Source organism: Lolium perenne, chromosome 6 (assembly GCF_019359855.2).
Source record: "Lolium perenne isolate Kyuss_39 chromosome 6, Kyuss_2.0, whole genome shotgun sequence".
Classification (NCBI taxonomy): Eukaryota; Viridiplantae; Streptophyta; class Magnoliopsida; order Poales; family Poaceae; genus Lolium; species Lolium perenne.
Genome location: NC_067249.2, coordinates 206,981,772 through 207,053,860, shown reverse-complemented (window position 1 = coordinate 207,053,860; position 72,089 = coordinate 206,981,772). Strand labels below are relative to the sequence as shown.

At 43.2% G+C, this 72,089-nt stretch overlaps 3 protein-coding genes across 4 annotated transcripts in view; 2 read left to right on the top strand and 1 right to left on the bottom strand.

Annotated features, from left to right (window-relative positions):
- Nucleotides 1–31,153: 31,153 nt before the first annotated feature.
- LOC127306273 (aspartyl protease APCB1) lies at nt 31,154–34,584 on the top strand. Its single transcript, XM_051336890.1, has 9 exons — nt 31,154–31,803; nt 32,342–32,459; nt 32,586–32,809; nt 32,910–33,146; nt 33,302–33,455; nt 33,532–33,614; nt 33,726–33,840; nt 33,955–34,027; nt 34,127–34,584. Exons 1-9 carry the CDS (start codon nt 31,244–31,246, stop codon nt 34,240–34,242), a joined length of 1,680 nt encoding a protein of 559 aa, XP_051192850.1. The 5' UTR covers nt 31,154–31,243; the 3' UTR covers nt 34,243–34,584.
- A 1,039-nt stretch (nt 34,585–35,623) lies between these two features.
- Nucleotides 35,624–38,178, bottom strand: LOC127306274 (aluminum-activated malate transporter 9). Its single transcript, XM_051336891.2, has 6 exons — nt 37,726–38,178; nt 37,336–37,473; nt 36,970–37,239; nt 36,707–36,843; nt 36,478–36,624; nt 35,624–36,403 (listed from the first exon to the last, which is right to left on the bottom strand). Exons 1-6 carry the CDS (start codon nt 38,081–38,083, stop codon nt 35,666–35,668), a joined length of 1,788 nt encoding a protein of 595 aa, XP_051192851.1. The 5' UTR covers nt 38,084–38,178; the 3' UTR covers nt 35,624–35,665.
- Nucleotides 38,179–71,462: 33,284 nt separating this feature from the next.
- Nucleotides 71,463–72,089, top strand: part of LOC127306275 (uncharacterized) — a 4,324-nt gene continuing 3,697 nt past the window's right edge. Inside the window, exons 1-2 of one of the 2 annotated variants that reach the window (XM_051336892.2) lie at nt 71,463–71,691; nt 71,818–71,888. In XM_051336892.2, coding sequence (XP_051192852.1) covers nt 71,826–71,888 — 63 coding nt within the window. In that variant the 5' untranslated portion in view covers nt 71,463–71,691; nt 71,818–71,825. The remainder of the gene's footprint in view (nt 71,692–71,817; nt 71,889–72,089) is intronic. The other variant, XM_051336893.2, reaches the window with a different exon arrangement.

The following is a 72,089-nucleotide window of genomic DNA, read 5'->3' as shown; positions in this document are numbered from 1 at the left end:
GAGAGCCATAACCGACATACGGGAACATAAGACAAAAGAGCTTATGGATTCCGAGTTCTCCCATATTCCTCATAATCAGGAGGAGGAAGATCCCATGCTCAACCACTACAAATACGCCAAACGCAAACCCATAGCAGCGGCAAAATATATGGATAATAGCCGTAACTTCATATCACTACTCTTTCAAATTTGAATCATCATCTGATAGGAGCTATTGATACGATGCTAGAGGAATTTACCGAACCCAAGGAGGAGAGTAGGGGGAAAGAACCTATGGAGAATGTAGTGCATACACCAGTTTATTCAGCTGGTGACTACATTAGCTTTGACCCACTTGCACGTGAACCTACACCTGCTACACCTGGGAACTACCTGAATAGTTCCTATGGGGGATACGAAGGCGGAGCGGAATCCGGAAACAACCAGCGTTCCGAGACTCCGATCGAGAATTCTAGGGGTTGGCGTTGGGGTAGTGATATCGGAACCCATAGTACTACCGAGTACTATGATGGAGAGATGAACGATGATGCAACAACCCAGAACGAGCTATCCTAGTAATGAAGGAGTGGATGGAGGATATCCGACACGGGTTGAGTCGGGTATGGGTTTTGGTAACCCTTATGGTGGGGCTACGGAGAGTACACCCGATGGGTGGACTATGATGCACTCAACGATCGGTTTGTGAACAACGATTTCTCCTTAGGGTCATCATCGGATTCGGACTACAAGCCAACGGGAGACCTTATGTTCCAGGGTCTATCGGAGGACGACACGTTCGACCGGATGGAAGCCTGGAATGTATCGGGAGTGAAGACCGATTAGAAGTCCACCAAGGGAGGCGTGGCTATAATACACAAGTACCACGTGTATTATAGTTTGTAATATTTGTATAAATTTGTACATATACTTTAATAAGTGAGTTTGCATACTCACATCGACTTGAGTATTGTAATAAAACCACTTATGTATGTATATACAGGGTATATGTTTTGTATGATTTGGATTTGCTTCTTGATTTCCATTGCGTGACTAGTTACGTGCACAAAGTTGAGCTCGAAAACTTGCGCATGGAGTAATTATGAGTATCACCTTGTGTTGCGTAACTAGGGGATATGTCGGGAACGTTAGGAAACGAGACTGAAGCACAGCGCATGGAGCGCGAAGCAAAGGAAAAGGAAGAGGCTGAGGGTGCAGCCAGAGATCAGTTTCCACCACCACCACCACCCATGACGCAGCAAAACTTCATTCAGTACATGCAACTGGCGGAAGAAAGGAAGCGTGTAACACTGGAGCTGCAGAACAAATTCCTTCAGGACCTGATGCAGCAGAATAGGGTGGAGAGACCTGAGAACCAGGGAGTCACATTAGCAGACTTCCAGAACACCAAGCCGATATCTTTCGCATACGCGCCAGAGCCGATGGACGCGGAAGATTGGCTGATGGATACTGAGCGCAAGCTCAACACTGTTGGATGCAATGATCAAGAGAAGGTTCGATATGCTACCCATCTGCTATGTGGACCTGCCGCATCATGGTGGGACAATATTGTAGCCGTGTATCCGGCAGGAAAGGTATTTACCTGGGAGGAGTTCGCAAGGAAGTTCAGGGAATCCAATGTCCCTGAAAGTATCGTGGAACTGAAGCGTCGAGAGTTTGAGAGTCTCGAGCAGAAGGATAAGGCAATCCTGACCTATGTCAGGGAGTTTTCAAAGCTGTCCCGGTATGCGGTTGAGGAAGTCAATACCGAGGACAAGAAGAAGAAGAGATTTCTGAGGGGGTTAAGTCCCCAGTTTAAGGTGCAGCTACGGATGATGAGAGCAACGGAATTCCAAGAGTTGGTGGATGCAGCCATCACTCTTGAAGATGACTTTAAACAACTACAAGAAGAGAAGAGGAAGAAGGCCAAGTATGAGCCGAAGAGGTTTGTTAGTAACAAGCCCAATACCAGCTTGAGTTTCAAGCCACGGTATAACAACAACAACAACAACAACAACAACAGCAACCAGAGGAGGAACCAAGGATATCAATCTGCAAATCAGATTACATGCCATTCCTGTGGTTTAAAAGGACATGTCATGAAGGATTGTAGAAAACCCAAGATCATATGCTTTGGGTGTCGTCAGGAGGGGCACATGTTGAAGGACTGCCCCAAGAAGAATAGTGGAGGAGGAGGAAATCGAGGAAACACCGGAGGGAATTGGAAGAATAATAAGCCCTTCGGCAAGCTGAACTGTACCAGTCTGGAGGAGGTGGTCAACTCTGACCAGGCGGTGATAGGTACGCTCCAGATACTCACTCATCCTGGCAAAGTACTTTTTGATACTGGTGCAACTACATCATTCATTTCTCAACAATTCATCATCAAACATGGGATTAGTTGCACTAAGTTAGACACACCCATAACCATACTTTCTGCGGGGGGAACGATGTTAGTAACCCATGCCAAACAAAAACAAGTCATTATGATCAATAAGTGCGCGTTTGACGCGGACCTGTTCATTTTACCGATGAAGGACATTGATGTCATTCTTGGTATGAACTGGTTAGAAGCTAATGGAGCATTGATCGACTGTGTAAACAAGACGGTGTCATTGAAAAGTCCCGATGGAAGTAGAATGATTTACCAAGGCGACAAACATACAGTTGAAGTGGAGCTACAAATGAATAGCATGAAGGAGGTGAAGTTAGAAGATATACCTGTAGTAAATGAATTCCAGGATGTGTTTCCTGCGGAATTACCTGGTATGCCACCAGATAGGGAGATAGAATTCACTATCGACCTAATCCCAGGAACAGCTCCGATTGCCAAAGCACCATATAAAATGGGGCCTAAGGAATTGAAAGAACTGAAGGAGCAATTGGATGACTTGGAGCAAAAGGGATTCATTCAGGAGAGTGTTTCACCATGGGGATCACCTGTGATCTTCGTAGACAAAAGGGATGGAGGAAGAAGGATGTGCGGAGACTACAGAAATCTGAACAACGTCACAATCAAGAACAAGTATCCACTTCCAAGAATACAAGATCTATTTGATCAGGTTAGAGGAGCGGGAGTCTTTTCCAAGATTGATCTAAGATCCGGTTATCACCAGATAAAGATCAAGAAGGAGGACGTTCCGAAAACTGCCTTTGTCTCAAGGTATGGACACCATGAATACCTTGTAGTACCTTTTGGACTAACCAATGCCCCAGCAATATTCATGAATCTCATGAATAAGATTTTCATGCCATATCTTGACAAGTTTGTCATCGTATTCATCGATGATATCTTGATATATTCCAAGAACAAGGCAGAACATGCCGATCATTTGAGGTTAGTGTTGCAAACACTAAGGGAACACCAACTTTATGCAAAACTCAGTAAGTGTGAATTCTGGCTAGATCAAGTGGAATTTCTTGGTCATGTCATTAGTAAAGATGGAATCGCTGTCAACCCGAGCAAGGTAGCAGCAGTTTTAGAATGGGAAGCACCCAAGACTGTCAAGGAAATCCGAGGATTCCTTGGAATGGCAGGATATTATCGGAGATTCATTGAAGGATTCTCCAAGATAGCAGGACCAATGACAAAGCTGTTAAGAAAGAACACACCATTCGTGTGGTCAGAGGAGTGTGAGAAGAGTTTTCAAACTCTGAAAGAGAAACTCACCACAAAGACCGGTGTTAGCGATTCGGAAGTTGGCAAGGATTACACCGTGTACTGTGACGCATCCAAACATGGATTGGGTTGCGTACTCATGCAAGATCGGAAAGTGATATCTTATGGATCGAGGCAACTCAGACCTCATGAAGTGAACTATCCAACACATGACTTGGAATTAGCAGCGGTCGTATTCGCACTTAAAACATGGAGACATTTTCTCTATGGAGCTAAGTGTGAGCTCTATCTGAGACCATAAAAGCCTCAAATATTTCTTCACTCAGAAGGAACTCAACATGAGGCAGAAAAGATGGCTAGAATTGATCAAGGATTATGATCTGACGATCAATTACACACCAGGGAAGGCTAATGTAGTAGCAGATGCCCTGAGTAGGAAGAGTACTGGGGGAGTGGAACAAGAAATATCACCAGAGCTGAGGAAGGAAATAAGCCAAGCCCAAATACAACTTTGGGAGAAGGAAGCCCATGAAGGATTATCGGCGTTACAAGTAGCCGATGAGTTGAATGTCAACTTGAAGAATGAGATAATGATGGGTCAGATGGACGATCCATTCATTGTAGAAGAGATGAGGAGAATAGATGAGGGAAGACCATCAGAATTTCACCGTGGAGAATCTGGATCTTTGTGGTTCCAGAAGAGGATTTGCGTTCCGGATATTGCTGAAATTAAGGAAGTAATACTCCGGGAAGCTCATCAGACACCATATTCAATACATCCGGGAAGTACAAAGATGTACATGGATCTAAAGGAACTATTCTGGTGGAATAACATGAAGAGGGAGATAGCGCAATATGTGGCAGAATGCCACACCTGCCAGAGAGTGAAGGCTGAACACCGAGTCCTGGCAGGAAGTTACAACCTCTACCTATTCCAGTGGAAATGGGAGGAGATAGGGATGGATTTCATCACCGGACTACCCATGACTAATAAAAAGAAGGACATGATATGGGTAATCGTGGACCGGTTGACGAAAAGTGCACATTTCTTAGCGGTAAACCAGCAGGATAAAGGAGAGAAACTTATCGATCTTTACATCAAAGAGATCGTAAGTAAGCATGGAGTGCCAAAGAAGATCGTATCGGATCGAGGATCCGTGTTCACATCAGCATTCTGGAAGCAGCTTCACGAAGCTTTAGGATCCAAGTTGGATTATAGTACCGCATATCATCCACAAACAGGTGGACAAACTGAGAGAACCAATCAGATCTTAGAAGATATGCTTAGGGCTTGTGCCCTAGACTTCGGAGGATCATGGGAGGAGCATCTACCTTTAGCAGAGTTTTCATACAACAATAGTTACCAAAGCAGCATCAAGATGGCACCATTTGAAGCTCTGTATGGAAGGAAGTGTAGATCACCCATATGTTGGTATGAAGCCGGAGCAAGCAAAGAGTTCAACCCTGATTATGTCAAGGAAAAACAACAAATCATTGACATTATCAGAGACAGGCTCAAGATAGCCCAGAGTCGGCAAAAGAGTTATGCCGATCAGAAGAGAAGGACATGGGAGCCACAAGTTGGAGACATGGTTTATCTTAAGGTAAGCCCGATGAAAGGACTCCAGAGATTTGGAGTTAAAGGAAAACTCAGTCCTAGATATATAGGACCTTTCAAGATACTGAGTCAGAATCGAGGTTTAGCTTTTGAATTGGATTTACCCGGAAGGCTAGATCAAGTTCACAATGTCTTCCATGTGTCACAACTCCGGAAATGTTTGAAGACCCCAGATGAACCAATATCACATGAGGAGCTCGAGTTACAACCAGACTTGACATACATCGAGAAGCCAGCCAAGATTCTCGAGGAAAGCTGGAAACAACTCAGAAACAAGGCTATCAAGTACTGCAAGATACAGTGGAAGCATCATCCCGAGAGGGAAGCCACCTGGGAAAAAGAGGAAGACCTGCGGAAAACATACCCCGAGCTGTTCAGGTATTACAACCACAACTTCGGGACGAAGTTTTCTTTAAGGGGGAAAGGCTGTAATGTCCCAGGTTTAGAGACGATCGAGGGGTAGATTTTAGAAAGGGATGTGCATTTCATAGTAAATTCTGGGGAAATTTCGCGCTTTTAAACAAAAACTGCATTGAAGGGGAACAAGTTTCTCTCTCGACACCTTACAGGGTTAGGGTTATGAGAGTGCGACAAACTTGTTTCTCACTTCACTAGTTTAGGGTTTTGAGATGAGAGGGGAGAGTTTGCTTGATTGAATTCTAAATAATAAAAAAATGGTTGAATTCAAACCAAGGTTGAATTTGAATTTCAAATTCAAACAATAAATAATAACCATAAATAATTCAGTTAAGTAAATTTATTAAGTAAATGAACAATAATATATAAGATGAACTATTATAATGAAGTTAAGCTCATTAGAGAAAACTTTGAGCTTTATTAATCATCACACACATTACAATGTCATTACAAGATTCAAAAGTAAAATAAAATGAATAATACAACTTATTACATAAATGGGCAGTATAGCAAAATAAAGATAAATTACAAGATTAATGATTCTAAACTAAGTTCTACAAGATCATCTTCATTTGATCTTGAACTTGATGAATTCCAAGTCCATTTTGAGCCATTGTTGATCCCTGCACAAAAACACAACAAAGAGAAATTATGCCAAGTGGCAAAGCCACTTGGCAAGTTAGAAATCAAATGGAAAGGTAAAATGAGCAGATAAGCTCAATGTGGCCGAGCTGATCCAGGCCAAAGCCAGGTTCACAGGATCTGGTTCACACAGGCACACAAGCAGCACACACATCAGGTGTGCATGCTCAACACCCAGGCACTGCCTGTGCATGTGGCACAACACACACACAGCATCAGTGAGTCACAAAGTGACCAGGCACAAGCTGTCGACCAGGGAGAGTATAGCAGCACCATATTTAACCTTTCCAGAGCCCAAACCCTAGCCATTTGTTCATCCATCGATAGCAGCAGTGGTAAGTTACCAAGAACAGCCAAGAACACCAAGAACAGATGAACAGCTAGAGCTGTTCCATCTATTCCCAACCACCAGAAAATAAACCAAGCTTCACAAGCTCATCAGGAGGAGCAGGGCAAGCAACTCAACCATCAGATCAAAACTGAAGAAAAACCTCTACACCAACATCAAAATCTAGGAGCTGGAGTGAGGTATACAACTCAACATGAACAAACCAGATGGTTTTGTTCATAAATAAGCATGTGCATCAAACACACAGAAGCAGAAGGGTAGATTACCCTGTGTGTGTCATCATTTGGCTACCAAGCCATTTGGTGCAAGCACAGATGGGTAAGACCAATAGGTTAACATCCTAAGGGAACAACAGCTATGCAAATCCATGCATAACTAGAGGAATCCAGCCAAGAATGCAACCACAGTTAGCCTAAACCACTCACTAAACACCTACAGCTAGCTAGGCCATCAGACTAATAGACAATATGTGTCTATTCAAGTTTGTCAACAGCAAAGAGCCACTGGAAGTCCAATACTGGATCAAGCCAGTGAGCAGTTGTTCCATTCCAGCAAGCAATCACCACCCATAGCAAGTCACAGAGAGGCAGGAGCAACCATTTCTAGCAGATCAAGCCTGCTAGGGTCACATCAGCTACCTAGCCACTTAAACAGATCACCAAAGCATCACATCATCACCCAGTAGGGTTCAGGATGAGCTAGGGTACCCAACCAGTGGTTGGCATCCCTTTAGCCTCATTATTCCATCCATGAGATCATTACTGCTAAACAGTTCATCTCATTTATCCAATAAACAAGGATAAGCTTTACAAATAAATGAAAGAGATAGATCACCAGTAACTGGAACACTTACTCATGATCCAATAGATCACTGGAAGCAACAACAATTGCTTGAGCCAACCACAGCACACACCAGCACAAGGCCTGGTGATGCACAGTCACCAGACTAAGGCCAGACATGCATAGGCAGTAAATAAAGCAAGCATTGATCAAGCAGCTGTTGATCACTGGATCACCAGAGCTTGCTAAAGCATGCTAGAACCCAATTCTAGCATTATATTGACCATATAAAATACACAGACACATTGCTTAAGGAATTGCATCACAGATAATCAAACCATAACCTTATAATTGTATCCTGAAGCACATCAAAGGTATGATGAACCACTGGATCAGAATAAACAAATAACCCACTTAATGCTCATCCTTTAATCATACCAAGAAGCCTACAAAGAATGCCCAGATGAGCATGCTCATGAATATGAGCACAAGAATTAGCCACAGTAGCTCAGGTACTTGAACTTATGCAAGAACTATACACTATAATCAAGCTATAGCAATTGAAATGAACACACTTGAGGATCTGGCAAGATTATCAACAAGAACAGAGGCACAAGAATGGAATTAAGCAAGCAGTACTAGCACAGCAAGTGCTTAGGCTAGAAATTCTTACACAGAGATAGCAAAGAAAGACTTAGCAAAGCAAGCACAAAGAATAACGAGCACAAAGAATAAAGAAGCACAAAGACAAAGCAAACACAAATGGGCGCAGAAGAAGACAAAGAAGCACGGCAGGCATCTCCACGAGGTGGAGTAACCATGGCCAGAGCTAGAGGATGGAGAAGAAGGACAGTAAAGAGAGAAAGAGAGAGAGAGAGAAGGTGGCGCACGTACCCGAGGCGAGCAGACGTTAGTCGCGGCCATGGCGGCCACGGCGGCGCGTGCCGAGTGCACGGTAGCACCTGGCCAGGCCCGGCCACGCTCTGACAAGCGCCGCCGCACCCCGCACCACTGCGGCGAGGCCCACGGCGGCGCCATCACGCCCGGAAACCTTGGAAGCGGCCGAGATCGCCACGGATTCCGTAACCCTAGCCACGGCGAGGTGGTCGGGGATGAGCTGGAGCAACGCCATCTCCAGATCAACGCGGATGAGAAGGACCGGCGTCACGAGGCGGCTCGATTGCGCCCCATGGCGAGGGCCATGGCGGTCGGAGTTCGCCGGGATCAGCCGGCGGCGGCGAGGGCGACACGGGTCGCCAGAGAGAAGGGGATTAGGGTTCGTCGAGGCGGCGTGGTGGGGAAGGGAGTGAGCGACCGCTCGGGTCGGTTGGACCCGAGCTGGTCTAACCCAACCCACTGGGCTCCACTGACAGTGGGCGGGGGACATTTTGGGAATTTCACAAATTCCAAATAATGCAGAAACTTTGAAAATACATAACAAATTATTAACAACTCTAAAAAAATAATGAAAAATATGAAAACCACTCAGAATAAAATTCTCTATCATAATAAAATATGAAATGAATTTTTTGGAATTAAACAAGAATAAGTTCAAATTTGATGATTTAAATACTCATTTAAATCACATATATTATTTTCAATAATGAAAATAAGTCCATTAATGCATTTGGACTCCAAAAACACCTTGACAACATTTCAAGGTTGTATTTTACTTTAAATCAAGTATCCCCAAATTATTCTTAGTATTAACCTCTTACATGAAATAATAACGAAATCGGAAGGGGGGAACAAACCCTAAAAATGGAATCATGCATAAATTGCTTCTTTAACCATTGCCCTTATCGGACAATGATGCTATTTTTCAGAACAAGAGGACAAGGGTCAGTCCATACTTACCAACTGCAGAACTTTGCAGTGTTCAGGCAAGTTCATCACTTGCTCATGTCATTTGAGTATCTTTATCAAATTACTTGCAAAGTATTATGGTTATCACTATTGCACAGAAATCAAAACCACTATTTTCATAACTATGAATATGACTATGTGGTGGGCAATGGAACCCTGGATTGTGTTGATATGGTGGAGGTTCCATTGCACGGGCTTATATCCATCTAGGATTAAATAACAAATGTCGCCAGTGATTCTTGTGCCGTAATATCCGTGTTAACCATAAGATCCGGAGTGGGACGGAGTAGTCAAAAGTGTTTCCACCTCTCGTTCATCAACGGATGCGCTTTACCGTAGACACTTGTATCTGTCAGGGCAAGCGGAGGGCTGGGGAAGCCTTAAGTCCCCACGGCATAGTCCGTAGACACTTGTCGCTCGAAGTGCAAGCGGTGGGCTAGGGAAGCCTAAAGTCCCCACGGTATTGCAGTCTATGATGGGTTGCAGCTACCGGCGAAGGAGTTTGGTTCGATCCCAAACTGTCGTCGTGGTCGGGGTCCACCCGTGAGTGGGAATAATGGGACCGACGAGGACCCAGGGTCGGGGTATGCAACAAAGGGTGGGTGTTCGAGGTAGCGGAGGAACATGATTGGCTAGACCTTATACCGGGCCTCACACCTAAGGAAGTGTGGACGGGAAAGCTGCCCGGTTGGCACCAAGGTTAAGATCTCTTATGGGTAAAGCAACACACCTCTGCAGAGCGTAAGAACTGTGACCTGTCACTCCCTGTTCCGGGATTGAGGAACTGCGAACGCGGCCGGAAAGGAGCTCCATGAAGTTCTAGTAAACCGGTGAAGGCTGACGGACATAGCTCTTTGAAATAAAAGCAATCTCTTGAAGAAATGTTTATCAAAACTTGCATTGGTATTAGACTTTCTGGTCTAATATCGTAGCTAGTGCATTAAACACCTCTTATCTATAATGAACTTGTTGAGTACGCTCGTACTCATACCACTCTTAAACCCCATGCTTAGATTGTCTGAACCGTCTGGAGGAAGAGGACTACGACAGCAATGATGGAGCCGAGATCATCGGCTACGAGGAACCAGACCTCTCAGGAGGTGTTGAAGGTGTAGACTACATCATAGTCTACGGATCCGGGGAGGCTGCCGGAGGAGAACAAGCCTAAGGATATCAGGAGGAGTAGTAGTAGCCGAGCAGCACAAACTCTTACTACAAAGCTGTTCGATTAAATAAATGTTTAGTTTAATGAGACAATGGTATTGTAAGTTAAGTTGGGTTCGCCTCGAACCCAGGAGTTATCCTCTTAGGACCCAAGAGGAGCTCCGAGACGACTTGTGTATGATGATTGTAATAATATGTGAATGAGTTATGGACCTTGCTATGTTCTGTTGTACTACTCTGAGGGATGTAATATTTGCGGAATGGTACTTCGCGAATGTTATATCAACGACTGGCATACTACAACATGCAGTGGTATGTAGGGTCACCACACCCTATCCTAGGGATGTTAAAGGTATTCGTAGTGTTCTTGGTCATGCTGGGTTTTATAGGAGGTTTATTAAAAACTTCTCCAAGATTTCAAAGCCTCTTACTAACCTTCTTCAAAAAGACGTACCTTTTGTTTTTGATGATGATTGTAAGGAAGCTTTTGAAACTCTAAAGAAAGCCTTAACAACTGCCCCTATAGTTGAACCTCCTGATTGGAACTTACCATTTGAAATTATGTGTGATGCTAGTGATTTTGCTGTAGGCGCTGTTCTTGGACAGCGAGTAGATAAAAAACTGAATGTAATTCATTATGCTAGTAAAACTCTTGATGCTGCTCAAAGAAATTATGCTACTACTGAAAAGGAATTGTTAGCTGTAGTCTTTGCTTGTGATAAGTTTAGATCTTATATCGTTGATTCAAAAGTTACTATTCATACTGATCATACTGCAATTAGATACCTTATGACAAAGAAAGATGCTAATCCAAGGCTTATTAGATGGGTACTTCTGTTGCAAGAATTTGATTTACATATTGTAGATAGGAAAGGTGCTGATAATCCTGTTGCTGATAATTTGTCTAGATTGGAAAATATTGCCTATGATCCTGTTCCTGTTAATGATAGTTTTCCAAATGAACAATTGGCTGTTATAAAGGTGAGCTCGCGAGACAGTCCTTGGTATGCTGATTATGCTAACTTTATTGTTTCCAAGTACTTGCCTCCAACCTTTTCAGCTCAGCAAAGGAGGAAATTCTTTTATGATTTGAGGCATTATTTTTGGGATGACCCACACTTATATAAAGAAGGAGTGGATGGTATTCTGCGAAGATGCGTTCCCGAATATGAGCAACAAGAGATATTGAGTAAATGTCATGGGAGTGCTTATGGAGGACATCACGCCGGAGATAGAACCGCGCAAAAGGTTCTACAATCAGGTTTTTATTGGCCAACTCTCTTCAAAGATGCAAGGAAGTTTATTTTATCTTGTGATGAATGTCAAAGGGTTGGTAATATCTCCAGACGCAATGAAATGCCTATGAATTATACTCTTGTTATTGAACCGTTTGACTGTTGGGGATTTGACTTCATGGGACCCTTTCCCTCTTCAGAAGGTAACACTCATATACTTGTTGCTGTTGATTATGTTACTAAATGGGTGGAAGCCATACCTACAAAAAGTGCTGATGGTGAGACCTCTTTAAGAATGCTTTTAGACATTATTTTTCCTAGATTTGGAGTTCCTAGATATATTATGACAGATGGAGGTTCTCATTTTATTCATGGTGGTTTTAGAAAAACTCTCGCTAAATATGGTATTAATCATAGAATTGCTTCCGCTTATCATCCTCAAACTAGTGGGCAAGTAGAACTATCAAACAGAGAAATTAAATCTATCTTGCAAAAGACTGTTAATAAAACTAGGAAGAATTGGGCTAGTAAATTGAAGGAAGCACTATGGGCTTATAGAACTGCTTATAAAAACCCCATGGGAATGTCACCGTATAAAATGGTTTATGGAAAAGCTTGTCATTTACCTTTAGAACTAGAGCACAAAGCTTATTGGGCTATTAGAGAACTAAACAAAGATCCTAAACTAGCCGGTGATAAGAGGTTGTTGCAATTAAGTTCTCTAGATGAATGTGAGAAGTGAAGCTTATGAAAATGCTAAACTCTTTAAAGAGAAAGTTAAGAAATGGCATGATATAAGGATTATCAAAAGAGAGTTTAATATTGGGGATAAAGTCCTATTGTATCGGTCTCGTCTCAGATTCTTTGCAGGGAAATTACTCTCTAAATGGGAAGGACCATATGTTGTTGAGGAGGTGTATCGTTCAGGAGCAATTAAAATTAGTTCCCTCCAAGGCAATGCCACGCAAGTGGTGAATGGACAAAGACTCAAGCATTATATCTCAGGTGATTCTTATAATGTAGATGTTGATGTTATTTGAGTGGAAACACCAGAGGCTTTCATCAAAGGTCAAATTGACAGTCCGCCAGAACTCGACTTTGAATAGGTAACAGTACAGGTAATGAAAAGTTCGCGATTTGCTTTCCGAACAATGTTTTTGCTGTTTTTGGAAAATATGAAAAATTACGAGATCGAAACGGAGTGGAGGAGGCGCACGAGGAGGTGCCCCCACAGAACGGCGCGGGCCCCAGCCTGGCCGCGCCGCCCTGTGAGGAGGCCACCTCGTTGCCCCTCTCCGACTCTGGTTCGACCTAGTACTTTCCGTTTGACGTAAAAATTCCTGCTATATAATCCCCCGGACCCCTAGAGGTCCGTATATCGTTTTCTCGACGCGTTTTGTTTTGAGCTGTTTCTGCCAGGATTTGCTTCGGATCTAGAGGTATCATGTCTTCGTCAGAAACTCCGAAGGACAGCTCCTGCAAGGACTTTGACAACTTGTACATGAACGAGCTGAGGATGCATCCCAAGGAGTTGCTGCTCGTTGATGGGGAGCTGCAGATCAAAGATGTCCATGGTCCTAAAGGAAAAGGAAGCTTGGAAGACAGGATGGAGAAGCTAGAACAAGAGGTCTTCAACTACAAGAAGATGGCTGAGCGTGAGGTGGATATCTTCCACAAGATTGTGTCTGAACTCATTGCTGAACACGAGAAGGAAACTGCAAAGCTATGGGGCGACATCCTCTCACTTCACGACACCACCAACAAACTCTAAGCTCAACTCTATGACGTTCAGAATCAGAACTGTGAGTATGAAAACAGGTTTAAACATATAAGCCATGCTGCTAGTTTCAGGATTCCCGAGACCAAGATGTCGTTTGTTGATGGAGAGCCTCTTCCTTGGAAGTCTGATGATGGGAATTCATCACCGCCATCGCCAAAGGAGTAATTCATCATCGGTATTGGCATCCCCTTGGTTTGTTCCAAGCTTGGGGGAGTGCCGCGGTATCACATCATCACTACCTTTTTACTTTTTACTATCAAGTAGTGTCATATCATGAGTAGGGAAGTTATCATATAAGATGGGTTGCAGTGTGGAAGTATCTCTCCTTTAGTTGGTTGTCTATGTATCCCTTGGTGTGAGTTATCGTTATGAAATATTAATGAGAAGTCTTATCATTTACATATTGCACACCTTATTTTAGTTTGCAATTTCTATTATATGATTGATCTTGATTTTAGTATTGGTACCACTTTGGGAGCATTGAGTAAATCTATTTGGTTTTGGCAAACTTAGCATTGGTCAATAGCAACAACACCTTGAGGTTTAAGTAGAAAAGAGAAATATATATAGCTGTTTCATTGTCTTCCTTTCTTGTTAGCTCATAGCTTATTATTCTGAAGTTAAAATTATTTGTGCTTACAAGAAAGATGCATGATTGTTTCTATCACATGTATATTCGTTTGTTTCCCTCAACTTTTGTGCTTGCTAATTAACCTTGCTAGCCAAAGACCTGTACTGAGAGGAAATGCTTCTTGTACATCCAAACCTCAACCCAAACCTATGCCATTTGTGTCCACCATACCTACCTACTACATGGTATTTCTCCGCCATTCCAAAGTAAATTGCTTGAGTGCTACCTTTAAAATTTCTATCCTTTACCTCTGCAATATATATCTCATGGGACAAATAGTTTAAAAACTATCGTGGTGAAGAATATGTACTTATGTGTCTTATTTCTTAGTAAGTTGCTTGTTGAGCGGTAACCATGTTTTCTGGGGACGCCATCAACTCTTTTACCTTTGTTGAATATCATGTGAGTTGCTATGCATGATCGTCTTGTCTGAAGTAAGGGCGGTTTTCACAATCAAATGGTTTGAGTATGCATACTGTTCGAGAAGAACATTGGGCCGCTAACTAAAGCCATGATTCATGGTGGAAGTTTCAGTATGGACAACTAATCCTCAATCTCTTATGAGAATAATAATTGTTGTTGAATGCTTATGCATTAAAGAGGAGTCCATTATCTGTTGTCTATGTTGTCCCGGTATGGATGTCTAAGTTGAGAATAATCAAAAGCGAGAAATCCAATGCGAGCTTTCTCCTTAGACCTTTGTACAGGCGGCATAGATGTACCCCTTTGTGACACTTGGTTGAAACATATGCTATGCAATGATAATCTGTGTTAATCCAAGCTAATTAGGACAAGGTGCGAGCACTATTAGTATACTATGCATGAGGCTTGCAACTTATAAGATGTCTTATACATAACACATATGCTTTATTACTACCGTTGACAAAATTGTTTCTTGTTTTCAAAATGAAAAGCTCTAGCACAAAAATAGTAATCCATGCTTCCCTCTGCGAAGGGCCTGTCTTTTACTTTATGTTGAGTCAGTAAACCTATTCCCCTCCATCTTAAGCAAGCATTTGAGTTGTTGTGATCAAACCATTATATTGTGATTTACTTCATCATGTCTTTTACTCTTCCTTGTTTAGTACAAGTTTTATCTGAATGAATATAGCTTTGAAAGTTATCAATGATCATTATGATTGAGTATGCAAGTTTACCATAAGCTTTAATATGAAAGCGCTGCTCCATAGATAAGTATAATCTGTTAACTGTTCTCTGACCAAGAACAAAGTTTGCCATCACCAACTATGATTTCTTATGCACCTTTATTTGTGATTACCTTATACTTGTTTCAAGTTGAGTTATATGAGGAAGTTGTTCACTAGAATGTCTTGTGTGAATGAATATGATGCTTCTTGTCCGTATTTGATTTATCGACTCTTCACTCCATAAACATGTGGTCCTGTTTACCGAGTTTAGTTTCGCTTGGGGACAAGCGAAGTCTAAGCTTGGGGGGAGTTGATACGTCCAATTTGCATCACTATTTTATATCATAATTTGCTGTTATTCATTGATATATTTCATATTTGGAGATAATACTTATGTTATTTCATCTATTTTGCATGTTTCATGATTATTGGAGGATCGCGCACCGGAGTCAGGATTCTGCTGGAAAAAGCGCCGTCAGAATGCAATATTTCGGAAGATCAACTGTTGACGGAAATAGTACTTTAAGACAAGCATCAATAAGTCTTGCATAAGAGTTAACTCATAAAGCAATAAATCAAAGTAAAGGTATTGAAGCAACACAAAGGAAGATTAAGTTTCAGCGGTTGCTTTCAACTTATAACATGTATATCTCATGGATAGTTGTCAATGTAAAGTAATATAACAAGTACAATATGCAAGTATGTAGGAATCAATGCACAGTTCACACAAGTGTTTGCTTCTTGAGGTGGAGAGAAATAGGTGAACTGACTCAACATAAAAGTAAAAGAAAGGTCCTTCAAAGAGGAAAGCATCGATTGCTATATCTGTGCTAGAGCTTTTATTTTGAAAACATGAAACAATTTTGTCAACGGTAGTAATAAAGCATATGTATCATGTAAATTATATCTTACAAGTTGCAAGCCTCATGCATAGTATACTAATAGTGCCCGCACCTTGTCCTAATTAGCTCGGATTACCAGGATTATCATCGCAATACACATGTTTTAACCAAGTGTCACAAAGGGGTACCTCTATGCCGCCTGTACAAAGGTCTAAGGAGAAAGCTCGCATTTGGATTTCTCGCTTTTGATTATTCTCAACTTAGACATCCATACTGGGACAACATAGACAACAGATAATGGACTCCTCTTTAATGCATAAGCAATTAGCAACAATTAATGTTCTCATATGAGATTGAGGATATATGTCCAAAACTGAAACTTCCACCATGATTCATGGCTTTAGTTAGCGGCCCAATGTTCTTCTCTAACATTATGCATGCTCTAACCATTGATACGTCCAATTTGCATCACTATTTTATATCATAATTTGCTGTTATTCATTGATATATTTCATATTTGGAGATAATACTTATGTTATTTCATCTATTTTGCATGTTTCATGATTATTGGAGGATCACGCACCGGAGTCAGGATTCTGCTGGAAAAAGCGCCGTCAGAATGCAATATTTCGGAAGATCAACTGTTGACGGAAATTATATAAAAAATCCTATTTTCCAGATGACGAAGGGAGCCAGAAGGGGGAGCTGAGGGGACCCGAGGTGGGCCCACCTCATAGGCCGGCGCGGCCCAAGGCCTGGCCGCGCCGCCCTGTGAGGAGGGGGCCCACAGCCCCCTCTCGCCTCCTTTTCTTCACGTACGCCTTCGTCCCGAAAACCTAAGCTCCATGGGTACATCGCGAAGAGCCACAGCCGCCTCTGCGGGGCGGAGAACACCAGAGAGAAAAGAGCTCTCCGGCGGGCAGGAATCCGCCGGGGAAATTCCCTCCCGGAGGGGGAAATCGACGCCATCGTCACCGTCATCGAGCTGGACATCATCTCCATCACCATCATCATCATATTCATCATCATCACCGCCGTCTCCACCGCTGCGCACCGTCACCGCTGTAACAATTTGGGTTTGATCTTGATTGTTTGATAGGGGAAACTCTCCCGGTGTTGATTTCTACTTGTTATTGATGCTATTGAGTGAAACCATTGAACCAAGGTTTATGTTCAGATTGTTATTCATCATCATATCACCTCTGATCATGTTCCATATGATGTCTCGTGAGTAGTTCGTTTAGTTCTTGAGGACATGGGTGAAGTCTAAATGTTAGTAGTGAATTATGGTTGAGTAATATTCAATGTTATGATATTTAAGTTGTGGTGTTATTCTTCTAGTGGTGTCGTGTGAACGTCGACTACACGACACTTCACCTTTATGGGCCTAGGGGAATGCATCTTGTACTCGTTTTCCAATTGCGGGGTTGCCGGAGTGACAGAAACCTGAGCCCCCGTTGGTATATCGATGCAGGAGGGATAGCAGGATCTCTGAGTTTAAGGCTGTGGTTAGATTTATCTTAATTACTTTCTTGTAGTTGCGGATGCTTGCAAGGGGTATAATCACAAGTATGTATTAGTCCTAGGAAGGGCAGTACATTAGCATAGGTTCACCCACACAACACTTATCAAAACAATGAAGATTAATTAGCCGTATGTAGCGAAAGCACTAGACTAAAATCCCGTGTGTCCTCGAGAACGTTTGGTCATTATAAATAAACAAACCGGCTTGTCCTTTGTGCTAAAAAGGATTGGGCCACTCGCTGCAATTATTACTCTCGCACTTTACTTACTCGTACTTTATTCATTTGTTACATCAAAACCCCCTGAATACTTGTCTGTGAGCATTTACAGTGAATCCTTCATCGAAACTGCTTGTCAACACCTTCTGCTCCTCGTTGGGATCGACATTCTTACTTATCGAAGATACTGCGATACACCCCCTATACTTGTGGGTCATCACCATTAAATGAGTGGTAAATCTCCCTTACTTCAGACAAGACGGACATGCATAGCAACTCACATGATATTAAACAAAGAGTAGTTGATGGCGTCCCCAGGAACATGGTTATCGCACAACAAGCAACTTAATAAGAGATAAAGTGCATAAGTACATATTCAATACCACAATAGTTTTTAAGCTATTTGTCCCATGAGCTATATATTGCAAAGGCGAATGATGGAAATTTAAAGGTAGCACTCAAGCAATTTACTTTGGAATGGCGGAGAAATACCATGTAGTAGGTAGGTATGGTGGACACAAATGGCATAGTGGTTGGCTCAAGGATTTTGGATGCATGAGAAGTATTCCCTCTCGATACAAGGTTTAGGCTAGCAAGGTTATTTGAAACAAACACAAGGATGAACCGGTGCAGCAAAACTCACATAAAAGACATATTGTAAACATTATAAGACTCTACACCGTCTTCCTTGTTGTTCAAAACTCAATACTAGAAATTATCTAGACTTTAGAGAGACCAAATATGCAAACCAAATTTTAGCAAGCTCTATGTATTTCTTCATTAATGGGTGCAAAGTATATGATGCAAGAGCTTAAACATGAGCACAACAATTGCCAAGTATCAAATTATTCAAGACATTTTAGAATTACTACATGTAGCATTTCCCGATTCCAACCATATAACAATTTTAACGAAGAAGATTCAACCTTCGCCATGAACATTAAAAGCTAAGAACACATGTGTTCATACGAAACAGCGGAGCGTGTCTCTCTCCCACACAAGTATGATGGATCATATTTTATTCAAACAAAAACAAAAACAAAAGCACACAGACGCTCCAAGTAAAGTACATAAGATGTGACCGAATAAAAATATAGTTTCAAGAGAAGGAACCTGATAAGTTGTTGATGAAGAAGGGGATGCCTTGGGCATCCCCAAGCTTAGATGCTTGGGTCTTCTTGAAATATGCAGGGATGAACCGCCGGGGCATCCCCAAGCTTAGACTTTTCACTCTTCTTGATCATAGTATATCATCCTCCTCTCTTGACCCTTGAAAACTTCCTCCACACCAAACTCGAAACAAACTCATTAGAGGGTTAGTGCATAATAAAAATTCACATGTTCAGAGGTGACACAATCATTCTTAACACTTTTGGACATTGCCCAAAGCTACTGGAAGTCAATGGAACAAAGGAATCCATCCCACATAACAAAAGAGGCAATACGAAATAAAAGGCAGAATCTGTCAAAACAGAACAGTCCGTAAAGACGAATTTTAAAATGGCACCAGACTTGCTCAGATGAAAATGCCCAAATTGAATGAAAATTGCATACATATCTGGGGATCAAGCACGTAAATTGGAAGATTTTTCTGAGTTACCTACAGAGAGGCAGGTCGAAATTCGTGACATCAAGAAATCTGTTTCTGCGCAGTAATCCAAATCTAGTATTGACTTTACTATTAAAGACTTTACTTGGCACAACAATGCAATAAAATAAGATAAGTAGAGGTTGCTACAGTAGTAACAACTTCCAAGACACAAATATAAAATAGAGGTACCGTAGCAAAATAAACACATGGGTTATCTCCCAAGAAGTGCTTTCTTTATAGCCATTAAGATGGGCTCAACAGTTTTAATGATGCACTCGCAAGAAATAAGAGTTGAAGCAAAAGAGAGCATCAAAAAGCAAATTCAAAACAAATTTAAGCCTAACATGCTTCCTATGCATAGGAGTTTTGTAAATAAACAAGTTCATGAAGAAAAAAGTAACAAGCATAGGAAGATAGAACAAGTGTAGCTTCAAAAATTTCAGCACATAGAGAGGTGTTTTAGTAACATGAAAATTTCTACAACCATATTTTCCTCTCTCATAATAACTTTCAGTAGCAACATGAGCAAACTAAACAATATAACTATCACATAAAGCATTCTTATCATGAGTCTCATGCATAAAATTATTACTCTCCACATAGGCATAATCAATTTTATTAGTTGTAGTGGGAGCAAATTCAACAAAGTAGCTATCATTATTATTCTCATCATCAAATATAGGAGGCATATTGTAATCATAATCAAATTTATCCTCCATAACAAAGTGTACTAAAAGACCAATATCATTATAATCATCATAAATAGGAGGCAAAGTATCATCAAAGTAAATTTTCTCCTCAATGCTTGGGGGACTAAAAATATCATGCTCATCAAAGCCAGCTTCCCCAAGCTTAGAATTTTCCATATCATTAGCAACAATGGTGTTCAAAGCGTTCATACTAATATGTTCCATAGGTTTTTTAATTTTCGCATCAAACCATCCATGTCTTAAATCAGGAAATAAAATAAGAAGCTCATTGTTGTCCATTATGCCTAACTAGTGTAAACAAGAAACAAAAAGATGCAATTGCAGGATCTAAAGGAAATAGCTTCGAGCACACACACAACGGCAACAGAAAAGTACTTTACCTGGGACCGGAGTATGAGTGCCTTTTACCTTTCCTCCCGGCAACGGCGCAGTAAAATAGCTTGATGTCTACGGGTGTTTCTATTCTTGTAGACAGTGTTGGGCCTCCAAGAGCAGAGGTTTGTAGAACAGCAGCAAGTTTCCCTTAAGTGGATCACCCAAGGTTTATCGAACTCAGGGAGGAAGAGGTCAAAGATATCCCTCTCATGCAACCCTGCAACCACAAAGCAAGAAGTCTCTTGTGTCCCCAACACACCTAATAGGTGCACTAGTTCGGTGAAGAGATAGTGAAATACAGGTGGTATGAATAAGTATGAGCAGTAGCAACGACACCAGAAAAGTGCTTTGCTGTCCAGGACTGGCGTGTGGTTGATGGTGGTAATATTGCAGGCAGTATAAATGCAGTAAAACAGTAAACAAGCAGCGATAGCAGTATTTAGGAACAAGGCCTAGGGATCATACTTTCACTAGTGGACACTCTCAACATTGATCACATAACAGAATAAATAAATAGATGCTAGACTCTACACCCTCTTGTTGGATGATGAACACCACTAACTGTGTAGGATTACACGAACCCTCAATGCCGGAGTTAACAAGCTCCACAATATTCAATGTTCATATTTAAATAACCTTAGAGTGCATAACAGATCAACATAACCAAACCAAGTACTAACATAGCATGCACACTGTCACCTTCACACTACGAAAGGAGGCATAGATCACATCAATACCATCATAGCAATAGTTAACTTCATAATCTACAAGAGATCACAATCATAGCCTACGCCAAGTACTACACGATGCACACACTGTCACCATTACACCGTGCAGGAGGAATAAACTACTTTAATAACATCACTAGAGTAGCACACAGATAAATTGTGATACAAAACACATTGCAATCATAAAGAGATATAAATAAGCACTTCATTATGCCATTCATAACAGTGAATAAGTATTCTGTGAAATATAGCCTAAGAGACCCACACGGTGCACACACTGTCACCTTTACACACGTGGGACAAGGAGTCTCCGGAGATCACATAAGTAAAATCCACTTGACTAGCATAATGACATCTAGATTACAAGCATCATCATATGAATCTCAATCATGTAAGGCAGCTCATGAGATTATTGTATTGAAGCACATAGGAGAGAGATGAACCACATAGCTACCGGTACAGCCCCGAGCCTCGATGGAGAACTACTCCCTCCTCATGGGAGACAGCAGCTTTGATGAAGATGGCGGTGGTGTCGATGGAGAAGCCTTCCGCGGGCACTTCCCCGTCCCGGCGGCGTGCCGGAACAGAGACTCCTGTCCCCCAGATCTTGGCTTCGCGATGGCGGCGGCTCTGGAAGGTTTTCTCTGGTTTCGTCGAACGTGGTAGGGTTTTCGCGACGGAAACTTTAAGTAGGCGGAAGGGCAAGGTCGGTGGAGTCCTGGTGGGGCCACACACTAGGCCGGCGCGGCCAGATGCAGTAAAACAGTAAACAAGCGATGATTGCAGTATTTGGAAACAAGGCCTAGGGATCATACTTTCACTAGTGGACACTCTCAACATTGATCACATAATAAATAAGTTCTCTTCCTTTGTGCTACATATACTCTTGTTTGATAATGAACACCATTCGTTGTGTAGGGCTACAAGAGCACCTCAATGCCGGAGTTAACAATCTCCACAACATTCGGCATTCATATTTAAGTAACCTTTAGAGCATAATAGATCTTTGCAATTTAAACCGAGTACTAACATAGCATACACACTGTCACCTTTACACTATGGAGGGGGAATGAATCACATCAATACTATCATAGTAATAATTAACTCCATAACCTACAAGAGATTATGATCATAGCCTACGCCAAGTACTACACGATGCACACACTGTCACCATTACACCGTGAAGGAGGAATAGACTACTTTAATAACATCACAAGAGTAGCACATAGACTAATAGTGATACAAAGCTCATATGAATCTCAATCATGTAAGGCAGCTCAAGAGATCATTGTATTGAAGTACATGGGAGAGAGAGATGAACCACATAGCTACCGGTACAGCCCCGAGCCTCGATGGAGAACTACTCCCTCCTCATGGGAGACAGCAACGTTGATGAAGATGGCGGTGGTGTCGATGGAGAAGCCTTCCGGGGGCACTTCCCCGTCACGGCGGCGTGCCGGAACAGAGACTCCTGTCCCCCAGATCTTGGCTTCGCGATGGCGGCGGCTCTGGAAGGTTTTCTCTGGTTTCGTCGAACGTGGTTGGGTTTTCGCGACGGAGACTTTAAGTAGGCGGAAAGGCAAGGTCGGTGGAGTCCTGGTGGGGCCACACACTAGGCCGGCGCGGCCAGAGCTTGGGCCGCGCCGCCCTACTGTGTCCCCACCTCGTGGCCCCACTTCGTTTCCCCTTTGGACTTCTGGAAGCTTCGTGGAAAAATAGGACCTTGGGCGTTGATTTCGTCCAATTCCGAGAATATTTCCTTACTAGGATTTCTGGAACCAAAAACAGCAGAAAACAGGAACTGGCACTTCGGCATCTCGTCAATAGGTTAGTTCCGGAAAACGCATAATAATGACATATAATGTGTATAAAACATGTAGATATCATCAATAATGTGGCATGGAACATAAGAAATTATCGATACGTCGGAGACGTATCAAGAAGGCATTGAAGCAACACAAAGGATGATTAAGTTTCAGCAATTGCTTTCAACTTGTAACATGTATATCTCATGGATAGTTGTCAACATAAAGCAATATACCAAGTGCAATAGGTAAACATGTAAGAATCAATGCACACAGTTGACACAAGTGTTTGCTTCTAAGATAGAAAGAAGTAGGTAAACTGACTCAACATAAGGTAAAAGAATGGCCCTTCACAGAGGGAAGCATGGATTACTATTTTTGTGCTAGAGCTTTTCATTTTGAAAACATAGAAACAATTTTGTCAACGGTAGTAATAAATCATATGTGTTATGTATAAGACATCCTACAAGTTGCAAGCCTCATGCATAGTATACCAATAGTGGTCGCACCTTGTCCTAATTAGCTTGGATTAACATGGATTATCATTGCATAGCATATGTTTCAACCAAGTGTCACAAAGGGGTACCTCTATGCCGCCTGTACAAAGGTCTAAGGAGAAAGTTCGCATTGGATTTCTCGCTTTTGATTATTCTCAACTTAGACATCCATACCGGGACAACATAGACAACAGATAATGGACTCCTCTTTAATGCATAAGCATTTAACAACAGATAATATTCTCATAAGAGATTGAGGATTTTGTGTCCAAACTGAAACTTCCACCATGATTCATGGCTTTAGTTAGCGGCCCAATGTTCTTCTCTAACAATATGCATACTCAAACCATTTGATCATGAAAATCGCCCTTACTTCAGACAAGACGAACATGCATAGAAACTCACATGATATTCAACAAAGGTAAAAGTTGATGGCGTCCCCAGAAACATGGTTACCGCTCAACAAGCAACTTATTAAGAAATAAGATACATAAGTACATATTCTTCACCACAATAGTTTTTAAGGCTATTTTCCCATGAGCTATGTATTGTAAAGGCAAAGAATAGAATTTTAAAGGTAGCACTCAAGTAATGTACTTTGGAATGGCAGAGAAATACCATGTGGTAGGTAGGTATGGTGGACACAAATGGCATAGTTTTTGGCTCAAGGATTTGGATGCACGAGAAGAATCCCTCTCAATACAAGGCTAGGCTAGCAAGGTTGTTTGAAGCAAACTCAAGTATAAAATGGTGCAGCAAGACTCACATATATATGAACATATTGTAAGCATTATAAGACTTTACATCGTCTTCCTTGTTGTTCAAACACCTTAACCAGAAAATATCTAGACTCTAGAGACCAATCATGCAAATCAAATTTTAACAAGCTCTGTGTAGTTCTTCATTAATAGGTACAAAGTACATGATGCAAGAGCTTAAACATGATCTATATGAGCAAAACAATTGCCAAGTATCAAATTATTCAAGACAATATACCAATTACCACATGAAGCATTTCCTGTTTCCAACCAAATAGTAATTAACGAAGTGGTTTTCAACTCCGCCATGAACATTAAAAGTAAAAGCGAAGAACAGTAGTGTTCACATGAAAGAGCGGAGCGTGTCTCTCTCCCACACAAGCATGAATTTATTCAGAGAATGAAAATAACAAAACGAAAATAAAAGCACACAGACGCTCCAAGTAAAGTACATAAGATGTGACTGAATAAAAATATAGTTTCACTAGAGGTGACCTGATAAGTTGTCGATGAAGAAGGGGATACCTTGGGCATCCCCAAGCTTAGATGCTTGAGTATTCTTGAAATATGCAGGGATGAACCACGGGTGCATCCCCAAGCTTAGACTTTTCACTCTTCTTGATCATAGTATATCATCCTCCTCTCTTGACCCTTGAAAACTTCCTCCACACCAAACTCAAAACAAACTCATTAGAGGGTTAGTGCATAATCAAAATTTCACATGTTCAGAGGTGACACAATCATTCTTAACACTTCTGGATATTGCCCAAAGCTACTGGAAGTCAATGGAACAAAGAAATCCATCAAACATAGCAAAACAGGCAATGCGAAATAAAAGGCAGAATCTGTCAAAACAGAACAGTCCGTAAAGACGAATTTTTTAGAGGCACAGGACTTGCTCAGATGAAAATGCTCAAATTGAATGAAAGTTGCGTACATATCTGAGGATCACGCACGTAAATTGGCAGATTTTTCTGAGTTACCTACAGAGAACCCTGCCCAAATTCGCGCTGTTTCTGCGCAGTAATCCAAATCTAGTATGAACCTTGCTATCAAAGACTTTACTTGGCACAACAATGCAATAAAATAAGATAAGGAGAGGTTGCTACAGTAGTAACAACTTCCAAGACTCAAATATAAAACAAAAGTACTGTAGTAAAATAAACACATGGGTTATCTCCCAAGAAGTGCTTTCTTTATAGCCATTAAGATGGGCTCAGTAATTTCAATGATGCACTCCCAAGAAATAAGAGTTGAAGCAAAAGAGAGCATCAAAAAGCAAATTCAAAACACATTTAAGTCTAACCCACTTCCTATGAAAAGGAATCTTGTAAATAAACAAGTCATGTAGGCATAATGCAACAAGCATAGAAAGATAAAGCAAGTGTAACTTCAAAAATTTCAGCATATAGAGAGGTGTTTTAGTAACATGAAAATTTCTACAACCATATTTTCCTCTCTCATAATAACTTTCAGTAGCATCATGAACAAATTCAACAATATAACTATCACATGAAACATTCTTATCATGAGCTATATGCATAAAATTATTACTCTCCACATAAGCATAATCAATTTTATTAGTTGTAGTGGGAGCAAATTCAACAAAGTAGCTATCATTATTATTCTCATCAGGTGTAGGAGGTATAGTATCATCATAATAAACTTTATCCTCCATAGTAGGCGGCACCAAAAGACCACTATCATTATAATCATCATATATGGTAGGCATATCATAATCAACATAAACTTTCTCCTCAATACCCGGAGGGCTAAAGAGATCATTTTCATCAAAACCGACCTCCCCAAGCTTAGAATTTTCTATATCATTATCAACAATGGTGTTCAAAGCGTTCATACTAATATTACTACTAGCATGGAAATAAGGTTCCATAGGTTTTTTAATTTTCGCATTAAACCATTCATGTCTTGACTCAGGAAATAGTTTAAAAAGCTCACAGATGTTTTCCATTAAGCCCAACTAGTGTTTAACAAGAAACAAAAAGATGCAATTGCAGGATCTAAAGGAAATAGCTTCGAGCACTTACAACGGCAACAGAAAATAACTTAGTTACCTGGGACCGGAGTGTGAGTGCCTTTTACCTTTCCTCCCCGGCAACGGCGCCAGAAAAGTGCTTGATGTCTACGGGTGCTTCTATTCTTGTAGACAGTGTTGGGCCTCCAAGAGCAGAGGTTTGTAGAACAGCAGCAAGTTTCCCTTAAGTGGATCACCCAAGGTTTATCGAACTCAGGGAGGAAGAGGTCAAAGATATCCCTCTCAAGCAACCCTGCAATCACGATACAAGAAGTCTCTTGTGTCCCCAACACACCTAATACACTTGTCAGATGTATAGGTGCACTAGTTCGGCGAAGAGATAGTGAAATACAAGTGGTATGAATGAATATGAGCAGTAGTAACGGTGCCAGAAAAGTGCTTGCTGGCGTGCAGTTGATGGTAGTAATATTGCGGGAAGTAAAGATGCAAAAAACAAGAAACAAGCGATGATTGCAGTATTTGGAAACAAGGCCTAGGGATCATACTTTCACTAGTGGACACTCTCAACATTGATCACATAATAAATAAGTTCTCTTCCTTTGTGCTACATATACTCTTGTTTGATAATGAACACCATTCGTTGTGTAGGGCTACAAGAGCACCTCAATGCCGGAGTTAACAAGCTCCACAACATTCGGCATTCATATTTAAGTAACCTTTAGAGCATAATAGATCTTTGCAATTTAAACCGAGTACTAACATAGCATACACACTGTCACCTTTACACTATGAAGGGGGAATGAATCACATCAATACTATCATAGTAATAATTAACTCCATAACCTACAAGAGATTATGATCATATCCTACGCCAAGTACTACACGATGCACACACTGTCACCATTACACCGTGAAGGAGGAATAGACTACTTTAATAACATCACAAGAGTAGCACATAGACTAATAGTGATACAAAGCTCATATGAATCTCAATCATGTAAGGCAGCTCATGCGATCATTGTATTGAAGTACATGGGAGAGAGAGATGAACCACATAGCTACCGGTACAGCCCTTAGCCTCGATGGAGAACTACTCCCTCCTCATGGGAGACAGCAGCGTTGATGAAGATGGCGGTGGAGTCGATGGAGAAGCCTTCCGGGGGCACTTCCCCATCCCGGCGGCGTGCCGTAATAGAGACTCCTGTCCGCCAGATCTTGGCTTCGCGATGGCGGCGGCTCTGGAAGGTTTCTCGTACCGTAGCTTTTCCGTATCGATGTTTTAGGTCAGGGGGCTTTAAATAGGCGAAGAGGCGGAGTCGGAAGGGCCACGGGGGACCCACACAGTAGGGGGGCGCGCCTGGCTCCTTGGCCGCGCCGCCCACACGTGTGGGGCCACCAGGGCTCCCCTCTGGTGCCTCTCCGGTGTTCTGGAAGCTTCGTGCAATTATAAGATGCTGGGCGTTGATTTCGTCCAATTCCGAGAATATTTCCTTACTAGGATTTCTGAAACCAAAAACAGCAGAAAACAGGAACTGGCACTTCGGCATCTTGTCAATAGGTTAGTTCCGGAAAATGCATAATAATGATATAAAGTATGAACAAAACATGTAGGTATTGTCATAAAACTAGCATGGAACATAAGAAATTATAGATACGTTGGAGACGTATCAATTGGTATTAATGGTTTCTCTCATTTTTAATTGGCTTGAATAATAGCCTAAGGTTATGCTCCAGAGATAATGATGTGATCATCAAGATCTATGGTTAGTCCTCTCCTTTCTCTAAGGTTTAATAAATATGAATGTGGATAGACAAGGATGGAATGATCAAGGTTTGCTAAAGAACTTGTGTGAATATCCTTGCCATGAATTCAAAAGTAGAATTGAAGATATACCATGAGGATCATGGTAGGAATATTGATTTAATTTGTTAAATACATGGAAAAGATAAGTCAATAATAGTTTCTCCGTGTTCTTATTCTTTGACTTATAGTGGAACAAATATCAATGTGTTGTAGCAAGGAATACCATATTATGATCTTTTAGAAGATCAAGTAATTGATCCTTGCTTAATGTGTTATTGTGTTGGTTTTAGTTCTATTTGATCTAACCCCTTGGATCAAATCACCTCTACCCAAAATAGGTTTTTATCAAAGGTAACATTGAAGTTTATAGCGCTTGACTTTATGATCTACTTCAATTCCATCAACTGAAGTGAGACTTCAGTTACTGTGACAGGTTTTATTTGAAAGCGCAAAAATTCCCCCGAATTTTCTATGCATGACTGCAATGCACACGTCTATTTCCTCTCTTATTGTAACCCCAAATCCTGGAATGTTACATATATGTTGTTGTTTACATCCCTGCATGTTGCTGCCAAGATCTTAGCTCTAGTTGTAAACTTGATGAAGCAACCATCCAAGCCAAGGAATGGTCTACATCCATCAAAGGAAAACCTTGCTTTGCAGCATTTACACAGAAGAAGATGCCATGCAACCTTGGCTGCTGAGTGATGAATATCTGCTGCCCTTTCTTGATTGTCCCCAGCTCATCTTCAGTGGGTCCAGTGACAGTGGTAGCTATGCAGCTTGATCCAGGGTTTCTGTCAATAAAAGTTTGAAGATAATCCCTTAATCTATGGTATTTCTTCTTTGTGATCTCCCATTACAATATTCCTTGCTATAGTCCAAGCTATGTATGCCATCCTCTTAGGGACAAGAACACCAAAATCATGTTTGGCCTTGTCAACTAGGGGTGTGATGCAAGTGTTAGGCTCTGATCTGGACTTGTCTACACATGCATTGCTTAGCCACCTTGAATTGACTCTGGTATCTTTAGGTTCAGTCGGACAAGACTGCTCCAAATGCATCTTCTTTATGAATAATGTGTGCTCATGCTTGATCTTGGAAGCTGACATGTAGAACTGACGTTTATACTTCTCTTTATGTCCTCCTTGCACCAAACAATTATTTTGTTCATGTGGTAGTGGGAATTCCTAACCTGAGTAATGTGCAGCCTTAACAGTGCCTCCCTAAACTGGTACACATCCTTGAAGCAAAGTCTAAGCATGAATTGTTGCTCCGGATTATCCCTCTTTTCATCATACCATATCCTCTTCGATTGTTTCTTGGGCCTGCTCTTTCTTCCCTTTGGTAGCAAAAATGTCAGCGGCTCATGTCCATCATCATCATCCTCTCCAAGAAATCCTAGGCCATCTTCTTCATCAGATGGAGCCCATTCGTTCTTAACAGGGTGTTCTACTTGGGAGTGTGATCTCAGAGTAGGGCCTTGCCTCTTGGGTTTATTCTTCACTGGCTTCTCTGACAAGATGTCTTCATAATTAGCAATGGAGTGTCAAATATATCTTCCACATCAGTCGCACCCTCACAGTGCCGGAAAGGATCAACTCTCTTCCTTTTCATCTAGCAATTGTCTTCTTCAGTTCCTCTGCCTCTTTTCTCCTCATTTCTTCAGCAAGCACATGGTCATACTTGCATGGATACCAAAAATTGTCACTGCCATCATATGCTTCTCATTCATCTTATTCTTCAACATGTTGTGCTTCTTCTTCTGGCCAACCATTCTCATCAGTTTGTGTCTGCCAAGGCTGACATTACACACTGTCCTGGGTCTCAAAATGACCTTGCACTTTCTCATCATCAGGTGATCTTTCTCTCACATGTGGCTTCACTAAAGAAACCACAATGCTCGCTTTCTTTTGTCCCTCATCACTCTCAGAACCAATTTTCTAGCATATTCATACTTCCTAACCATTTCTTCCACCTTCAAATTGCTATCAATTAAATCTAGGACATTGAGTCCATCCCCTTCATCTTTTACATAGTACATTGAATCACACATGCCGTATCCTTTCTTCTCCATGACATACAGTACATTCAGATATCTAATGTCACTACGGGACATACTGATTTGCACAAACTTAGCACCATAGAATTGAACAAACAGCTCCCACATGTCACCAAATGGCCTAATTTTACAACACAAACATATGTTAATCACTAATTGCAGAGAAATCGGAAGAACCCTAGATGAAATTGTCCCCAAAATACAAACATACGAAGAATTCTTACCCGCTAGGCGACTGGTAGTGGCTAAGCGGGTCCTCTGTGTGGCTCTTGCCCATCATCGAGCACGCGAACTACAAAGAGGGAGAAGGTGTCGACGTGGCCTGCTCCTCCGGCGAGATTTCCTTGAGATCCACGGACTCCCGCTCCTCCTCATAGTCCAAATCGACGCACCCCATGTTGAAGCCCGGGCCGAACAACACATTTCGCATGAAACGCGGGCGCCCTCCGAAGAGACCTCCGTCGTCCCCCTCCACCCCGGCGCCGCCACCTCCAGTTGCCATTGACACAACAAGACACGAGAGAGGAGTGGAGAGAGTGGTTTGACTGAAACGGGGTGCGGTCGGAACTTGACCTAACTGGTCCAGACGGTCGTGAGTCCATCGTCGTCCGCCTTTTGCCACGTGGACCTGACGCGTGAGTCCAAGACGTCAGAAATATGGTTAACGTGGCAAACTCGAGCAATCAGTGCTCCGCGTCGCGGCCAAGGCCCAAGAGTGATATTTAAGTGTCGCCGTGCCCAATAATGGTAGTTGTCTCTAATGTTGTAGTTCCTTGTCATTTACTCAGTCTCATCGCTACATTTCCTCTATCAATAATGCACATGTCATGCGCGATTACTCCAATTAGTACTATAACAAAAACTTTCATGCCTAAGCCAATCCGCGTCGCTAACGTTAACAACCATGATTATTTCAGACTCGAAGAATTATCGTCCTGTCTAAAAAGTCAAGAGTCAACGATCCACAGTCTCCCGAGCTCGGAGTCCAAAACCATCCCCCCGTTCCCCTACCCGGTTCTCCCCCTCCTCACTCGCCTCCGATGTCTTGCCCTCCACGCCGCCTCTGACCCCCACCGCCGCCGGAGCGCCGCCGGGATCCCAACCGAAGATGCCGCCGCGCCCACCTCCACCTCCACCCCCACCCCCACCCCCACCGCCGCAGGTCCACGGCGTGGTCGTCATCACCCTCCCTCCCCACGACCAGCCCTCCAAGGGCAAGACCATCACCGCCTACACCTACACCGACGACCCCCCGGGCGCTCTGCCTCCGCACCGGGGGCCGGCGAGCGCGGACTCCAGGCGCTCGCGGCGGGCGGTCTCGCCGCGGCGGGCGGCGGCGATGCTCCTCGTGCTGGGCGCGCTCGCGCTCGCCGCCTACTACTGCATCTACTCGGACGTGGCCGTGCAGTTCCTGGGGATGGAGGAGGAGGAGGCGCAGAGGGAGAGGAACGAGACCAAGTCCTTCCTGCTCCCGCTCTACCCCAAGGCGCGCCAGGGCCGCGCGCTGCGGGAGTTCGGGGACATCAAGCTCGCCGCCAAGAGGGTCGACGACGGAGGCGGCGGCGGCGCCAGGAAGGTCACCAAGAAGCTGCAGGCCGAGGGGGCGGCTTCGGCCGGGACCAACTCCACGGTTCTGCTCCCGATCAAGGGCAATGTGTTCCCCGATGGGTGCGTGCTAGTTCGATTCTTCAGGAATTCGATTTAATTCGTGCGTAGGTATTGCTCCTCCGCGTTATGATTCAAGGGGAAAATGTTTCTGCTACTCAGCTTTGCTTTGGGGTAAGGAGGATGTTCCATGGATCTGGTTCGGGGAAGGGATAGGCTAAGCCTTATTTTAGAATTTAGATCCATCTTAATAATGCTTACATGAAGAAATTGGGTTCAGTTCGGTCCTAAAAATGAAGGTTTGGATTTAGTTATGCCTAAACACAGGTTTACAAGTTTGTCTTTAGTCCAGTTACATCATTTCAGTCGTAGGACCTGATGAGACTGTATGTATCTAAGCCGAAAGTCCAGCTAGTGCGGAGAGTTATTCAGGTCCGAGTATCGTTCATCCTTAGTTCTGGCTAGCATCTTTAGTAGATTAAACTCTTTATTCCGATTAAATATTCTGTATCCATAGGAAGAGGGCTACTATATTTATTACTCCAGCAATATGTCATGTTTGGCCTGTTAAGGCTAATACACTATCCTGCACCAACTGCAGGCAGTATTACACATCTATCTTCGTTGGCAATCCACCAAGACCTTATTTTCTCGATGTTGATACTGGAAGCGATTTGACGTGGATCCAGTGTGATGCACCCTGCACCAACTGTGCCAAGGTAAGCAAAGATTTATGTTTTCCAACAAATCTGCATGTCTCTGTGTATCAATATGTTATTATTAGGCTCACTATTCTTTCCAAGTTTATTGAATTGCTCTCAAACGAATTTGTACTGCAATTGCAGGGACCTCATCCTTTATATAAGCCAACGAAAGAAAAGATAGTCCCTCCCAGGGATTCGTTATGTCAAGAGTTGCAAGGCGACCAGAACTACTGTGAGACGTGCAAGCAATGTGACTATGAGATTGAATATGCCGATAGGAGCTCCTCCATGGGTGTCCTTGCAAAGGATGATATGCATCTGATCACTACAGACGGTGGAAGAGAAAAACTAGACTATGTATTTGGGTACGGTCAAACCTTTGAAGAGATGTCCTGTTGCACATGCATGGTATGTTAGATTGATTTAAATCACCCAGTTACTAACTGACTTTTGTCTACGAAATAGGTGTGCATATGATCAGCAAGGCCAGCTTCTGTCTTCACCAGCAAAGACTGATGGGATTCTTGGTCTTAGCAGTGCAGCAATAAGCCTTCCTAGTCAGCTCGCCAGCAAAGGAATTATTTCCAACGTTTTTGGTCATTGTATCACCAGAGAGGCAAGTGGTGGTGGGTACATGTTTCTGGGTGATGAATATGTACCCAGATGGGGGTTGACATGGGCTCCTATTCGAGGTGGTTTAGAGTAAGTCACATCCTGTCTTTAATTAAGTTTACTTGCATGCGTTGTCATATTTATCATCCCTTTCTTTTTTGGCTTCTAATTAAAGAAGAATTATATTTGCTTTTGTTGCTAACATTCCCTGACTCTCCTCGATGATTTTTCTTTAATGTTGCCAGTAACTTGTACCACACAAAAGCCCATAACGTGAATTATGGAGATCAGCAGCTCAGTTTGCACGGGCAAGCAGGAAACTCTGTGCAAGTGATTTTTGATAGCGGAAGCTCATATACATACCTTCCAGATGAAATATATAAAAACATTGTTGCTGCTGTGAGTGTTGTTACTAATTTTGCATTTGGTTCAATCTATCCAATCTCATTTACTAACTTCTCTTCTAACTTCATAGATTAAAAATGACTCCCCCAGTTTTGTCCAAGATGAGTCAGATACGACATTACCTCTATGCTGGAAAGCTGATTCTTCCGTAAGGTAATACGCTGGAACTGTAATAGATCACCTCTCCTAGGAGGGGAAGTTCGACTGGAAAAACACTGTAGAAGAAACAACTTGCCTTTTTCCTAACCATCTTAGAATTTGCAGGCATTTGGGAGATGTCAAACAGTTCTTCAAGCCCTTAAACCTTCACTTTGGGAGAAGATGGTTTGTTCTGCCCAAAACATTTACCATTCTTCCCGACGATTACTTAATCTTGAGTGTAAGTCTTGATGTATTTTTATAAATTTATGTTATGTCTTTAACATCTATCCGCATCTATAACACGTTTCCATGCTGACTTATTTATGCTGTTTTCTTGCTGGACTTATTCCAGGATAAGGGTAACGTTTGTCTGGGGCTGCTAAATGGAACAGAGATAGATCATGGGTCAACAATAATAGTCGGAGGTATTCATGGTTTTCTTCTGTTGTTCTCCAGCCAGTAATAATCACCAAAAGGATAATTTTGTCAAACTTACCATGATCATTTCCTGGTTTTACATGTAGATGTTTCTCTGCGCGGCAAGTTAGTTGTGTATGACAATGAACGGAGGCAGATTGGATGGGCTAATTCAGAATGCACCAAGCCACAATCACAGAAGGGCTTTCCCTTCTTCCTCTGACGAGCGTCACACAATGAACATGGTTAAGTGGAAATAGATAATACCAATAGAGCTGCCCGGCAGCTGCTATTATGTGTCTTATCTCATGAGTCACTGACCATAAATCCAGCTGTATGTTGTACTATTTGTTTGGCATGTACCGCATTGTATATACGCAAGAACAAATGTATGTATTATCCAGCCAAAGAGTGCTTGAATGACGTATATATTGAAGGCTGTATGTATGTATGTATGTATGTATGTATGTATGTATGTAGTTCCACAAGACTGTAGAACCTTGGCCTTATAGTGCAGCTATCCATTAGAGTATATATATACATATGATAATTATAATTCCTTTTACCCTGTTTCGCTTCACTGCATGAAAAATCATCTTACATTCTCTGATTCACATCTCTCTGTTTACATGGTTACTTATATATCAGCATCTCATGCATCGTTAGCCATCTTTTCAGCTGTATATATGCAAGAAGAAATGGATGGATTATTCAGCTGTAGAAAGAATGCCCAAGTGACTTGATAATTCAATATGTGATTGAAGCATGTATGTAGTTTCCACGGCCTATATACCTCACTTTTGAGGCCTCGACAAAGAGTGATGTTGTGGGAAATCCAATTCTGCTTGAAAACACATTTTAAAATGTCAAAAAAATCTGAACTGAATTATACCATCTACATTAAGATATTCCATGTGTGCACATATGTTTTCTGATTTCTTTTGTGTCCAGTGTAAAAAAGACAAATGTTGATGCTCTAATATGACAGGACATTTTTTTGTCATTTTTACAAAAATGTACTTTTTTCTCGAAAACTTGTGCAATATCCTGATGTACAAGTGAAAATAAAATTCGATTTTTGTGGACATTTTTAAATTTTGTCTTTTATGTATTTTTGTAATAGATTCATATAGCCAAAACACAATCTCTGCCGTTGTCCTTTATATTTTTGAAACGAGGCAAAATACTTGTTATTTTCATTAATAAAGAAGAAATACAGAGTGCGTTAGTACAATAACGAAAAACCAACCTAAAAGCCGGTACAACCACCCTCGCTGGCTTTTGTGGAACACGATCGTCTCAAGGGCACACACAACCATGTTGGCTACCCACATAAAGCCACACACACGCCAACAAAGCGAGGGCCGTCGTTGAGGTTGCCCATTGTCACCACTCTACAGCAACTCGAACTTCCCTGTTATCCTTTATAGAGTATATATACAGTACTATAATTCCTTTCACCATGTTTCACTTCAATGCATGAAAAGGCATCATACATTTTTTGATTCCCATCTCTGCATTTAGTATTTACATGGTAACTCATATGTCAGCATCTCCTACATTGTGAGCCAGCCATCTTGTCGTGGTACCCATCAACCGCAAGCAAAACCGGTTAATTAGTGTTTATTAATCTCTTGCCATCCGCATCATCTCTTCAGTCTAAAAAGCCTCCGTATCTTGTCTACAAAACCACCACCACTCTCCTCCCGGCCGGCGGCAGAGGGCTCCTCCACGGGATCCTTGAAGCCGGCCTTGTCGCTGAGCTCCTCGAACGCGTCGACGAGGTTCCGGAGCCGCGCCACAAACTCGATGAGGAGCGAGGCGAACGTGGCCAGCGACAGCGCGCTCGCGCTCTCGTACGTCCTCGCCTCCGCGTCCTCGAACGGCAGGCCCGGGTGCATCGGCGGCAGCCGGAAGGGCCAGGACGCCTGCGGCTTGAACAATGAGAAGTCCAACCCCATGGCCGCCCCCGACGCCGACGAGTCGAACCGGGCGAGGGACGTGTTCGAGTCTGACTTGTGCACCGCCGCGCCGGCGTTGGTGAGGACGGCGTGCCGGGCGAGGGACGTGCTCGAGTCCGACTTGTGCACCCCCGCGCCGCCGATGTTGATTACCACGGCGTGCTCTGGAGCCGGCGGAGGCTCGTTCTGCTTGCAGGCGGCGACCGCCTCCCCCCACCGCTCCGTGTTGACGAGCAGGAACGACCGCTGGTCGATCTTCTTCTGCAGCTCCTCGACGGCGTGGTGGACCTCGGCGAGGATGTTCGGGGAGCTCAGTCTCGTCATGGTCTTCACCCGCTGACCGAGCTCCCGCAGCACCTTGGCGGCCTCGTTGCCCACGTTGTGGAGCTCCACGCTGAAAACCTTCCTGTTCTCCGGTGGCGACTGAAGAAAAGGTTCAGTTAGGAAACTTAGCATTCACGAGTATATGTTACCGCCATGGAAACAAACGCGCGAACCTGAATCTCCGACAGGATGCACCCGTGCAACGCCATGACAGCGAAGGAGCAGTGCCTCAGTGCGCCGCCGACTTTGGTGTAGTTCTTCCAAGGATACTTCATCATCTTGTAAGGTCCGTGCGGCGGTTCCCATATAGCAAATCCTAGCTGCCATTACAACTTTGTTAGTATCATCATTCAAGGAAGAAAACTAATCCTAGAGAGAACTGAAGCTTGTGCAACAACAGACCAGGGTTTCCTCTTGTGCCTGCGCCTCGACGGCCGCCCTGTACCCACTGTACAGAGGATCATCGGAAGCCTGGTACGTGAGAATCTTGGAAGGAACCCTCTCGTACTCCATGCACGTCAGGTATCCATCCACGCATCCTGCAGCCAAAGTGGTTTTCACATTTCAGAAACAAACCAAATCCTATTCCACCCATCTATCCACTGCAATTCCTTCAAAGAATTCAGCAGGCTTGGAATGTTGGATGTTGGTCATGCTCAGCCTACCTTCTAAGGATTCTGCTACTCTGGCAAAGTTCTTGGCCACCAGGTGGTGCAGATCCTCCCCTGCCCAGATGGGGTATATGCCGATGTTCACCGCCAGGCTCACGGCGGCACCGATGACGATCAGCAGGAACCTGCTCACGGCCGTGCCGGTAAACTCCCCGGTGTTGTACCCGGACACTGTGACGTAGCAGAAAGTGAGCAGGAAGACGCGGAGCCCGTACTCGTATGCCTTCGTTTTAGGGTGCTGCTTTACCAGCGTTGTACCAAATCCTGGCAACCACAAGGTATAAAACTAATGTTCAAACGATGGAATTACAGAGTAGTGTTGCCTGATGATTTGGGATTTCCGCAAATTTTGCTACTCACCGACAACGAAGGTGCAGATGATCAGAAACACAGTGTCTAAACTGCCAATATGCCTTGCCGATTCAGCAACTGCTAGAGCAAGCCCTCCTGCGGTGAGAGTCCCCAGTCCCCTGTTAAGCCCTTTGCTCAAGGTTGCACCTGTGTCACAAAAACAAAACCCTTTTAACCTCTCAACACATACCTTGTGCAATAGGCATCAGGTATAACAACAAGTTTTTATGTGCTGAGAAAAATTACATTTATATTAAGTAAAATAAATCAAATTAAGCCAATGTTGTGCATTGGAGGACCGAAAAATCAAAATACACATTATATTTCTTCTGAATATTTCTGGCCTTTGGCCGATCGTGTTGAGAAAGAAAAAGAAAAAAAGAGAGAGACTGGACGTACCGATGCTGAACTCGAAGACGACGACGACGGTGAGGATGGCCCAGACGGCGTGGCTGACGATGTCGGTTGGCTCGCGGAGGAAGACGAGCAGCGTGATGAGCGCGAGCGCCGTGGCCACCTTGGCCGCGTAGACGGGCTTCCTGGGGTCCTTGCGCGCGAACGCCCACATGTCCCAGGCCACCGCGCGCACCGCCTCCACCGCCCGACGCAGGGGTCCCCCGTCGTCGGCGCCGGCGCCGGCGTCCGGGAGGACGCCCCAGTCAGCCGGCGGCAGCAGCAGCGGGTCCCCCAGCCCCCGCTGGTTCAGCGTCGACCGCAGCGTCCGCATCTCCGGCGGCAGAGGCGGCAGCGACGCCATGATCGACGCGAGGTCCGGGGCCCCCGGCGGTGGCGCGCGCTCGATCGATCGTGGTGCCGCGTACGTGCGGCGCCGGGAGTCCGGGGCTCCGTCTTGCTCGGAGCTATTTATCTACGCGCCGTTGGCGTTTTACCAGGCTTCCTTTCCCCTGACTCGTGCATGGCTCGGATTCCCTGGTTGGTTCGTCCCCGCCCCGCGTCTCTCTCCTGATCACGGCCGTGCATGCAAACCGTCTCGGACTCTCCCGCTCGATTCGGAGTATATGTTGGCGCGTTTTGGCAGCTGATCATAAAAGAGGGCGCAAAGTACTTTTATAGGTTTTGTATCCGGTCTCTATACTTGAACTACCTGAACACAAAATGTCAACTTGGAGTTGATTCTATACACAACACTGTAGTTTGTTTGGAAGAAACCCTAAAAAAAAATGAATGAGTGACTATTCACATTTTATTTATGCAGCTTACATTTCCTTGATGGATTTAGAGTGGAATGAATATTTTATCCATTAAATACTCCATTTGATATGTGAGTATGCGTGTAGGATGGTGGAGCCGTCTGGCGTCATTGTGGCATCGACGGCAGGTCTTGCAAGGTTAATGCGATGATCTCTCTTGAAGATGGAGTCGAGGAAGACGGCGGTAGCAACTTCTGTGGCGTGTGCGTTGGCGTGCGTGGAGAGTCTGCTTGACAATACACCAACGCTGCAGTCTCTCTCTCTCTCGCCTGAGTCTGGCATGCATGTTGTTCGTTTTGGTGGTGGGGTTGCTAAGTCTGGATTGTTGGCAGATGTGCCCAAAGTAGTCGTCGCTAGAGAGGTTTGTGATTTCCTCACCACCTTTGGCTACTACCTATCCCTGTTCCGCAGTTGATTGATTGTGTTTGTCCGTGCGCTATTGGAGTGTCGTGTTTGGAGTGTTCATTCGTATTTCCTTGTGGTCCCTTGTGTTGGCTAGAGTGGGTGTGTCCCGTAGTTCGGGTCTCTTTAGGCTTGGCTATGGTCTTGTTGTAGGTTTTCGCCCGATTTTCTCCAAAAAAAAATTGGGTACTCACTTCTTAATAAATGAATGACGCAAAAACTTTTGCCTCTCTTTCAAAAAATTCTAGTGTGCATATTTGGCTATCTAAGAAGTAACTATAAGATTCTGGACAAGACATTTGTTATATTTGCCTGTAGTTTAACCCAAATATAACACTAATAACTTAATGCAATAATTTGTACATATGTGTGGTTGTGAGCTGGATGAGCAAGTGGTTTTCCCAAGAAAAAAGTGATCGGTGTGAACAAAAGCTCCAACCGAAGGCGATGTGCGCATGTGCAATCCACCATCCCTCTCTCTCTCCATGTCCAACTCCTCTCATATGCCCTTAGTGGGCACTGCCCTGCCCTATTGTCCACTGTCCACCGCCATGGCATGCCCTACCGATCCTCCGTGGCCCCTCCACTTCCCTTCCCCTTCTCTATGGAAGCCACAAATCAAGCACTAATATGGCTCTTGAGATTCAAATCGGCGATCTAGAACTGTGTTGAGCATGGGAAGAGGATGGACCAGTGGGAACGGGCTCGAGGTAGCGTATACTTGCCTCCGACGAGCCAAATGCACATCTAGCGATGTCGAATCGACAAGACCGGGGCCACCATGGACTATGGTTTGAGGTAAGTTTTTCAAAAAATAATGATTCATGCAGGTATTCAGAATGCCACAAACATGTACAAGTTGTCAAGTTCTACTACGAACACACAAGCAAGATGTTGCATTGATTATGGGTGTCTAGTACTCTACAAAAGTTGCTTCAATGTTGCAAATGCTTTCGTGAGCTGCTGTAAATATTGGCCTCCGATGGTGCACACATGTTTCTTTGGCATTCCTCAAGGATTTGTTGTGACTGACAGATTTTGCTGCAAGCATTGAGGGGTTTGTTGTGTACCATCTTTTCCATACCAAAGTTCCAAAATGTTGTGATTGGTCTTGACACTTCTCCTAAAGTAAAGTTGCAACAATGTTGTAACTGCATTATTTTTGAAATTACCACATTTTTTTGGTTTTTTTTCAAGCGATCCGCATGGATCGATTTTCATTACCCATGGATAATGAAAACAGGAGTATCAAGCCACATGGGCTAGTTAGTACGAAACAACAAATGAAACTAAACAAAAAACGCGCCACCTACTGCTAGCGTTACAGCTTAGGAGTTTTTCGGCCAAAAGCCCACAACAAAGCTTAAAGTAATAACACAACCACAGACATGCAGGCTTTCGTTGCAATCATCCACAGCCAAATTTTAATCTTCATAGGAATCTTGCTTTTCTAGAGATGTCTGCAAGTTCTATCCAGACCACTGCCACACAAATATTTGCATACAGATTTAACAGTAAATTTACCTCCCTTTGTCCATTTCTAGAAGGGTTTATCGGGTTCATTGTTGAGAATAGTTTGGGCCACATTTTGAGACAGTCCATGAATTTGTAAAGCAACATCAGGTGTCATCCATCTCCCGAACAAAAAACTCCAATTCATCTCAGCTGCTTCTGCCACTTTGAATGATTGCTCAATGCATATATCATAGATATCTAGGAACCTGTCTTTCAATTGGCACTGGTCACACCAGGCATCTCCCCAGAAGCTTGTGTGTCTGCCATTACCCACCTGCATTCTTCTCCCATTCAAATAAATCTGTTTGACTTGCATCATATCTGTCCACAAGGGAGAGTCCCCGGGTCTTTTTTTTCTATAAAAGACACATCCATCTCTCAAATACTTCTATTTCATTGGATTATGCAGGGACCTGAACCATTCTCAAGTTTGCACCACCATTTTGCACATTAAGCTGATATTAAACTTATACAAATCTTTAATACCCCAGCCCCCTTTTTCTTGGGTTTGCAAATCTATTTCTACTTGAAAAAATGGTATTTTCTCTTATCAGCACTCCCAACCCAGAAAAAAGACCTGATGGGCTTGTCCACCTGCTCAATGTTTGTTTTATGTAGCAATCTCAAGGACATTCGGTATACAGCAACACTAGACAGTCATGCATCAATCTTTACCAATCTCCCACCAGTTGACATAGCACTTCCCATCCAGCCACTCATTTTTTCTTTGTTTTCTCACCAAGGAAACCCATTTCAGCCACAATTGGTCTTCTTGCACACACAGGGGTACCCAGATACTTTATGGGCCAGCTTCCTTGTTGACCATTAAATAAAGAAGCAAAATTATGTGCTTTTACCTCATCATCCAGCACCATCATGACTTCACTTTTCTCAAAATTTATTTTCAACACATACATGGTTTCAAAAATATACAATATAAATTTCTGCATACTGAAGCACAACTGCCTCTTTCTCTATCAAATTACTAGCCAGACCAGTGATAAGCCCATTCTGTTGAGCCAGAGAAACCATCTTGGACAAGCTATTTGCTACCATGTTGAATAAGAAGGGTGCAAAAGGGCCACCTTGTCTAACACCCTTGTAACTAGCAAAATATGGGCCAATTTTGTCATTCACTTTCACACTCAAAGTACCATTAGTCACCACTTTTTTGATCCATACAAGCCAGCTATCACTGAAATCTTTCTGGGAACAACAGTCAAACAGGAAATTCCAGTTGACTTTATCATATGCCTTTTCAAAATCAATCTTCAACACTACCCCCTGTTGTTTTTCCTAAATTTGCTTTCCTTCAGAACTTCTTGGAGCAACATGACTCCATCAGTAATGTATATCCCTTTGACAAAGGTAGTTTGACATGGAGACAAAAACTTACCCATAACTGGTTCTGTTCTAACAGTAAGGGTTTTGGTGAAAATTTTGAACAGAACTTTCAAAAGATAGATAGGTCTGAACTTTGTATTCTATCTGCATCATCCCCTTTGGGTATGAAGGTAATAACACCATAATTAATTCTTTCCAAGTCAATCTTGTGGTCATATAAATCATCAAACACTGCCATCAAGTCCTTTTTGATTATCTCCCAATATACTTGGTAAAATTCAATAGGGACATGCAGCTTTGTTTTTTCCATTTGATCTACAACATTCTTGACCTCTTCTTATGTCAATCTTCTGCTCAAATTCTCCCTATCAGTGTCACTTAGTTTTTCATCACTGTTCCATATATCACCATTTAATCTGACACCCTTGTCCTCTACAGGACCAAAGAGGGTTTTATAGAAATCAGTGGCATGTTTTAGTAACTCTTCATCTCCCTGGATCACAGAGTCACCATGTTTCAAGGAAAAAATAGTGCTCTTTCTCTTGCACCCATTTGCAATCCTATGAAAAATAGGCAGTATTATGTCCCCCTGGAGCAGCCAGTCATCTCTTGCTCTCTGGCGCCAGAAGCTTTCTTCATTGTCAAGAATATCCAATAATTCTTGTTGGATTTTCACCCTTTTTTGAATGCCCGTGGAGAAAACTCCTCCCTCATCTCCAAGTCAGCAAGTTCCTGAGATATTTCATTCTTTCTTTTCTTATCTCTCCCTCTCAAATTGCAGCCCCAATCTTTCAGACTGTTTTTGTCATTCTTCAATTTCTTTTGCATTCTGTCCAAACTGTTGTTGGCCCTGACACCTTGCTGCCAAGCCCTATCCACTTAGGCAAGGAAATCATCTTCTCTAATCCATCTTTTTTCAAACATGAACTCTTTGTTCTTTTTAATCCTAGTGACAAGGTATTAACTTGTCAATGCCTACGGGTTGTAGACTAGGGTTTAGTTGGAAGTAGAGGGCAAGTAGATCTCGAAGGTTTCAGCCGAAAAGTACTCGATGATTATGAAAATTAAGGTTTGAGAGACAATGATTCGATGATTTCTGCGTCCCTCGACTCCCCCTTATATAGGAGGCGGAGCCGAGGGATTCGTGTCGTACAAGTTACAGAGTCCGGGAAGGTTTCTAACTCATCCCGCAAGATTACAAATAACACTTCCTATTACAACTCTAGCTTTCCTTAATAATATCTTGGGCTTCCGAATCTTCTTATTCTTCGGGTAGTGGGCCTTCAGTAAACCCCGGGTACTATCTTCGGCAGGCCCATTTGGGATGTCTATGTCAGTAGCCCCCGAGATTTTGCTTGAATCGTAGAGTCAGGGAAAATCTCTACTGTTTATTTTTATTCGACAGCTTCAACTTTTCTATATTTCTTCATAAACTTCTATATTGTACAGGGATAATGGTAGTTGGGGCTAGTTCATCTGACGGATCAGGTACTAGTTAACTGCTCTAGTGGCAATCCGCAAAAACCTACTTCAAGATCACGTCCCTGGACATGATCTCGGGATACTGGTGTGAACTTCGACAGGTGCCGCTTAAGGTCTTACCATTCTGTCGAGTCCCAGTAAAATTTATCGGGTACCTAACGCGTCCGTTAGGATTTTTCTTCGTATCTGTTGATACGGATAAAAGTAGCAAACCGACGTCAGAGACGGCGCCACGCCACACAGAACGGATCTGGGGTCTTACCTTCGCAAATTTGCGGCATTCAGAAATTGATCGCAACTTTGGCGTTCTGAGAATATATTGTCGAGTGCTTATTCGGCTATTGGAATGGCACATTTTATTGAGTCAAAGATGACTTATATTGCTCTCCCGATGGGAGTATATGCAGAGTTATTTTTAACTCGGAATATACTTCTTTTGCTCTGCTATCTTTCTTTTTCTCTTTCTTTCTTTCTCTCTCTTTTTTTTATGATTTCATCGGGCACGCGAGCAGCGTTCCCGATGGGAGTAGCCCCCGAGGCTATGAACAAATATTTGTATTTGATCATAGGCTCACGCCATTTCTATTTTGTATTTCTGGATCTTTTCTTTTTTCCAAAGTAGCCCCCGAGCATTTGATCAAAAACTTGTATTTGATCAAAGGCTCAGCATTATTTTTACATGTCGCCTTTTATGAAGCTGATGAGGCGAATTTTTTCTTCTGCCAAGGTGACGTTATTGCTGACGATAGCCACGATTGCAAGTCCGAAAATCACGAGAAGTTTTCTCCCGCTGCCTTGTGGGCCCAATTTATCCACTATTTTGACACGTCGTGTAAGTGGGGGACACACGTTCTCCGCTTTTTCTGGCTCACGTACCGTAACTTCTCCGATGTTAAAATACTTTTTTACCCTTGTTTCCACGTGGCTATCATCTGCCGCACACTTTTCTCATCCAACGGTCCGCCGCTTCGCCGCACCTCTATATAAGTTCTTCCTCTTCCTCCTCGAGCACTTCCGCTCACGCCGCACCTCTGCTCTCCTCTGCAAAACCTCATCCTGCGCTCCTCAATCCCCTAAGCTCATCTTCTCAAAGCTGCATTCCTGCACCATTGTTGATGCCACCGCGTCGTTTGACCAGGCACAGCACGCCGGAATCATCAATGGCCGCCGTGGATCTGGGAACCGCGGAGTGGGAAAGGTCCAAGATTTCCACCCAGGACATTGATACGTCTCCGACGTATCGATAATTTCTTATGTTCCATGCCACATTATTGATGTTATCTACCTGTTTTATGCACACTTTATGTCATATTTGTGCATTTTCTGGAACTAACCTATTAACAAGATGCCGAAGTGCCAGTTGTTGTTTTCTGCTGTTTTTGGTTTCAGAAATCCTAGTAACGAAATATTCTCGGAATTGGACGAAATCAACGCCCAGGGTCCTATTTTGCCACGAAGCTTCCAGAAGTCCGAAGAGGAGACGAAGTGGGGCCACGAGGGGGCCACACCCTAGGGCGGCGCGGCCCCCCCTTGGCCGCGCGGCCCTGTGGTGTGGGGCCCTCGTGCCGCCTCTTGACCTGCCCTTCCGCCTACTTAAAGCCTCCGTTGCGAAACCCCCAGTACCGAGAGCCACGATACGGAAAACCTTCCAGAGACGCCGCCGCCGCCGATCCCATCTCGGGGGATCCAGGAGATCGCCTCCGGCACCCTGCCGGAGAGGGGAATCATCTCCCGGAGGACTCTACGCCGCCATGGTCGCCTCCGGAGTGATGTGTGAGTAGTCTACCCCTGGACTATGGGTCCATAGCAGTAGCTAGATGGTTGTCTTCTCCCCATTGTGCTTCATTGTCGGATCTTGTGAGCTGCCTAACATGATCAAGATCATCTATCTGTAATTCTATATGTTGCGTTTGTTGGGATCCGATGAATAGAGAATACTTGTTATGTTGATTATCAAAGTTATGTCTATGTGTTGTTTATGATCTTGCATGCTCTCCGTTACTAGTAGATGCTCTGGCCAAGTAGATGCTTGTAACTCCAAGAGGGAGTATTTATGCTCGATAGTGGGTTCATGCCTCCATTGATATCTGGGACAGTGACAGAAAGTTCTAAGGTTGTGGATATGCTGTTGCCACTAGGGATAAAACATTAGTGCTATGTTCAAGGATGTAGTTACTAGTTACATTACGCGCAATACTTAATGCAATTGTCTGTTGTTAGCAACTTAATACTGGAGGGGGTTCGGATGATAACCTGAAGGTGGACTTTTTAGGCATAGATGCATGCTGGATGGCGGTCTATGTACTTTGTCGTAATGCCCAATTAAATCTCACTATACTCATCATAATATGTATGTGCATGGTCATGCCCTCTTTATTTATCAATTGCCCAACTGTAATTTGTTCACCCAACATGCTGTTTATCTTATGGGAGAGACACCTCTAGTGAACTGTGGACCCCGGTCCAATTCTCTAGACTGAAATACAATCTACTGCAATACTTGTTCTACTGTTTTACTGTTTTCTGCAAACAATCATCTTCCACACAATACGGTTAATCCTTTGTTACAGCAAGCCGGTGAGATTGACAACCTCACTGTTTCGTTGGGGCAAAGTACTTTGGTTGTGTTGTGCAGGTTCCACGTTGGCGCCGGAATCTCTGATGTTGCGCCGCACTACATCCTGCCGCCATCAACCTTCAACGTGCTTCTTGACTCCTACTGGTTCGATTAAACCTTGGTTTCTTACTGAGGGAAACTTGCCGCTGTGCGCATCACACCTTCCTCTTGGGGTTCCCAACGGACGTGTCAACCACACGCATCAAGCAAATTTCTGGCGCCGTTGCCGGGGAGATCAAGACACGCTGCAAGGGGAGTCTCCACATCCCAATCTCTTTACTTTGTTTTTGTCTTGCTTAGTTTTATTTACTACTTTGTTTGCTGCACTAAATCAAAATACAAAAAAATTAGTTGCTAGTTTTACTTTATTTGCTATCTTGTTTGCTATATCAAAAACACAAAAAAAATTAGTTACTTGCATTTACTTTATCTAGTTTGCTTTATTTACTGTTGCTAAAATGGCCAACCCTGAAAATACTAAGTTGTGTGACTTCACAACCACAAATAATAATGATTTCTTATGCACACCTATTGCTCCACCTGCTACTACAGCAGAATTCTTTGAAATTAAACCTGCTTTACTGAATCTTGTTATGCGAGAGCAATTTTTTGGTGTTAGTTCTGATGATGCTGCTGCCCATCTCAATAATTTTGTTGAATTGTGTGAAATGCAAAAATATAAAGATGTAGATGGTGACATTATAAAATTAAAATTGTTCCCTTTCTCATTAAGAGGAAGAGCTAAAGATTGGTTGCTATCTCTGCCTAAGAATAGTATTGATTCATGGACTAAATGCAAGGATGCTTTTATTGGTAGATATTATCCCCCTGCTAAAATTATATCTTTGAGGAGTAGCATAATGAATTTTAAACAATTAGATACTGAACATGTTGCTCAAGCTTGGGAAAGAATGAAATCTCTGGTTAAAAATTGCCCAACCCATGGACTGACTACTTGGATGATCATCCAAACCTTCTATGCAGGGACTAAATTTTTCTTCGTGGAATTTATTGGATTCAGCTGCTGGAGGTACCTTTATGTCCATCACTCTTGGTGAAGCAACAAAGCTTCTTGATAATATGATGATCAACTACTCTGAATGGCACACGGAAAGAGCTCCACAAGGTAAGAAGGTAAATTTCGAAGAAACCTCTTCCTTGAGTGATAAGATTGATGCTATTATGTCTATGCTTGTGAATGATAGGACTAATATTGATCCTAATAATGTTCCGTTAGCTTCATTGGTTGCACATGAAGAACATGTTGATGTAAACTTCATTAAAAATAATAACTTCAACAACAATGCTTACCGGAACAATTCTAGTAACAACTATAGGCCATATCCTTATAATAATGGCAACGGCTATGGTAATTCTTATGGGAATTCTTACAACAATAATAGGAGTTCACCCCCTGGACTTGAAGCCATGCTTAAAGAATTTATTAGTACACAAACTGCTTTTAACAAATCTGTTGAAGAAAAGCTTGGGAAAATTGATATACTTGCTTCTAAAGTCGATAGTCTTGCTGCTGATGTTGATCTTTTGAAATCGAAAGTTTTGCCTAATGAAAATCATCATAACAAAATTACTACTACAGCAAATGCCATCCAAGTTAGAATTAATGAGAATATAAGATTAATGGCTGAACTGCGTGCTAGGTGGGATAGAGAAGAAAATGAAAAACTAGCTAAAGAGAAGAATGTAGCTAAAGTTTGGACTATTACCAGCACTAGTAATGCTAATGCTACACATGTTGCTGCACCTCCTACTATTAATAATAAAAGAATTGGTGTTAGCAATATTTCCACTTCTAATGCAAAGCGCGAAATCGCTAGAAGCTGCTAAAACTGCTGAAACTGCCTGTGATAAAACTGCTGAAATTTTTTCCAACATTGGGGATGATGATCCCATTGCTTTAGATTATAATGGTTTGAATTTTGATGATTGCCACATCTCTGAAGTTATAAAGTTCTTGCAAAAACTTGCTAAAAGTCCTAATGCTAGTGCTATAAATTTGGCTTTCACACAACATATTACAAATGCTCTCATAAAAGTTAGAGAAGAGAAACTAGAGCGTGAAGCCTCTATTCCTAGAAAGCTAGAGGATGGTTGGGAGCCCATCATTAAGATGAAGGTTAAAGATTTTGATTGTAATGCCTTATGTGATCTTGGTGCAAGTATTTCTGTTATGCCTAAGAAAATTTATAATATGCTTGACTTGCCACCGCTGAAAAATTGTTATTTGGATGTTAATCTTGCTGATCATTCTACAAAGAAACCTTTGGGGAAAGTTGATAATGTTCGCATTACCATTAACAATAACCTTGTCCCCGTTGATTTTGTTGTCTTGGATATTGAATGCAATGCATCTTATCCCATTATATTGGGAAGACCTTTTCTTCGAACTGTTGGTGCTATCATTGATATGAAGGAAGGTAATATAAAATATCAATTTCCTCTCAAGAAAGGTATGGAACACTTCCCTAGAAAGAGAATGAAGTTACCTTTTGATTCTATTATGTGAACAAATTATGATGTTGACACTTCGTCTCTTGATAATACTTGATACACACTTTCTGCGCCTAGCTGAAAGGCGTTAAAGAAAAGCGCTTATGGGAGACAACCCATGTTTTTACCTACAGCACTTTGTTTTTATTTTGTGTCTTGGAAGTTGTTTACTACTGTAGCAACCTCTCCTCATCTTAGTTTAGTGTTTTGTTGTGCCAAGTAAAGTCGTTGATAGAAAAGTTCATACTAGATTTGGATTACTGCACAGAAACAGATTTCTTTGCTGTCACGAATCTGGGCTGTTTTCCCTGTAGGTAACTCAGAAAATTATGCCAATTTACGTGAGTGATCCTCAGATATGTACGCAACTTTCATTCAATTTGAGCATTTTCATTTGAGCAAGTCTGGTGCCTCGATAAAATTCGTCAATACGAACTGTTCTGTTTTGACAGATTCTGCCTTTTATTTCGCATTGCCTCTTTTGTTATGTTGGATGAATTTCTTTGATCCATTAATGTCCAGTAGCTTTATGCAATGTACAGAAGTGTTAAGAATGATTGTGTCACCTCTGAACATGTTAATTTTTATTGTCGCTAACCCTCTAATGAGTTGTTCTAAGTTTGGTGTGGAGGAAGTTTTCAAGGATCAAGAGAGGAGTATGATGCAACATGATCAAGGAGAGTGAAAGCTCTAAGCTTGGGGATGCCCCGGTGGTTCACCCCTGCATATATTAAGAAGACTCAAGCGTCTAAGCTTGGGGATGCTCAAGGCATCCCCTTCTTCATCGACAACACTATCAGGTTCCTCCCCTGAAACTATATTTTTATTCCATCACATCTTATGTGCTTTTCTTGGAGCGTCGGTTTGTTTTTGTTTTTTGTTTTGTTTGAATAAAATGGATCCTAGCATTCACTTTATGGGAGAGAGACACGCTCCGCTGTAGCATATGGACAAGTATGTCCTTAGTTTCTACTCATAGTATTCATGGCGAAGTTTCTTCTTCGTTAATTTGTTATATGGTTGGAATTGGAAAATGATACATGTAGTAATTGCTATAAATGTCTTGGGTAATGTGATACTTGGCAATTGTTGTGCTCATGTCTAAGCTCTTGCATCATATGCTTTGCACCCATTAATGAAGAAATACATAGAGCATGCTAAAATTTGGTTTGCATATTTGGTTTCTCTAAGGTCTAGATAATTTCTAGTATTGAGTTTGAACAACAAGGAAGACGGTGTAGAGTCTTATAATGTTTACAATATGTCTTTTATGTGAGTTTTGCTGCACCGGTTCATCCTTGTGTTTGTTTCAAATAAGCCTTGCTAGCCTAAACCTTGTATCGAGAGGGAATACTTCTCATGCATCCAAAATACTTGAGCCAACCACTATGCCATTTGTGTCCACCATACCTACCTAACTACATGGTATTTTCCGCCATTCCAAAGTAAATTGCTTGAGTGCTACCTTTAAAATTCCATCATTCACCTTTGCAATATATAGCTCATGGGACAAATAACTTAAAAACTATTGTGGTATTGAATATGTAATTATGCACTTTATCTCTTATTAAGTTGCTTGTTGTGCGATAACCATGTTTACTGGGGACGCCATCAACTACTCTTTGTTGAATTTCATGTGAGTTGCTATGCATGTTCGTCTTGTCTGAAGTAAGAGCGATCTACCACCTTATGGTTAAGCATGCATATTGTTAGAGAAGAACATTGGGCCGCTAACTAAAGCCATGATCCATGGTGGAAGTTTCAGTTTTGGACAAATATCCTCAATCTCATATGAGAAGAATTATTAATTGTTGTTACATGCTTATGCATAAAAGAGGAGTCCATTATCTGTTGTCTATGTTGTCCCGGTATGGATGTCTAAGTTGAGAATAATCAATAGCAAGAAATCCAATGCGAGCTTTCTCCTTAGACCTTTGTACAGGCGGCATAGAGGTACCCCTTTGTGACACTTGGTTAAAACATGTGCATTGCGATGATCCGGTAGTCCAAGCTAATTAGGACAAGGTGCGGGCACTATTAGTATACTATGCATGAGGCTTGCAACTTGTAAGATATAATTTACATGATACATATGCTTTATTACTACCGTTGACAAAATTGTTTCATGTTTTCAAAATCAAAGCTCTAGCACAAATATAGCAATCGATGCTTTTCCTCTATGGAGGACAATTCTTTTACTTTCAATGTTGAGTCAGTTCACCTATTTCTCTCCACCTCAAGAAGCAAACACTTGTGTGAACTGTGCATTGATTCCAACATATTTGCTTATTGCACTTATTATATTACTCTATGTTGACAATATCCATGAGATATACATGTTATGAGTTGAAAGCAACCGCTGAAACTTAATCTTCCTTTGTGTTGCTTCAATGCTTTTACTTTGAATTATTGCTTTATGAGTTAACTCTTATGCAAGACTTATTGATGCTTGTCTTGAAGTGCTATTCATGAAAAGTCTTTGCTTTATGATTCACTTGTTTACTCATGTCATATACATTGTTTTGATCGCTGCATTCACTACATATGCTTTACAAATAGTATGATCAAGGTTATGATGGCATGTCACTCCAGAAATTATCTGTGTTATCGTTTTACCTGCTCGGGACGAGCGAGAACTAAGCAGGGGATGCTGATACGTCACCGACGTAACGATAATTTCGAATGTTCCAGGCCACATTAAAGATGTTATCTACCTGTTTTCTGCACACTTTCTGTCATATTCGTGCATTTTCTCGGAACTAACCTATTAACAAGATGCCGAAGTGCCGATTCTTTGTTTCTGCTGTTTTTGGTTTCAGAAATCCTAGTAACGAAATATTCTCGGAATTGGACGAAATCAACGCCCAGGGTCCTATTTTGCCACGAAGCTTCCAGAACCCCGAAGAGGAGATGAAGTGGGGCCACGAGGGGGCCACACCCTAGGGCGGCGCGGCCCCCCCCTTGGCCGCGCGGCCCTGTGGTGTGGGGCCCTCGTGCCGCCTCTTGACCTGCCCTTTCGCCTACTTAAAGCCTCCGTTGCGAAACCCCCAGTACCGAGAGCCACGATACGGAAAACCTTCCAGAGACGCCGCCGCCGCCGATCCCATCTCGGGGATCCAGGAGATCGCCTCCGGCACTCGCCGGAGAGGGGAATCATCTCCCGGAGGACTCTACGCCGCCATGGTCACCTCCGGAGTGATGTGTGAGTAGTCTACCCCTGGACTATGGGTCCATAGCAGTAGCTAGATGGTTGTCTTCTCCCCATTGTGCTTCATTGTCGGATCTTGTGAGCTGCCTAACATGATCAAGATCATCTATCTGTAATTCTATATGTTGCGTTTGTTGGGATCCGATGAATAGAGAATACTTGTTATGTTGATTATCAAAGTTATGTCTATGTGTTGTTTATGATCTTGCATGCTCTCCGTTACTAGTAGATGCTCTGGCCAAGTAGATGCTTGTAACTCCAAGAGGGAGTATTTATGCTCGATAGTGGGTTCATGCCTCCATTGATATCTCGGGGATGTGTGACAGAAAGTTCTAAGGTTGTGGATGTGCTGTTGCCACTAGGGATAAAACATTAGTGCTATGTTCAAGGATGTAGTTACTAGTTACATTACGCGCAATACTTAATGCAATTGTCTGTTGTTAGCAACTTAATACTGGAGGGGGTTCGGATGATAACCTGAAGGTGGACTTTTTAGGCATAGATGCATGTTGGATGGCGGTCTATGTACTTTGTCGTAATGCCCAATTAAATCTCACTATACTCATCATAATATGTATGTGCATGGTCATGCCCTCTTTATTTGTCAATTGCCCAACTGTAATTTGTTCACCCAACATGCTGTTTATCTTATGGGAGAGACACCTCTAGTGAACTGTGGACCCCGGTCCAATTCTCTATACTGAAATACAATCTACTGCAATACTTGTTCTACTGTTTTTACGCAAACAATCATCTTCCACACAATACGGTTAATCCTTTGTTACAGCAAGCCGGTGAGATTGACAACCTCACTGTTTCGTTGGGGCAAAGTATTTTGGTTGTGTTGTGCAGGTTCCACGTTGGCGCCGGAATCTCTGGTGTTGCGCCGCACTACATCCCGCCGCCATCAACCTTCAACGTGCTTCTTGACTCCTACTGGTTCAATTAAACCTTGGTTTCTTACTGAGGGAAACTTGCCGCTGTGCGCATCACACCTTCCTCTTGGGGTTCCCAACGGACGTGTCAACCACACGCATCAGACATCAATCTGCTGAAGAAGCTGGGGATCAGCAAGAAGCCCAACGCGCTGAGCTTCCCTAGCGAGGAAAGCTACCCAACCCCTCCAATGGGGTATCGGGTAAGTTTTGTCGACCACCTCATCCGCGGTCTTTCCGCCCCCATTCATCCTTTTCTCCGCGGACTCCTCTTTATTTACGGTCTGCAACTTCACCACCTCACGCCCAATTCCATCCTTCATATCTCCATTTTCATCACCCTCTGCGAGGCCTTCCTTGGCGTCCAGCCTAACTGGGCGCTATGGAAGCGCATTTTCTTTTGTCGCCGTAATGGCTCTCCCAACATCGCCTATAATATACGCGGCGTTGTTATTTCCGTTTGCCCCACCGTCGATTACTTCGACGTCAAACTTCCTGACTCAGTCCAGGGATGGCGCAAGAAGTGGTTGTACATTCAGGAAGAAAACCATGGATGTGCTGAAGACAACATCCCTCCCTTCGATGGTGCCGAGAAAATCCTTCGCCGCCGCTCCTGGGACACAGAGGCTACCGAAGAAGAAAAAATAGCGACAGAAGCCCTGATGACTCGCATCCACGAGTTGCAAAATACTCGCGGCAAAGAATTGTCAGGTATCCAAATCACGGCATATTTTCTTAGGACTAGAGTGCAGCCACTTCAGGCTCGCAAATACCCTCTCTGGAAATATGCTGGCGACAAGGACGCAGATCGGTTGTCAGCGGATTTAGAGGTCAAGGACTTAGAAAAGCTTGTCCGAAAAATCTCGTCTCTCAGCAAAAAAGATCATGTCCCTTCTTCTTGCCGTGTAAAGCCATTCAGCGCCGCCAATCCACTTCCCAAGGTAACCTTTGTCGATTGATTTGTTATTGCTTTACTATCTTTTTTGTAACTCCTTTTCTGATATCTTCCCCTATATTTTTTTTTACAGAACCATCCAAATCTTGTCTCGCTTCCTCCTCTTCCTGAAGGTGGAGAAGTCGAGGAAAGGGCCGTTGTCACTGATGACAACCAAGAGGCCCCCTCTTTTGTGAATGAACCCGTGGATTCTCTAAAATCTGCGGGATCTTCTGAAAAGGATGCTGCCTTCGAAGGCACTGCGTCGGCACAATCTCCTCCTCCTGTTGTTTCTCCAAGGAACAAGAGGAAGAGGAATGATGCCGAAGATTCCGGCACCTCCAAAGCCGAAGAAGTTGGTCCTTCACGTCAGAAGGCAACTTATGATCCATATCTTGAATCCCTCATCAGCTCGTAAGTCACTTTTATTTCCCCTTATTTTTGTACTCGATTTTTTTTTTTGTCTATCTTGCTTTTTATGCTCTCGACTTTTAATCGTAGTGATGATGAGGAAGAAGTACCAACTCTTGATGTGGCTGCTCGAACGAGCACGTCACATACTTTAATTGTTTCGGAGACGCCAGTTGAAGGAGAAGAATCCTCGCCTCCTCAACAAAACGTTGGCGCCACCACTCCTCCTTCAAGCCCTCTTGTCCCTTCACCAAAAAGGACAAGGGTTGAAACAATCCCGGAGCCTACCCTCCAATTGGGTAGCTCCTCCAATTCTCTCTTGGATGATGTAAGTTCTTGGTTTTCTTGTCATTATCTATATTTCCTCTGTTTGCTTTTTCATGCCTTCATATTTTTCCCATACCGACGTTTTCTTTCTTTGTTCTTCTTTGGCAGCCTATGATCAAAGAGCTTGTTCGCATCGGTGCCCAATTCATTGGGTACCGTGAGTATGCCAGCAAGACTGAAGGTAATAACTTTTTTGCTGACCCTTGTTTATAGCTCCTTGCTCCTATTTTGTCGCAATTTTAACGATTCTTTACTATTTTGGCAGAGAAACTTGCAGAAGCCAACAAGCTTGTCGACACTCTTGCTCAGAAACTGGAGCAAAGTGAAACGGCTCGCAAGAAAGCTGAACTTGACGCTGGCCAAGCTAAAGCAGAGGCTGAGAAGGCCAAGGCAAAAGCTGCTGGTGTCGACGATCTGCAAAAGAGGCTTGATGATGCCGAAACTGCTTTAAACGAGCACAAGGCCGCATAGGCTACTCGTGAACAGGCGATCATTAAGCGCTTGAACACGCAGAATCGACGCTTCCTTGGTAACTTTGTCAATCCCCTCTATCTTTCTTAGGCTTGCTTTTCCTTGCTTGTTGTCGACCAACATATATTTTCTGCGGCAGGTAAAACAAACCAAGAATTTGATCTAGAAAATCCCGCCAATGATCCTCTCCTTGACGCACTCTCTTATCTGGAGTTTCATGGAACCGACGTTCGCGAGGGCATGGCGCATGCTGACGCAGGATTATCAAGGCTGTTCCCCTACTTCTTCCCGAAGAAAGAGGAGCCCAAGACTTTCCTTGCTCTTGCCAAGGACTTCAATCCACCGGATGATCTTGGACTGAAGATGCGCCAGGAGAATATGAAGATTGCTGTCGAGAGCACTGTTGCCTTGGTCGCTGACAGCCAACAAACTGTTGACTGGATGAAAGTTGGCGACACCGAGCAGATAGAGCAAACAAAATGGCGGTCATTGATCAAAGCAGCGAAGCCCAACACGAAGAAAATCCTAGCCTATCTTGGGATCAAGCCATCTGCAACTCCTAGCTCATCAAGGCCGGAGGTCTAGTTGAATGCCTCTTCTTTTGCTTTCTCTGTTTCTTTTGTTATTGTCACCATATTAGCTTTGGCGACAATTATCTTGGTAGTCCTTTTGGAGAACCTTCTTCTGTAATATCCATGTAAATTTCCTGAAGATCAATGAAATTCTATCTTGCACTATCATTGATCCTGAGACTTTCTTTTCCAGTTAATATTCGATAATTACTCCGCCGACCCTTGTTCTGCCGATACTTCGCCTGCTTCTTCCTTCTCGAAGAAAACGCTAGTTGATAATAACCTCATCGAAGGTTCTGCAAGCAGACATTTGTCGCAAGATTTGCAAGATCTTCGACAACAACTTCAATCCATGAAAAAGCAAACTCTGGCAATGATGGAACAATCTCGAAAAGCATCTGAAAGAGAGAAAATTGCTCTCCAACAAGCCAAAGAGGCCATAGCTGCCAAGGATGCTGCTGTGTCGGAAGCTGAAAAGGCCACTGCTCGAGAAAATAGCATGCTCGAGCTAATGTCTGAAGCTAGCACGATATGCTAGGTATGTTTTTCCAACCTCATACTGCTTCTTTCTTGTTTTACTGTGCCTCCCCTTAAATTTCTTGCCTTGTCACTTAATAGGCTCTGTTCTTGACGCTGCCGCTGAAGATGAAAGAGTGAATGTCAGAACAAATCTCCTCGTCAATCTTTCTCTTAACCATGGCTGTCTGTTTTGGGCCACCCCTGAACGGACCCAGCAAATTGTTAGGTTCCAAGATCGCGCTTGCCAGGTGCGCGAATTTCTCAATTTTTGCACAAGAACCTTGACCCTGGTTTACAAGACTTTATTTCCTCGAGATGAAACTCCAAAAACTCTTCCTGGACTACTGGAGAAATTTAGAGATGCCCCTCGCATTCATAATTTTGTGCGAGCTCAATTGACTGCTGGAGCAAGGTTCGCCATGATTATGATAAACATTTGCCATCCCAAGTTGGACCTGACGAAGATTGTTGCTGATTGCTTGGCCAAAAAATCGCGGCGAAAAAATAATATTGACACAATCAATGACATGGTGACTCCTGTGGCCGAGTCGATGATGGACGAACTTCTTCGGATGGATTCAGAATTCTTCGTCAAGGGGATCTATGCTGAACACAAAACAACCAGAGGTTTATCCATAGATAGTATCTTAGGCCTTGATTGAGCTGTACTATATTGCGAGAAATTATGTCTGTATTGTTTTGATCTCTTTTTGTTCCGAAGAAATTTGTTTATATTATAAAGTGACCTATATTGTTGGAGCCCCCGAGCCTCTGGCTGGAGTTTATATTGTTTTGCTATCTCGAAAATTTTTCCTCTTGTCATAAGAAGATATATTTATTTTTCCATCGATGGGTTACAAGCCCCCGAGTGTCTTGGTGTCGAAATTCTATATTTTTCTTGCGAGGTTTTCAGACCAAAGCAATAATATTTTGACGAGTATACTATATTTATAATTTGTTAGCTTCCGATGTTATATTTGGCGAGGTATTATTGTACCAAGGCGAAATATTTCGGTAAGTCTAGTTTATCTATATTGTATGTATTTTGTAACTTGAAGGCGTTGAGCCCCCGAGCGTGTCGAGGAATAAGAAGTATATCTCCACTATCTTTATTATATTGCAGCACCGCGAGCCCGCCTCATTAAAAACCTTTCCGGCCCCACTCGGTGCCCCGAAAAGGAAAAGAGTGCGTCTGAAAACTCGCGGGCGTTTCAGTACATTGTATTTTTACAAAGGAGGACTATATTTCGACTATAGGCGTAGAACCGCCTGAGCTGCGCCACGTTCCAGGGGTTTTTCTCGGGAGCCCTGATACGTCTCCGACGTATCGATAATTTCTTATGTTCCATGCCACATTATTGATGATATCTACATGTTATATGCACATTTTATGTCATATTTATGCGTTTTCTGGAACTAACCTATTGACGAGATGCCGAAGGGCCGATTCTGTTTTCTGCTGTTTTTGGTTTCAGAAATCCTAGTAAAGAAATATTCTCGGAATCGGACGAAATCAACGCCCAGGTTCCTATTTTGCCCGGAAGCATCCAGAACACACGAGAAGGACCAGAGGGGGGGCACTGGGCCCCCAGACCATAGGCCGGCGCGGCCCAGGCCCTGGCCGCGCCGCCCTATAGTGTCGTCGCCCCTTCGACCTTCTGACGCCGCCTCTTCGCCTATTTAAGCCCCCTCGACCTAAAACCTCGAGACGAAAAAGCCACGGTACGAGAAACTTTCCAGAGCCGCCGCCATCGCGAAGCCAAGATCTGGGGGACAGGAGTCTCTGTTCCGGCACGCCGCCGGGACGGGGAAGTGCCCCCGGAAGGCTTCTCCATCGACACCGCTACCATCTCCACCGCCATCTTCATCACCGCTGCTGCTCCCATGAGGAGGGAGTAGTTCTCCATCGAGGCTCGGGGCTGTACCGGTAGCTATGTGGTTAATCTCTCTCCTATGTACTTCAATACAATGATCTCATGAGCTGCTTTACATGATTGAGATCCATATGATGAGCTTTGTATCGCTACTAGTTGTGTGCTACTCATGTGATGTTATTAAAGTACTCTATTCCTCCTGCATGGTGTAAAGGTGACTAGTGTGTGCACCATGTGGTTCTTGTCGTAGGCTATGATCATGATCTCTTGTAGATTGTGGAGTTAATTATCATTATGATAGTATTGATGTGATCTATTCCTCCTTCATAGTGTAATGTGGACAGTGTGTGCACTATGTTAGTTCTTGGTTTATTTTGCAATGATCTATTATGCTCTAAGGTTATTTAAATATGAACATTGAATTGTGGAGCTTGTTAACTCCGGCATTGAGGGTTCGTGTAATCCTACGCAATGTGTTCATCATCCAACAAAAGAGTGTATGTAGCACATATGAGAAAGAGTTATTTATTATGCGATCAATGTTGAGAGTTTCCACTAGTGAAAGTGCAATCCCTAGGCCTTGTTCCTAAATACTGCTATCGCTGCTTGTTTACTGTTTTACTGTGTTACTACTGCTGCGTTACTACTGCTGCGTTACTACAGCTTGTTTACTGTCCTGGGCAAAGCACTTTTCTGGTGCCGTTGCTACTGCTTATTCATACCACCTGTATTTCACTATCTCTTCGCCGAACTAGTGCACCTATTAGGTGTGTTGGGGACACAAGAGACTTCTTGCTTTGTGGTTGCAGGGTTGCATGAGAGGGATATCTTTGACCTCTTCCTCCCTGAGTTCGATAAACCTTGGGTGATCCACTTAAGGGAAAACTTGTTGCTGTTCTACAAACCTCTGCTCTTGGAGGCCCAACACTGTCTACAGGAAAAGGAGGGGGGGCGTAGACATCAAGCTATTTTCTGGCGCCGTTGCCGGGGAGGAAAGGTAAAAGGTACTCACACTCCGGATCCCGGCTACTAAGCTATTTTCCGCCGTTGTAAGTACTCGAAGCTATTTCCTTTAGATCCTGCAATTGCAACTTTTTGTTTCTTGTTTACACTAGTAAGGCATAATGGAAAACAACAAAAATATGAGAGATCTTTATGAACTTTATCTTGAATTAGGACATGATGTGTTTGAAGAGAGAATTAAAAAACCCATGGAACTTTATATGCATGCTAATGGGAATGTTATTAATATGAATGCTTTGAACACTATTGTTGCTAATGCTATGGAAAATTCTAAGCTTGGGGAAGCTGGTTTTGATGAGCATGATCTTTTTAGTCCGCCAAGCATTGAGGAGAAAATTTACTTTGATGATACTTTACCTCCTATTTATGATGATTATAATGATAGTAGTCTTTTGTTGCCACCTGTTATGGAGGATAAATTTGATTATGATTACAATATGCCTCCTATATTTGATAGCTACTTTGTTGAATTTGCTCCCACTACAACTAATAAAATTGATTATGCTTATGTGGAGAGTAATAATTTTATGCATGAGACTCATGATAAGAATGTTTCACTTGATAGTTATATTGTTGAGTTTGCTCATGATGCTACTGAAAGTTATTATGAGAGAGGAAAATATGGTTGTAGAAATTTTCATGTTACTAAAACACCTCTCTATGTGCTTAAATTTTTGAAGCTGCACTTGTTTTATCTTTCTATGCTTGTTGCATTATGCTTCTTGAACTTGTTTATTTACAAGATTCCTATGCATAGGAAGCATGTTAGGCTTAAATTTGTTTTGAATTTGCCTCTTGATGCTCTCTTTTGCTTCAAATACTATTTCTTATGAGTGCATCATTAAAATTGCTGAGCCCATCTTAATGGCTATAAAGAAAGAACTTCTTGGGAGATAACCCATGTGTTATTTTGCTACAGTACTTTGTTTTATATTTGTGTCTTGGAAGTTGTTTACTACTGTAGCAACCTCTCCTTATCTTAGTTTTGTGTTTTGTTGTGCCAAGTGAAGCCTCTAATCGAAGGTTGATACTAGATTTGGATTTCTGCGCAGAAACAGATTTCTATCTGTCACGAATCTGGCCTGTTTTCTCTGTAGGTAACTCATAAAAATATGCCAATTTACGTGCGTGTTCCTAAGATATGTACGCAACTTTCATTAGTTTTGAGTTTTCTGATCTGAGCAACGGAAGTATTTATTAAAAATTCGTCTTTACGGACTGTTCTGTTTTGACAGATTCTGCCTTTTATTTCGCATTGCTTCTTTCGCTGTGTTGGGTGGATTTCTTTGTTCCATTACCTTCCAGTAGCTTTGAGAAATGTCCAGAAGTGTTAAGAATGATTGTGTCACCTCTGAACATGTGAGTTTTTGATTATGTACTAACCCCTCTAATGAAGTTTATGAGAAGTTTGGTGTGAAGGAAGTTTTCAAGGGTCAAGAGAGGAGGATGATATACTATGATCAAGAAGAGTGAAAGCTCTAAGCTTGGGGATGCCCCGGTGGTTCACCCCTGCATATTTCAAGAAGACTCAAGCGTCTAAGCTTGGGGATGCCCAAGGCATCCCCTTCTTCATCGACAACATTATCAGGTTCCTCCCCTGAAACTATATTTTTATTCCATCACATCTTATGTGCTTTACTTGGAGCGTCTGTATGTTTCTTGTTTTTGTTGTGTTTGAATAAATTGGATTACATCATGCTTGTGTGGGAGAGAGACACGCTCCACTGTTGCATATGAACACATGTGTTCTTAGCTTTTAGTATTCATGGCGAAGTTTCTTCTTCGTTAAATTGTTATATGGTTGGAATTGGAAAATGATACATGTAGTAATTGCTATAATGTCTTGGGTAATGTGATACTTGGCAATTGTTGTGCTCATGTTTAAGCTCTTGCATCATATACTTTGTACCCATTAATGAAGAAATACATAGAGCTTGCTAAAATTTGGTTCGCATATTTGGTCTCTCTAAGGTCTAGATAATTTCTAGTATTGAGTTTGAACAACAAGGAAGACGGTGTAGAGTCTTATAATGTTTACAATATGTCTTTTATGTGAGTTTTGCTGCACCATTCATCCTTGTGTTTGTTTCAAAATAACCTTGCTAGCCTAAACCTTGTATCGAGAGGGAATACCTCTCATGCATCCAAAATACTTGAGCCAACCACTATGCCATTTGTGTCCACCATACCTACTTACTACATGGTATTTCTCCGCCATTCCAAAGTAAATTGCTTGAGTGCTACCTTTAAAATTCCATCATTCACCTTTGCAATATATAGCTCATGGGACAAATAGCTTAAAAACTATTGTGGTATTGAATATGTACTTATGCACTTTATCTCTTATTAAGTTGCTTGTTGTGCGATAACCATGTTCACTGGGGACGCCATCAACTACTCTTTGTTGAATTTCATGTGAGTTGCTATGCATGTTCGTCTTGTCTGAAGTAAGAGAGATCTACCACCTTATGGTTAAGCATGCATATTGTTAGAGAAGAACATTGGGCCGCTAACTAAAGCCATGATCCATGGTGGAAGTTTCAGTTTTGGACAATATCCTCAATCTCAAATGAGAAAATTAATTGTTGCCACATGCTTATGCATAAAAGAGGAGTCCATTATCTGTTGTCTATGTTGTCCCGGTATGGATGTCTAAGTTGAGAATAATCAATAGCGAGAAATCCGATGCGAGCTTTCTCCTTAGACCTTTGTACAGGCGGCATAGAGGTACCCCATTGTGACACTTGGTTAAAACATGTGCATTGCGATGATCCGGTAGTCCAAGCTAATTAGGACAAGGTGCGGGCTCTATTAGTATACTATGCATGAGGCTTGCAACTTGTAAGATATAATTTACATGATACATATGCTTTATTACTACCGTTGACAAAATTGTTTCATGTTTTCAAAATCAAAGCTCTAGCACAAATATAGCAATCGATGCTTTCCTCTTTGAAGGACCATTCTTTTACTTTTATGTTGAGTCAGTTCACCTATCTCTCTCCACCTCAAGAAGCAAACACTTGTGTGAACTGTGCATTGATTCCTACATACTTACATATTGCACTTGTTATATTACTCTATGTTGACAATTATCCATGAGATATACATGTTATAAGTTGAAAGCAACCGCTGAAACTTAATCTTCCTTTGTGTTGCTTCAATACCTTTACTTTGATTTATTGCTTTATGAGTTAACTCTTATGCAAGACTTATTGATGCTTGTCTTTAAGTGCTATTCATGAAAAGTCTTTGCTTTATGATTCATTTGTTTACTCATGTCATTACCATTGTTTTGATCGCTGCATTCATTACATATGCTTACAATAGTATGATCAAGGTTATGATGACATGTCACTCCAGAAATTATCTTTGTTATCGTTTACCTACTCGGGACGAGCAGAAACTAAGCTTGGGGATGCTGATACGTCTCCGACGTATCGATAATTTCTTATGTTCCATGCCACATTATTGATGATATCTACATGTTATATGCACATTTTATGTCATATTTATGCGTTTTCTGGAACTAACCTATTGACGAGATGCCGAAGGGCCAGTTGCTGTTTTCTGCTGTTTTTGGTTTCAGAAATCCTAGTAAAGAAATATTCTCGGAATCGGACGAAATCAACGCCCAGGTTCCTATTTTGCCCGGAAGCATCCAGAACACACGAGAAGGACCAGAGGGGGGGCACTGGGCCCCCAGACCATAGGCCGGCGCGGCCCAGGCCCTGGCCGCGCCGCCCTATAGTGTCGTCGCCCCTTCGACCTTCTAACGCCGCCTCTTCGCCTATTTAAACCCCCTCGACCTAAAACCTCGAGACGAAAAAGTCACGGTACGAGAAACTTTCCAGAGCCGCCGCCATCGCGAAGCCAAGATCTGGGGGACAGGAGTCTCTGTTCCGGCACGCCGCCGGAACGGGGAAGTGCCCCCGGAAGGCTTCTCCATCGACACCGCTGCCATCTCCACCACCATCTTCATCACCGCTGCTGCTCCCATGAGGAGGGAGTAGTTCTCCATCGAGGCTCAGGGCTGTACCGGTAGCTATGTGGTTAATCTCTCTCCTATGTACTTCAATACAATGATCTCATGAGCTGCTTTACATGATTGAGATCCATATGATGAGCTTTGTATCGCTACTAGTTGTGTGCTACTCATGTGATGTTATTAAAGTACTCTATTCCTCCTGCATGGTGTAAAGGTGACTAGTGTGTGCACCATGTGGTTCTTGTCGTAGGCTATGATCATGATCTCTTGTAGATTGTGGAGTTAATTATCATTATGATAGTATTGATGTGATCTATTCCTCCTTCATAGTGTAATGTGGACAGTGTGTGCACTATGTTAGTTCTTGGTTTATTTTGCAATGATCTATTATGCTCTAAGGTTATTTAAATATGAACATTGAATTGTGGAGCTTGTTAACTCCGGCATTGAGGGTTCGTGTAATCCTACGCAATGTGTTCATCATCCAACAAAAGAGTGTATGTAGCACATATGAGAAAGAGTTATTTATTATGCGATCAATGTTGAGAGTGTCCACTAGTGAAAGTGCAATCCCTAGGCCTTGTTCCTAAATACTGCTATCGCTGCTTGTTTACTGTTTTACCGTGTTACTACTGCTGCGTTACAACTGCTGCGTTACTACAGCTTGTTTACTGTCCTGGGCAAAGCACTTTTCTGGTGCCGTTGCTACTGCTTATTCATACCACCTGTATTTCACTATCTCTTCGCCGAACTAGTGCACCTATTAGGTGTGTTGGGGACACAAGAGACTTCTTGCTTTGTGGTTGCAGGGTTGCATGAGAGGGATATCTTTGACCTCTTCCTCCCTGAGTTCGATAAACCTTGGGTGATCCACTTAAGGGAAAACTTGCTGCTGTTCTACAAACCTCTGCTCTTGGAGGCCCAACACTGTCTACAGGAAAAGGAGGGGGGGCGTAGACATCAAGCCCCCGTCTTCTTGTCCTTGATCCTGTATGCTCCTCCGTCGATGACTTCCGTGACGACGTAAGGGCCTAGCCATGGTGATTCGAGCTTTTCAGTACTTTTTTGATTTAACCGTAAGACCAAATCTCCGACCTGGAAAGATCTTGGCCTTAACCGTCGACTGTGGTAGTTTTTGAGGTCCTGCTGGTATTTGGTGACTCGTGAAAGTACTTCGTCTCGAGCTTCATCGAGTGCATCCATATCATCCTCCCGAGCTTTTTGTGATGTTTCTTCGTCATACTCTGTTACTCTTGGGGAATCATGCTCTATTTCAATTGGTAGTACTGCTTCGGCTCCATGGACGAGGAAAAACGGAGTTTCTTGCGTCGCCATATTTGGTGTTGTTCGGATGCTCCACAAAACACTTGGCAATTCCTCTGGCCAGGTATGTCGAGCTTTTTCAAGCGGTCCTAGCAGGCGCTTTTTGAGGCCGTTGCAGATGATACCATTGGCTTTCTTGACTTGGCCATTGGTTTGCGGGTGCCCAACTGACGCAAAGTGCAATTTAATGCCTACTTCTGCGCAGTACTCCTTGAATTCCTTGGACGTAAAGTTTGTACCGTTATCTGTAACAATGCTATGCGGCACTCCAAACCGAAAAACGAGGCCTTTCACAAACTTTATTGCCGACGCTGCATCTGGTGAATTTATTGGCTTCGCTTCTACCCACTTGGTGAATTTGTCGACAGCGACCAGCAGGTACTCATATCCTCCTGGCGAAGCTTTGTGCAACTTGCCCACCATATCAAGTCCCCATTGGGCAAAGGGCCACGACAATGGTATTGGCATCAGTTCTGCCGCCGGAGAGTGAGGTTTTGCGGCAAATCTTTGGCACGCGTCGCAGGTTCGTACTATTTCCTTGGCATCCTCAATTGCTGTCAACCAATAGAATCCTGCCCGAAAAACTTTGGCTGCAATAGCTCGACTACTTGCGTGGTGGCCACATACTCCTTCATGTACATCCTTCAGAATTATTCTTCCTTCTTCGGGTGTGACGCACCTTTGGAAGACGCCTGAAATACTTCGCTTGTATAACTCCCCTTTGACCACTGTGAAAGCTTTGGATCGTCGAATAACTCGCCTTGCCTCAACTGGATCGTCGGGTATTTCTTTCCTGAGGATATATGATATGTATGCTTGCATCCAAGGAACTTCTACCATCATCACAAGCTCTTGGTCCTCTTCGTCCTCCATGGTTTCTTTGAGGGGCGCCGAAGTTTTTCCTTCCTTTGCTTTTTTCTGCACCTTTTTCGGCTTCGTGGATCTCTCCGCTATTTCTTCCCAAAATACACCTGGCGGGATTGGAAGGCACTGCGACCCGATGTTTGCGAGAACGTCGGCTTCATCATTGCTCAATCTACTGATGTGATTTACCTCGCATCCATCAAACAGCTTCTCGAGCTCATTGTACACCTCCTTGTATGCTATCATGCTATCATTGACTGCATCACATTGGTTCATAACTTTCTGAGCCACCAATTGTGAGTCGCCAAAGATTTTTAGTCGAGTTGCACCGCAAGCTTTCGCCATCTTCATCCCGTGTATGAGGGCTTCATATTCTGCTTCATTGTTGGATGCGTTTGGGAACGTCATCCGTAGGACGTATTTTAATTTGTCGCCTTCAGGTGATATAAGTATTACTCCTACGCCAGCTCCTTCTACTCTCTTGGATCCATCAAAGTTCATGGTCCAAGTTCTCGACAAATCTGGAGGTCCCGTGTTTTGCAGCTCCATCCACTCTGCAATAAAATCTGGCAAAACTTGCGACTTGATTGCCTTTCTTTTTTCATACGTGATGTCCCGAGGGGAAAGTTCTATTCCCCAAAGGGAGACACGTCCTGTAGCTTCTGGATTGTTCAGTATATTTGAAAGAGGTGCTTCATTGACTACTATTATCGGGTGTGCCGAAAAATAGAGGCGCAACTTTCTTGCCGTTGTGATCACTCCATATGCTAGTTTCTGGTACTGCGGGTACCGCTGTTTTGAAGGCGATAAAACTTCACTGATGAAATATACCGGCCTTTGCACTCCATGAAGTTTCCCTTCTTCTTCTCTTTCGACAACTAACACCGTGCTAACCACTTGGGGTGTGGCTGCAATGTACAACAGGAGGGGTTCCTTTTCCTTCGGCGCCACCAAGATTGGTGGTGTCGAGATTGTGCGTTTCAGATCCTCGAAAGCTCTATCGGTTTCTTCATTCCACTGGAATTTCTCCCCTTGCTTTATCAGGGCGTAAAACGGTAATGCTTTTTCTCCCAGCCTGGCGATGAATCTGCTCAAAGCTGCGACTCGCCCAGTTAGTTGCTGTATTTCTTTCAACTTTGTTGGCTTCCTCATTGTTACGATAGCTTGTATTTTGTCGGGATTTGCTTCAATCCCTCTTGCTGAAACTAGAAAACCAAGAAGTTCTCCTGCTGGGACGCCGAAAGAGCACTTCGTCGGGTTCAGCTTGAGGCAGAATTTGTCGAGGTTGTCAAAGGTTTCCTTGAGATCCTCGATCAGCGTCGCCCCCTTTTTTGACGTTATGATGACATCGTCGATGTATACTTGCACGTTTTTTCCAATCTGTGTCGCCAAACACTTCTGCATCATCCTCTGATATGTTGCTCCCGCGTTTTTCAGACCAAAGGGCATTGTTCTGTAGCAAAACACGCCGTAAGGTGTGATGAACGCTGTTTTTACTTCATCTTCTTCTTTTAATCTGATCTGGTTATTACCAGAATATGCGTCCAGGAAGGAAAGACGTTCACATCCAGCCGTGGAGTCGATAATTTGATCGATCCTCGGGAGGGGAAAGTGATCCTTTGGACAATGTTTATTGAGACACGTAAAGTCGACGCACATGCGAAGGACCTTAGTGTTTTTCTTCGGCACCAGCACTGGATTAGCTACCCATGTGGCCTCTGTATGCAGCTCCTTGATAAAACCAGCTTCTCTTAGTCGATCAATTTCTGACAGCATAGCCTTGCGGTTTGGTTCCGAAAAACGTCGCAAGGGTTGTTTGATTGGTCTCGCTAGTGGATCCAAGTTTAGGTGGTGCTCGGCAAGTTCCCTGGGTACTCCTGGCATGTCAGCTGGACACCATGCGAAGATTTTCCAGTTCTCACGGAGGAACTCGACGAGCGCGCTTTCCTATGCGAGGTCCATGTCGTTTGCGATGGACGTCGTCTTTTTCGGGTCTGTCGGGTGAATCTGCACCTCCTTAGAATTTTTCTCAGTATTGAAAGTTGATTCTTTATTTGGCCTTCCAACGTCTGGCAGCACGTCGTAGTCAGTCATACTCCTTGACGCCAAATACTCAGCTTGCATCCCAAAAGTTTTTGATATCCGATGAAAATCCTTGTCACATTTATCGGCTAAAGCAAAGCTTTCTTTGACTGTGATTGGTCCCTTAGGTCCAGGCATCCTCCACAGCAGGTACGTGTAATGTGGTACCGCCATAAATCTAGCATATGCTGGTCGTCCCAACAGAGCGTGGTACTGTGACGGGAAATCTACGACTTCAAACTCCAACTTCTCAATTCTGTAATTTTCTCGAGTCCCAAACTGAACGTCGAGATTGATCTTCCCCAGCGGATAACTTGGCTTCTACGGTGTGATACCATGGAACCTCGTGTCCGTTGGTTTCAGGTTTGCTAGGGATATATTCATCTTCCTTAGTGTATCTGCATACATAAGGTTTAAGCTGCTGCCGCCATCTATGAACACGCGAGAGACGTCGAACCCTGCGATGACTGCTGGTAGGATAAGTGCTGACTGCCCTGGTTGAGGAACTTGCTGTGGATGATCTGCTATGGTAAAGCCAATATCTTGCCCTGACCAATTAAGGTACTCAACTGTTGGTGGAGGCATTTTTTCTGCCATGAACACTTGCCGCGAAATTACTTTCTGAGTTCTATTGGATGACCTTCCCTTCTGAATCATCGAGACCGCTCCGTTAGAGTTAGGATCAACGTAGGGCGGTGGTGGAGGTGCTGCCGCTATTCTGAGCTGATGTCGATTGTCGTCCGTAATCGCGGGAGGAGGTGGCAAGTGAATCTCACTCCTGGGTTCTCGAGGATTTCTCTGTGCTGCCTGAGCATTAGCATGCCCTGCCCACCTTAACATTGCCTGAAAATTGCGACAATCTTTCTGCAGATGTCCTGACTGTCTTTTTCCGTTGCTGTCGAGGAAAAAGTGCATCTGACACGGCCCGTTCATCATCTCTTCGGGAGACACGAAAGGCCTCTGGAACCTTGGCCCACTATTTTGCCTATTGTTTCGAGAGTCATCTCTATTGTCGCCTCGTTGCTCATTGCTTCTCTAGTAATCATCTCTGTTGTTTCCTCCGGTGTTTGCTCGGAAGCCTGCCGAAATTTGACCTGGGGCGTCATAGCTCGGGTACTGCCGAGGAAATCGTCGCCTTGGTTGATAGTTTCGACCGCGGTCTTCCTCTGGCGACCTATGCCGTTTGTTGTGAACAGCATCTTCTCCATCTGCCCATCTGTTTGCTATTTCCATTAAAGCAGATACTGTCTTTGGGTTGGTCCTCCCCAAATCCTCAACAAAATCTCAACGCCTGATTCCTGCGACAAACGCATCAATCGCTCTCTCGTCAGATATATTTTATGCCGAGTTTTTGATGATGTTCCACCTTTGGATATATTTTCTCATTGGCTCGTCTGGCTTCTGTCGGCATGCTCGCAACTCCTCTAATGACGCAGGTTTCTTGCACGTGGACCGGAAGTTCTTGACGAACACGTCCTCGAAGCTTTCCCAGCTGTCGATAGATCCTGGAGGAAGTTTCTTTATCCACGATCGTGCGGCTCCACTCAAATGTACCTGGATGCTTTGCATAGCTGTTGCTCTGGTTCCTCCTGTGAGCTTCACTGTCTCGAGATAATCCACCAGCCAATCCTCTGGATCTTGAAGGCCGTCGAATTTATTGAAGTTATCAGGTAATTTGAATCCTGAAGGGACTCGAGTTTTTCGAACTCTCCTCGTAAAGCACGGCAAGCCACACATATCCTCGTCGTTTAACTCTGGGGACTGTCGATGTTCCCTTCTGCTTTGTCGCGCTCTGTCGACCCTTGCTTGTGCTGCCGTGTCCCTTGCTCCACTTGGTCCTTCGGGAACTGCTGCTGTTGCTGCCGCAGGTCGCGGACTATTTTGCCTTGCTGTTCCTTCGGGAGGTGTCGACACAAACGCCGTTCCCATGGCTCCAACTCCTGCCATTGCCATGTTGTACAGTGCCTCCCTTGGATCTCCTGGGGGTGGTTTGGATGCAAGGATGAAAGCTTGTGTCGCCATATACCCAGCTTCTGGTGTCTTGGGTATGATGTTCCCTCTCGTGTCTATCGACATAAAGGACATGTCGAGGTTTTGCACCAAGTGCTCTCTTTCTCCTTCAGGTACGTTTTGTAACCTTGATCTTGCTCTGTTCCGAGCTTCTCTGTGGCTATCTCCCGAAGTTCTAGATTGTCGACTCAGCTCTGCCCTTCGCCTACTTGATGCAGAGGCTGCCTCGTTTCTTCTGTTTAGCTCGGCTGCCTGTTTTTTCAATTCTCTTGCAGCCCGTGCAAGCCTATATTGATATGCTTGTAATTCTTCCGGAGTGGCTGTGGTAGCCATTGGTTCTGAGCCATCCATAGCTCTTGCGGCTCTGTCCCATGCTGCTTGCGAAAGTCGTACTCTGTCTCGCGGCTGTGGCCCGATATATTTATTGCCTAGGCCTCGTCGCAAATCAGAGGGATCGACGTATGGATTTCCCAAATCGTCGAAAGCCTCAGATGTTTCTTCCTGATCATGACTTGGCTCTCCAATGACATAAATCTGATGATACTTTGTATTCAGATCTATGTTGGGTTTGGTGACACCATCATGAAGATTGGTGAAGACCTTGCCCACTGTAGTAGATTTGTCGATGAAGTCGTAGCTGTCGACACTGCTTGAGCCATCGCTTATATAGGAGTCCGCAGATGACTCAAACGACATGTCGCTGAAGATCTTGGCAAGTTTTTCTCTCGCCCTGGTGCTGATGAAGCGTGACGACGAAGTTTCTTCCTCTCCTGATTCGGTTGACGATGTATAGCTTGAAAAATCAGAATCGACCGCCGACGATCCCGACGAAATCGGAATTTCGACACGATACGATCCCTCTTTCTCGACGCGAAAGTGAAATCTTCCGAACGTCATCTCCATAGGCTCCTCCAAATACGCATATGCATCCAAATGGGAGGGCGGGTGAGGAACAAAATCGACAAGACCAGTTGCGATCTGTTTACCTCGATCCATTGCGTTGCTTGCGGTTGATGAAGTCGACGATCTTGAACGTGCCATCGAAATCGTATCCTTGACGCCTCTAGTTCCCACAGACGGCGCCAATTGACAAGGTATTAACTTGTCAATGCCTACGGGTTGTAGACTAGGGTTTAGTTGGAAGTAGAGGGCAAGTAGATCTCGAAGGTTTCAGCCGAAAAGTACTCGACGATTATGAAAATTAAGGTTTGAGAGACAATGATTCGATGATTTCTGCGTCCCTCGACTCCCCCTTATATAGGAGGCGGAGCCGAGGGATTCGTGTCGTACAAGTTACAGAGTCCGGGAAGGTTTCTAACTCATCCCGCAAGATTACAAATAACACTTCCTATTACAACTCTAGCTTTCCTTAATATCTTGGGCTTCCGAATCTTCTTATTCTTCGGGTAGTGGGCCTTCAGTAAACCCCGGGTACTATCTTCGGCAGGCCCATTTGGGATGCCTATGTCACCTAGCTTCCAAGGTGTCAAGTATTATGGGATTATGGTCAGAGATCTCCATGGATAACTTGTGTACTGTTGTTAAAGGAAATAAATCTTCCCACTCAGTGCTCATCAAGAATCTATCCAGTTTCTCCAGGGTGGGATCTGCTTGGTTATTTGACCAAGTGTATTAACCACTAGATAAGTTTATTTTTTTCTCAGAGCATAAGTATTAATAACAGAGTTAAACATATCCGACCACCTGTTGCATCTCAACCTTTTATTTTTCTCAGAAGAAAATCTGTGGATATTAAAATCACCTCCTACAAGCAAAGGGAGCCTCTGATCACTGCAGACCATACTAAGTTCAGTCAAGAAATATTCTTTATCACAGATTTGTGCAGCACCATAAACAATCATCAAGCACCACCTCAAGTTGAGCTTCAAGTTCATCAAAGTAACTTTGATGAAAAATTTCTCAACAGTAGAGAAAATCTGGATAGCCTAAAACCACCCAGAATTCCACCACTTCTATCAATAGAGCTGATCCATTTCCAAGCAAAGCTGCCATGTGGGTTAATTTTCCCGAAGAAAGCAGGAGAATAATCCTTCTTGATAGTTTCCTGTAGCCCCAAAAAGTCAACATCCTGCTCGCTAATAAAATCTGATAGGAAAGTGATCATACCCTTCTTACCCACACATCTGCAATTAAAAGTTGTACCTATCATAGATATTTTGGGTTCCTTTTCCGATATCTGGGTCTAGCTACAACACCACACAAAGGGTGGTCATTGATAGCCTTCGCCGAGGCGGCACATTATTTTGATGGTGCCCCCTGAAAGAACCACCTGATTTTGTTGGTGTTTCTCTCCTAATTTTGTTGTTGCTTTTTTACCACCAACATAAAAAATATTGCTTTTTTTTAGGGGAACAAAAGAATATTGCTACACGTGTGAAGGTTGTGCATTGGGCAAACGGACCAGATCTGCCTTTTTAATGGACCAGACGGCGAGGGCTACCGATCTTTCCCAAGATCCGTCAGCAGGGCCGAGCCCTGGTGCATACGACTCGAGGTAACCGAACGCCACGCACTCTCCCCCATTCACACTCTTCTTCCTCCTCTCTCGCCTTCTCCCCTTCCCCTCTTTGGCTCTTTCCACGCCCTATCGATTTCCCCTCCAAAAATTCCGCCCTCCTCTCCTCCCAATCTGCCTCGTCTCGTACTCCGCCGGCGCCCTCTCCTCCTCCTCCTCCACCTCCGCTTCGGGCTCTGGACTGGCGGCAGATATCGGGTTCGCCGGTAAGTAAACAAACCATGGATCACCCCTCGATGGATCCTTCTGCGCGCAGATGAAGTAACCTTTTCATCCGCCTGCATGTATGGCAATATCTTATTCTGCCTGCAATTTTTTTTTTCGTTATGCAGGGAACAGTATGAAAAGTGAAGAAGAGGACACCGATTTTCTTGATGACGCAAACAGGCCTGTGGCGCGTCTGGTATGCGTGTACTTGTCTCTTCAATCATCATTGCTCGACATCAGAATTTTCTGAACTAGAAGTACTTGCTTTAGTCACTCAAGCATAATATTCAAGAGACGTTGTACTTATCACGAACATGACTTCACATTTCGGCCGGCCTGTTTTTTTTTCAGTTTAGTTTAATCCTCCAGAGCCAACTTATTAGGAAGATGGTTTAAC

Bases quoted from the DNA above. Each gene is read 5' to 3' on its own strand.
- LOC127306273 (XM_051336890.1), top strand. From the start codon at position 31,244: ATGCCGCCGCGCCCACCTCCACCTCCACCCCCACCCCCACCCCCACCG. The intron at 32,810-32,909 runs GTACGGTCAAAC...TCTACGAAATAG, and splicing joins AAACTAGACTATGTATTTGG to GTGTGCATATGATCAGCAAG. The intron at 33,841-33,954 runs GTAAGTCTTGAT...GACTTATTCCAG, and splicing joins ACGATTACTTAATCTTGAGT to GATAAGGGTAACGTTTGTCT.
- LOC127306274 (XM_051336891.2), bottom strand. From the start codon at position 38,083: ATGGCGTCGCTGCCGCCTCTGCCGCCGGAGATGCGGACGCTGCGGTCG. The intron at 37,240-37,335 runs GTGAGTAGCAAA...TGTGGTTGCCAG, and splicing joins CATCTGCACCTTCGTTGTCG to GATTTGGTACAACGCTGGTA. The intron at 36,625-36,706 runs GTCTGTTGTTGC...TTGTAATGGCAG, and splicing joins AGGCACAAGAGGAAACCCTG to CTAGGATTTGCTATATGGGA.